This window comes from Salvia splendens, chromosome 14 (assembly GCF_004379255.2).
Source record: "Salvia splendens isolate huo1 chromosome 14, SspV2, whole genome shotgun sequence".
NCBI classification, from domain to species: domain Eukaryota; kingdom Viridiplantae; phylum Streptophyta; class Magnoliopsida; order Lamiales; family Lamiaceae; genus Salvia; species Salvia splendens.
In genome coordinates this window covers 2286985-2357242 of record NC_056045.1, presented here as the reverse complement: position 1 = coordinate 2357242, position 70258 = coordinate 2286985, and the positions used below count along the sequence as shown (strand labels likewise).

General features: G+C 35.9%; 9 protein-coding genes across 10 annotated transcripts in view; 5 read left to right on the top strand and 4 right to left on the bottom strand.

The window, feature by feature from the left end:
* LOC121764931 (homeobox protein knotted-1-like 2) overlaps positions 1–310 on the top strand; it is a 4153-nt gene extending 3843 nt beyond the window's left edge. The window contains exon 6 of the transcript XR_006042661.1: positions 159–310. The gene's annotated coding sequence lies outside the window, so the exon portion shown is untranslated. The remainder of the gene's footprint in view (positions 1–158) is intronic.
* A 12384-nt stretch (positions 311–12694) lies between these two features.
* On the top strand, positions 12695–17392 carry LOC121765850 (branched-chain-amino-acid aminotransferase 2, chloroplastic-like). Its single transcript, XM_042162113.1, has 10 exons — positions 12695–12885; positions 12965–13014; positions 13080–13248; positions 15122–15298; positions 15385–15516; positions 15602–15700; positions 16130–16246; positions 16414–16509; positions 16948–17060; positions 17145–17392. The coding sequence occupies exons 1-10, from the start codon at positions 12817–12819 to the stop codon at positions 17257–17259; spliced, it is 1137 nt and encodes a 378-aa protein (XP_042018047.1). The 5' UTR covers positions 12695–12816; the 3' UTR covers positions 17260–17392.
* Positions 17393–17530: 138 nt separating this feature from the next.
* On the top strand, positions 17531–21488 carry LOC121765848 (branched-chain-amino-acid aminotransferase 2, chloroplastic-like). Of its 2 annotated transcripts, none has more exons than XM_042162112.1 (10): positions 17531–17848; positions 17928–17977; positions 18070–18241; positions 19307–19483; positions 19566–19697; positions 19786–19884; positions 20398–20514; positions 20753–20848; positions 21019–21131; positions 21218–21488. In XM_042162112.1, the coding sequence occupies exons 1-10, from the start codon at positions 17780–17782 to the stop codon at positions 21330–21332; spliced, it is 1140 nt and encodes a 379-aa protein (XP_042018046.1). In that variant the 5' UTR covers positions 17531–17779; the 3' UTR covers positions 21333–21488. The 2 variants fall into 2 exon arrangements, with proteins under 2 accessions (XP_042018046.1, XP_042018045.1); XM_042162111.1 differs by having other exon boundaries at positions 18067–18241.
* A 4567-nt stretch (positions 21489–26055) lies between these two features.
* On the top strand, positions 26056–27794 carry LOC121764600 (transcription factor RAX1-like). Its single transcript, XM_042160610.1, has 3 exons — positions 26056–26311; positions 26413–26542; positions 27013–27794. Exons 1-3 carry the CDS (start codon positions 26176–26178, stop codon positions 27662–27664), a joined length of 918 nt encoding a protein of 305 aa, XP_042016544.1. The 5' UTR covers positions 26056–26175; the 3' UTR covers positions 27665–27794.
* Positions 27795–33460: 5666 nt separating this feature from the next.
* On the bottom strand, positions 33461–38512 carry LOC121764727 (CSC1-like protein RXW8). The gene is made up of 9 exons (XM_042160737.1): positions 38138–38512; positions 37388–37534; positions 37095–37158; positions 36652–36861; positions 36390–36569; positions 35511–35809; positions 35156–35444; positions 34477–34992; positions 33461–33773 (listed from the first exon to the last, which is right to left on the bottom strand). Exons 1-9 carry the CDS (start codon positions 38416–38418, stop codon positions 33585–33587), a joined length of 2175 nt encoding a protein of 724 aa, XP_042016671.1. The 5' UTR covers positions 38419–38512; the 3' UTR covers positions 33461–33584.
* A 1628-nt stretch (positions 38513–40140) lies between these two features.
* LOC121764755 (probable pectin methylesterase CGR3) lies at positions 40141–43335 on the bottom strand. The gene is made up of 6 exons (XM_042160775.1): positions 42977–43335; positions 42834–42873; positions 42438–42476; positions 41043–41417; positions 40763–40809; positions 40141–40523 (listed from the first exon to the last, which is right to left on the bottom strand). Exons 1-6 carry the CDS (start codon positions 43103–43105, stop codon positions 40371–40373), a joined length of 783 nt encoding a protein of 260 aa, XP_042016709.1. The 5' UTR covers positions 43106–43335; the 3' UTR covers positions 40141–40370.
* Positions 43336–45179: 1844 nt separating this feature from the next.
* LOC121765536 (squalene monooxygenase SE1-like) lies at positions 45180–48327 on the bottom strand. Its single transcript, XM_042161724.1, has 8 exons — positions 47979–48327; positions 47719–47830; positions 46952–47126; positions 46524–46692; positions 46217–46435; positions 45870–46145; positions 45512–45790; positions 45180–45407 (listed from the first exon to the last, which is right to left on the bottom strand). Exons 1-8 carry the CDS (start codon positions 48207–48209, stop codon positions 45303–45305), a joined length of 1566 nt encoding a protein of 521 aa, XP_042017658.1. The 5' UTR covers positions 48210–48327; the 3' UTR covers positions 45180–45302.
* A 7808-nt stretch (positions 48328–56135) lies between these two features.
* On the bottom strand, positions 56136–59676 carry LOC121765974 (probable xyloglucan glycosyltransferase 12). The gene is made up of 5 exons (XM_042162281.1): positions 58282–59676; positions 57885–58193; positions 57432–57722; positions 57241–57354; positions 56136–57148 (listed from the first exon to the last, which is right to left on the bottom strand). The coding sequence occupies exons 1-5, from the start codon at positions 59002–59004 to the stop codon at positions 56507–56509; spliced, it is 2079 nt and encodes a 692-aa protein (XP_042018215.1). The 5' UTR covers positions 59005–59676; the 3' UTR covers positions 56136–56506.
* Positions 59677–61588: 1912 nt separating this feature from the next.
* LOC121763920 (UDP-glucosyltransferase 29-like) lies at positions 61589–63320 on the top strand. Its single transcript, XM_042160012.1, has one exon. The coding sequence runs from the start codon at positions 61886–61888 to the stop codon at positions 63251–63253; it is 1368 nt and encodes a 455-aa protein (XP_042015946.1). The 5' UTR covers positions 61589–61885; the 3' UTR covers positions 63254–63320.
* The last annotated feature ends 6938 nt before the right edge of the window (positions 63321–70258 follow it).

Here is a 70258-nt window from a genome sequence, read left to right as displayed (position 1 = left end):
ATTCATTTCTTTTTTTAGTAATAGTCAACACATTTCTTCTCACTTACTTTATTATCTTTTACTATAAACACTATTTTATCTCTCTACCTTTTTCATTTCATACTTTATTTTTCCTTTACTTAACTTACTTAACACAATTTTTCTTAATTTTCGTGCAGAAAGAAATGCTTCCACTCTTATGGAACCGAGGGGTAGTATGAAGCCTTAGATAAAGTTTTTGGCAAATAATTGAATTGAGCTGATATTTGCAATTTGCAAAGCTTGTGACAAAATTTTATATATCTTGAATATGCTTTCACGGATCAGATTATTATTTCAGTGAAATGTGAGTTGAGACGTCATGGTTATATATAAGCACTTTGTATCGATACAAAAAAAATAATAATAATAAAAAAATAAAAACTGTACCGAAGAGCGGTGAGATAGGAAATTTCGAGTTAATTCCATAGGAATCGAATGTATGATAATTAAACATTACTCATATTAATAAATTTTAGGACAAATTTGCAAGGAAAATCATAGATTTTACAAGTACCAGACAAATCGTGAATTTTATCTTTTTTCTTAATACATTTATCAAACTAACCCAACCACGACATTTTTTAAAATTTGGCTGCACCAAATCAATAACATATTACAAACAAAAAAATTTAAATATTTCATCATGAAATTTTTTGAAAATGCTAAAATTCATAGTTTTAGGTCTGAGTTTTAAAGTAGATTAGATTTTGGCCAAAATATATGGAATTTTTGGACAATTTACCCATTTCAATTAGAAATTTATACGTTTTGATTGGAATGGGTATGAATGCACATAATACCTCTATTTATACAAAGATTTGCCTATTGGAAATGAAACATTGCACCTTCCAAATTGAATAAGACATTCCAAACTACACCTTCCAGAAATGCTTTTGTAATTTCTCGATTCAACCATTTTTTATACTCCATAAAATAGTCCAAATTAATTGGTTCTCTTATGCAAGCCCAATCATACTTTGGAGGCCCAATATAATATGCAGACCCAATTTAAATGCGTATGCTAACTCAACAAGTAAAACAACCTATGCAGGCCCAACTATTAGGCTAAAAGGAATTTGGTTTGTAGTCTTGGGCTCATGTTTGGTCTGTAAAATCGGATCCAATACTTAAGTTAAGACATCATCTACAACATGTGGTCTTTTGCGATTTTCGGTCGAAGTATTTTATAGGGTGTACAAATATATTATCTCCGTCCAAAAAAAATAGACAAAATTATAAATGACATAAGTTTTAATGTACAGTTGATAGTGAAAGTGAAATATGAGAAAAATATGGTAGAAGTAATGTTAGTTGATTATGAGATCCATATTTAAAATAATACCATATTAGTTTAAAATTTTTCATTTTTAGAATTACTCTAGTTTAATTTTGATGTACGGTCCAATATAATAAAATTGATTTACTCCCTCCGTCCCATAAAAATATGTGCATTTTCCATTTTCATCCGTCCCACAAAAATATGTGCATTCCATTTTTGGAAAATTATATCAATTTAATAATATAGGTCCCACTATCTATTAACTCTACTTTAACTATCATTCTCCTCCTCTCTCCTACTTTAACTTTTCATTCTTCTCATCTCTCTTACTTTACCAATTTTATCTTAATTCCCGTATCATCTTATCCGCCTATATTTTTATGGGATGGAGAGAGTTTTTTTTTTTTTTTTGAGAAAGGTAGTACTAACTTGACACTGTATAACAGTATCGCAAATTAAACATGTTTCTAATCATATTAAAGTTGCGAAGTCAACAAACCAATTATTTTCTGGATTTAAATATGGCTTATCTATATTGTTATAAATTGTTATTTAATTTAACAAATCGTACACGTTGTAAAGTAAATATACCCAATAAAATGAATAAGTATTTAGTACTAGTATATTTTAATTAAAGTCATACTATATTATACATCATTATTATTTAATCTAAAAAACCAAACACATTGTAGAGTATATACTCAATAAATTTGAATAAGTTTTTTTAGACAATTATATATTTGACCTAGCCATGTGCACAAGTTTGTTATATTTCAAGTAAAATAAATTTGTTTGTCCAAATGTACTAATATTCGACAATTAATGGCGCAGGCAGATACCCATCAACATCAAATTTCTTTGGGGAAAGTTCTTATAATTAATGTGAAAATTGCTTTCTATAATCTTTGCCCATCTTTGATCTTAAATTGCTTATTAAACTACAATGCTACAATAGGAACTTTCCAAAAAAACCACATATCCTAATTTTGGAAAAATCCAATTTCAGTTGGCAAGTCTTGTCTTTTGATAGATTTTAAATGGAGTACTTGTTAGAGTTACGTTATTCTTGTGTTCGTGATAGGTTAGCAGACCACACTGCTCCTCGTTCCTTTTCATATATAGTGGTTTTTATAAAATAGTCCGTATATAATTTTTACTTTAGGTTTATGTCATTACTTTTTTAATGTTGTTTATATTTCGATTTACTTTTGTATTGTTACTATCTTGTATGCTTTCGTTTTGATTTTAGCATTTGTAATAAAAAAAACTACAGTATCATTTAAAGTTATAGATGCACACACTGACATACAAGCAAAACGCAAATCAATATCTTTCATTGTTTGGAACTCTGGCCTACTAATTAGAGGAGAAATATCTTATCATTCTGATTTCAATGCAAGTTCTTGAACATATGTCCATTTTACGATTGTTCCGTTATGTTCATATTATTTGTTTTATATTTTAAATGATAATTTATTAAAATAATTAAGAATATAATTAGGGAGTAAAAATTATAATTAATAGTTTAATTTGGTCAATATCGGGATTAAACCCGTTGACCGTTAAAAACTAACGGAACAATTAGTATATGACCAATTGTAATCCGAGTTGAAATGTTCAGAATGTAAAAATTCAAAAGATAAAGTATAGGATCAAAATCTTAAAATGAACATATGTTCAGGACCAATTTTGACATTTACTCTATTTAATATGTATAAGTGCATGTTATGTCTCTAGTTCTATTGTGTTTGTTTTCTAATTTGATCTTAAGGGCTCGTTTGATTGCCATGATAGAAAATAGCAAGATAGTTATCTTAAGATAACATTTTCGGGCCGAAAATGAGATAGTGTCAGATAGTATTTTTATGATGTTGTTTGATTGACAAGATAGTGTTTTATAGATAAGATGTAAAATAACAAAAATGTCCTTGTTACTAAATATATTTGTATGTAAATGTGTATCTCTATTTTATGATTAAGTTAAGTAAATGGGTGTTAATGATCATGCTATCAACAAAATTATTAACGATAATCAATATTGTAAGTACCAGACACAATGCGAGGTTAATACAAATCATAATTAAAATGTCCCAAGAAAAGATGAACAAATTAAAATTTCCATTGAAAATTTGAAAAAAAAGACTGATTTTGAAGAAATAACATTCTGACTTCAATTAATGAGAAGCCCAACTCCAAAAATATAATGAAAACACCACCAAAATCATTCAATAGAATGAGCTTTGAAGATTAACAAAAATTACTGAATTTGTCCTCCTATTCAGCATCCTGATGCTGAATTTGTCCCCTGATTCCTTCAAATACGTCAGTGCTTAGGAGATCAGCCGCACCTCGCTCGTGATTTCGGTAGGGTACAACATCAGAAACGTGTTGTACTGCAGATCAGCACCGACTGCGCATATCCGAACGCCTCCTTCAATCTGAAAAATGAGTATCTAACTATCTTAGTGATCATCGGTGAGGTGACCTACGACAGAGTGGAGGTAACCGGAGATCTGACGATTCTGGCGAGGCTGTGGAGGATCTCGAGCAGCGCAGCTGACTACGTGAGGATGAGCGGCTTCTCGAAGCAGGCGTACACAAATTCGTGGTCGTGGCAATCGCGAAGATGTGAATGGCCAATTATTTCCACGATAGTAACAAGATTTTGCCAAGTTATTGTGGTGCGACGGCAGCTGCGAAGATGTTAATTCTAGATTTTAACGAAATCGGCCAAAGTGAACCATTGCTACCGCCGGTGGCAGCCGCTACCGTAGAGAGGGAGAGGAGAGAGAGAGACAGTTGAGAAATCTAGTGGGGGTGAGAGAAGAGTTGCAGAAGAGAGAGAAAGTGAGTAAAAGTGGGAGAGAGAGAGAGGGCAATAGTGACTATCATAGAGAAACAGTACACTATCGCTGCTATTGGGTGGTATAGTGTATTCACAAATTTGTGGATAGTCCACCGGGCATAGGCGGCTTTTAGCAAATTTTCGGGCTTAGAGATAGTAGTATCATGGCAACCAAAACATAGATAAAATGGACTATCTAGGGCTAACATAGCAACCAAACGAGGCCTAAGGGTCTTGTTTGCTTATTTGGTTTTTAGCCCTTTTTTTATTCCTTTGATTGTGGATGCCCCATGTTGGTTCTGCGTTCTGATAGTTGTCTATGTCGTTTTGATTTCTTTTCTAAGTTTAGGATTAGATATGATGTTAGCCTTTTTAATGAGTTTGTGAGAATCGTTCTGTCGTTGCCACCTATTTCTGGTATTTTATTGTTAAAAAAATATGTATAATATCCATGTGTTAGTATATTACTATTAATATTTAGAGTTCCCACGAAATAGAAGGAAAAAGCCAAAATAAAAAAGGTCAATTATGAGATTGTAATTCCTGAGTTTGGCTGAGCTGGAGACCTTAGCTATGATTCATGAATGTATACAAGATTGTCACTCTTATCTTTCATGAGAAAAAAAAAGAGAGTTACCTCGTTATCTATCATTAATCCATCCTTTTTGGAAGTAGCCATACTCATCTTTCTCTACTATTCTTCTAGCTTCTAGTCCTATACTTGCGCATTCAATTTTGACTATGTAAATTTTGATTTGTTTGAATTTTGAACTTTCTTTTTCTTTGAGATCGATGATTTAGTTAAGGAATATTGACGTCCAATATTATGAAACTTTTTAAAAATTTATTTTTTCTCATGAACTTTAAACTTGGCGTATAATATCACGAACGATCTTATTACAAAGTCCCTAGATACCAGATATGGCTATCCATCTCATTTTAATCTAGTCAAAATTTGTCATCGGTGGGAAAAATTCAATAACTATTTAAGTTCATGATATTATATGTCAACTTCAAAGTTTTTAGAAAAAAAACAAAATTTCAAAAATTTCTTAATAGGGCAAATATCCTTAATAAATAAAAAAAGCACAATGACAATAAACCAAACACCTCGACAAAACGTCACAACTCAACAATAGCTAACCCAAAAAATAGAAAACGCTAACACAAAAATGATACTCCAACAACACGATTACACGAGAGTAACATACTTGTACTAATTTGATATGAATTAGTTCATATAAATTGACATTGGACCATTCAAATTGTCGTTTTATATATCGATCTATTTAGATTTGAGACTTATCTGTCAAAATTCGAATTAAATTGACATAGATTATGGCATCAGTTGAACTTGTACAAACAATTGCGACATGATGTGGATTACTTAATTATCTACTTTTTATTTTCTAAATCAAACTTTAACTTAAAGGAATATTCTATTAACTATGGAATTATGGAAAGTAGATATTCTATTATTGAATTATGGATAGAAGATGGGTGTTAGGTGTCACCAATGGCTTTGAGTGGCCATCTCCATCATGATCTTTGGGTTTATCTTTTTGACAATATTCGAGAAAAACGTTTGATTTAATCATTGTGCCAATTTAATTATGTACATTTCTTCCCTTTCTAATCTCCTTCCGAATCATTATCTAAATGCCAATGAGTTTTGGTATAGAAATTTTCTCCAACCATACACCAAACTTAATCCCATTTTTTGTGTTTTTTGTGAAACAATACAAAATATGGTGTTACTGTAAAAATTTTGTAAGACAAAATGTAAATTTTGAATTTGGCGTAAATTGTTGAAGTAAAATTACTTTTTGGTGTAATGTATACTCGAAAATGAGTTTGAGTTAGGTGTAAAATGGTTGGAGATGGTCTAAAAACCCATCCAAAATATCATTATTAATCCTATTCAAAGACCCATCCAAAAAATCATTATTAATCCTATTTTAAAACCATCCGAAAATTCATTATTAATCATATTTAGAACCCCTAGCCTCCAACTCCAAGTGCCAAAACTAAAGCCATAAATTCATAATGTGATGTCCAATTCACAGATTCAAACACATAAATCAATAATCACACTTAAAAAATGTGGGTGTCATTTAAAAACTATCGTCTATGGTTCCTTGAATTTGGAAGCAAGTGTTTTCACGAGGGTTGGTTTAGTATAATTATATTCTATTTGCCATTTTACGGAATTGGATTCGATATAATAATATTCTAATTTAACTTCAAACTATTAGTTTAATATATTAAGTAATCAATATATAATTACTATCTCCGGCTCATTTATTCGGCACGCCATTTTTCAAAATTATAATATGAGATTTGTTTAGAAAGAGAATGTAATTCGTTATTTTACTAAGGAGAGAGAAAATTCAATATTAAAAAGAAAAAAATAGACATATTAAATAGAAGAAACAATGTACTATAATCTAATTCAAAATTATTTATTTGAAAAGTAAAAATTAATATAACATGACATATACTTTTATTGATTGTTGTTCACGCTATTTTATTTTCATATGATGTCGATGTGCGTGGGAGCGTTTGTGTCGTGTTTGTGTTGTGTGTGCAATATTGTGTGACTTGTGTTGTGTGTGTTTAGTGTTTTGTGTGTGAGCACAACATGTGTTTGTTAAATATCCAATTATTCAAATATTTGTTTAGCCATAAAATTAAAAATTATTATACTATAATAAGAAGGGATTGAAATATAAATAAATTTATAATTAAAATGTCTCCAAATCCAGATTCATACCTACAAATAAATAGTATCAAGTACAAGAAATGAATTAAAATCGAACACGTTTAGTAGAATAATTAATGTATACACTGCTTGAATCTAGACTTTTTGTAACCTTCATTAATAATATAGGCACATAAATGTGCAGAAATAAATTGATCGGTGCAATAACTTTTTATTTGCTCTAAGAAAATTCAACTTGAATTAATTATGTGTAAATACTTCCCATTTACGCATAACGATTGATTGCGCTTGTAACATCTTATATTGTATATTTGTATTCATAGATAATTGATTTATGATAATGTTAATGCTTTTAGGAATTATCTACTACATACACAGTGTATAATGTCGCACCATTGACAGTCGATAATCTTAAAATACTAAAAATACCCACATATATTAGTAAGAGATTTATTTTTCTGCCAAAATATAGCATTACAATTTGGAGATAGTGGTTGGTTGCCTGCATTAAATTCTTCAACTGATTCCTGTCTAAGAATTTCATTAATTTGGAGATAGTGGTTCTATTGTTCTCATTAAATGAGTGAGTAACCAACTGCAAAATCCAATATGACTGAATTACATTTGTAGGCTCTATACTTTTAGCGACGATTATTTGCGGGTCCTATACTTGTAAAATATCATTTGCGGTCTCCAAACTATACCACTCACGTTTCAGGTGCTTTTTCACTTTTTGGCCAAATTTTTGGACTAAAATGCCCCCAAAAGCCTAAATGGCATTTTTATACACTCACTCTCCAAAAGTAAGTACTTATTTTGATATTTATGTCAGCTTGATTACTTTAACTATGGTTTGTGTTTTATTCGAATAATTTTTGTTTCAATTGATTATAGCGTGTAGTGCACATGGGCAGAACTAGTAAAAACATACCCAATTTAATTTTTTTTCCAATTTCTCTTGTTAAAAAATTTTCCAAATTTAAAAAAAATTATGTTTAACCTTTACAGAAATTGTTCTGCATAAGAGTCAATGGCCATTATTGAATGATTGGGAAGAGCTGAATCTGTGAGATTATAAACTTACAGAGAATAAAAATAGTTTTCAAGAGCTTCAGGAAGAAGCCGTCTAGTTGGCATAAAAATGAAATAATAGTATAATACTCTTATATTTGTAATTGCTACCACTCTATATTTTTGAAATATTAAAATATTAAATAATTTGTACTTAAAAGCAAAAGTCACGATATTTTAAAATTTTCTAAATACTTTTAAAATGTGAACCTCGTTTTTTTGTTATAGATCAACATTTTAATTGATTCACCGAGGAAATAGAATAGGTGCGAGGAAATAGAATAATTTTATTTTTAAGTTAAAACTCAAGATTAAAACCTATGCAAATTTTATACTATAGCCATTTCGAATAAAAATCATTATAAAATAAAATTCACATTTAAATTACCTAAATTAACATAAATATCAATATAAGTACCTACTTTTGGAGAGTGAGTGTACAAAAATTCCTTTTAGGCTTTCGGGGGCATTTTTGTCCAAAAATTTGATCAAAAAGTGAAAAACACCTTAAACGTGCAAAGAGTATAGTTTGAGGACTGCAAATGATATTTTAAAAGTATATGGACCGCAAATGTTCGTTGCTGAAAGTATAGGACCTAAAAATGTAATTCACTCATCCAATATAGCTATTTCACCATATTATAAGTTTTTAAAAAAAGTTTTGGTATTTATCATAAACTATTCTCTATAATTACATCCATAAACAATGATATGTAAATTGAATTAATACAGTAAATCAAACGCATTATTTTAAATCACGAATATGTTTCATTACGCCACCTTATTTTATTCTTATTATATCACTCATAAATCAAGAATACAGTAGTAATTTAATTCATGAAATTTGGTTTGATTAATTAGTTTTTTAAGTTTTGAAAATGAAATATGAAATTAAGAAATTTAATTCTTAATTAATTGTCATATCCAGGTACCAATGACATCTTTTGGCAACCATCAAATGACATTAGCATAGTAAAAGAAGTATTTTCACTTGATTTCTTTTATATTTTTTATTTTAATGAGACAACATTGTTTGAATATCGCAGGAAAACGTCATTTTATACACGAGAGAGACAAGTGAGAAAAAAAAAGTATTCGTGACTTAATAATTTGTTTTCAAACTTGATGAAACTGATCATAATTTGATCAAAGATTTAAATTACTATAACTTCCTACTTCAACCAATACATGTTTTATTTTGCCATTAATTGTGGTCCATCTCCCAAACGAGCCTTACCAAACAGACCTTTATTATAGAAGATAAATTGACTCCACATTTCTTTAGCATATTTCACTGATATTTATATATAAGTCTGACTTATATTCTACTAACTTTTTCATTCAAATTTATTCATATTTCTTAAATTTGAGCCACTAAAACGTCACATATTTATCGTCGGACATATTAAATTAATTTTTTTAATACCTTCGGCCAATATTTTAACGTTAACAAGAGGCCCGCGACGCAACCCATGCAGGTGCAGCTAGGCTAGGTATGAGCAGGGGCAGGAGTCCATGTGCTCAAAAACAGCATACCCATCTCTATCAAATTCATTGTATCAACCAACCCCTTTTATTACAGTTATGGTATTTCCCTCAACCAGCTAGGCATTCATCAACCAAATTAAAGACAATATATATACTTCCTTACTCAAATTATGCTTAATCAACAAAATCAAATACCCTTCTTATCAACTACTACAACAATAGCACCAAGTTTTAAAAAATACTTTGTCTGTTCAACATTAAAAATCTCATTTTGCCATTTTGATATGTGTCATCAATAAAAGTCTATTTATAAATCAAAATATGTCACATTTTATTAATTTATTATACTTACATTTCGTTATAAACTAATAATCCATATAAAAGTGAGATTCATATTATGCCTTATAATATTAAAAAGGAGTTACTGAAGATTATAATGTTGTGTCCTATTGCTTCTTCTTTATTGTGTTCGTCAGCTATTTTATTTGTATAGTATTTTTGGTAAATGCATTTATTTTATATTTATATTACATTCATTGTTTCTTGTTGTAGTTTCTGTCCTAAATGATTCATGGCTCGAGCATTTACACAACCTCAAAAACGACAACATGCTATACCATTTATGACCGTCTAGACAAACATATTTTTAGATGATTTATTAAACAATTTGTGTTGTTTATATTTTGAGTTTAGAAAAAAGGTTATAGAATTTATAGTGTTATATGTATTGCATGTAAATGAATTATAAATAAATTACGACAATAACAGTATTTATTGTGACAAATTATGGTAGAGAAAGAACAAAAAGGCAGGAGTAATATTCATGCTTTTATGGGACAGAAAAAGTATCAAGGTCCGTAATTACAATTACACTAAGTTATATAGGCGTATTAATTTTTAAAATATTACTACTATTTAAATAAATACTACTATATATATATATATTAAAAAAATTAATAATGCAAATAAATTCAGAAAAATAAGTGATACAACCATAAATAACTAATTAAGGTCAGACCTCACTGAGACCCGTGGACAGTGGATTTTTCTAACTTAGCTTGAAAAGCCGATATGTCACGTGAACAGTACAGGTCTTGCCCGACTCAGTGGCCTAGTCCGCGAGTGCCCTAAGAGCATCTCCAATGCCGGAGTCAAAATCGCGACGCCGATTTTTCGCCGACGCCGGTTCTGACGCCGAACCATTGGAACCGGCGTCGGCGAAATCGGCGTCAAAATCGGCGTGGTCATGCCGATTCGCGCGATGACGCCGGTTCCGACGCCGATCCTCACGGCGCCATTGTAGGACCCCTATTCGGCGTCAAACCGGCGTCAGATTAAAAAAAAAAAATTCGAAAACACTATATATACGCGCTTTGAACGTCATTTTCATTCGCACCACTTGTTTTAACGAGTACTCTCTCTACCTTACTTTCTGTTCAAGATCAATAACGAGCAATGGAGAACAACTACGAAGGTACTCCAGTGACTCCCGGGGGATGGTCTCAGACTCCCCCGCCTCCCGGTGTAGGGTCTTAGACGCCCCCGACTCACGGGGTAGGGTCCCATACTTCCCTGGCTCCTGGGGGAGGTGGTTGGCCTCCGATGACCGGGTACTACAACATGTACCCGTGGCAGCAGATGATGCCGGGGTGGGCACCCGGCATGCAGCCCCCTATGCAGATGATGCCGGGGTGGGCACCCGGGATGCAGCCACCGGCGCAGCAGATGATTCCCCCGGCGCAGGGGACGCACGGGGGGGACAACGCCTATCGGCCGACTTTTGATTTTTCCACCGGTTCTTCGCACACATCGACCCCAACGGATGCACAGTATACGGAGACCTTCTCCTTAGCGGACTTGGGTTTTGATATTAACGAGGTTCCGGAAACTCTCATTCAAAGCTAGGGAGTAGGGCGGGGTAAGAAGAAGGGCAAGGCCAAGAAGGTCGGCGAGTCGTCGCAGCCGGAGGCCGAAATCCGGGGCCGGAGGAAGTGGACAGACGCGGAGAACGTTGCGGTTGCCAAGGCGTGGGTGAGTGTCTGCGACGATCCTCTCGTTTCGAACAACCAGAGGATCGTCAACTTGTGGGCCAAGATAGCCGCAGCCTACAGGGCATTTTGCCCTGAAGGGAGACCGTGCACCGGGGAGGAGGTCCGGAAGTGCTGGGACCGAATCAGGTCTGGCGTCTCTCGATTTTTGGGTTTGTACGCCAACGCCCTCTGCATGCAGACCAGTGGCCAAACAGAGGAAGACTGCAGGAGGATTGCGGAGAGAGCCTACCCCGATCCGCAGAAGAAGTACTATGAGTTCACATACTGGAACTGCTACGTTGTGCTCAACGAGTCGGAGAAATTCCGGGCAGGCGTCGACGCTGGCTGGCCGAAGAGGCAGAAACTGAACTATACCGGAGATTATAGCGGCAGCAGCAGTGGTTCGACAGACCTCCCCGAGACGGCCCAGGAGGTCCCGACTCCTCGTTCGTTCGGTCGCCGACCTCGCCCGGTTGGCCAAAGGCGGGCGCAACAGGTTGCGAGGGGGGGCACCCCGAGTTCCCAGGGGGTCCATTCGACATCCCCCCTCGGCAGGTCTACCGAGGAGCTCAAATTCTTCGCGCGCCAACAAACGCGCGCTCAAATGGTGAAGACCTTAGCCGACTTCCAAGCGGCGGTGGACCCCGAGGTGAAGGATTTTCTTCGTGTATTGCTCCAGAGCCAGCGTGAAGAATTGGAGGCGATGAGGAGGGACACCAGCGGGAATAGCCGCGGCGTAGGTGGCGACGGAGGCGGCGGCGACGACGGTGAAGAAGCGCTGGGCGACGACGGAGACGAGGACGGCGGCGAGGAGTGATTTTGTTTTACTTTTTAAAATTAATGTACTTTTTAATTTTTATACTTTTTTTAAAATTATTGTAATTTTTTTTAAAAATTAATGTACTTTTTAAGTTTTAATATTATTATTCGAATTTTCCGTATTTGTCTCGTAAATTAAATTTCGTATGTTGATACGAATGTAAATTAAATTATATAATTGTTATTAGTGATGTGGATAGGTAGTGTGAAGGGTATGTGAGGGCTATTTGATGTCCAGTTGATGTGACAAGCTGATGTTGCAGGAGAATTGTAGTGCTGATGATGTGGCAGTGTGAAGGCTATGTGAGGGCTATTTGACGTCCAGTCTTATTGGAGATGCTCTAAAGGGAGCAAGTATATGAATAGAAAGATTGAATCAATCAGACGTAGATGCAAATTCAAAGATACGTATCACAACATATATAGTGCATAAAAAAAGTTAGGCCAGCAATCAGATTAAATAGCCAATTTGCATGTCTATCCATCTCAAATCTTCCTCTTCAAACACAACTTTCTCTCTTTCTCCAAATATCAAACAAGAATGTTTCTCAAAACCGCAACCACAAGAATCCTAAGCAGGATTACATCAACATCTCCCCACAAATCACAGGTTTGTTTGCCTCCTTTCAAAAACAGACCTCTCTGCATTTACTTCCTAATTTTCACTCAATTTTTCGTGAAATTTTTAGATTGGAGTGAGGTTTTTGGGAGGTCAAGCTGCGTCTCCTCTACAAGAGAGGTAGTTACTGATTTTGATTAGTGTTTTATAAGTATTTTTTTAATTTGTTTATTCAATGTGTGTAGTGTGGTGGAGGAAGAAATGGAGTGGGAGAATTTGGGATTTGGTTTGGTGCAGACTGATTATATGTATGTGATGAAGTGTGGAGAAGAGAACGAGTTCGAGGCGGGTCAACTCAGTCGTTTCGGGAATATTGAGTTGAGTCCTTCTGCTGGAGTCTTGAATTATGGACAGGTATTCCTTTTTCAGTATTTTTTGGATTTATTTTGAATTTGAAGTGATGATCAAAAAATTTCATAATAAATGTTTTTTTTGTCTTCTCTCTCATCTGTTTTTCTGAACATGTGTTTTAATGATTTGAGAGTTTCATGGCATATGTTGCCTAACTTGCCATTTTACTCTTTTTTGTTTTTTGTTCAATTTTTGATCTGAGAGTTCATGGTACAAGTGGCCAAACTTAAAATTTTTATCTTTTTGTTTATTTTTTTCTCAATTTTTTGATGCAAGTGGTGCTATTTTGTTACAGACTTATAGTCCCTATATTAGAAATCAGAGCTATATCAATATAAGTCCTATATTAGAAATCAAAGCTATATCAATATTATTCGCGTGATATATCATCTTTGCCAATCAGACCCCAATTACCCCACATTGCACAAATCATAAATTGCACAAAATAGTTAAAATACTTATATTAAACATGTTGTAAAGTATCATTGATTTATTCTTATAATTAAAGCTTAGTTATATAGTCATGAGCTATCGATTTTCATTATTAACACTCGAATTATAAGCCTAATTGAAAGACAAATTAAGTAGAATTGTGACGTGGAATACAATGTAAAAATGGATTAATATTTTAAATCCTAAGCTAAGTCTTCCGAATTCTTTGATTAAATTTTCGGTCCCGAAACTCCAAAAGACCAATGTTGTTTTCATTGGAAAAGAGTACACGTCTGTCTACACATGTATTTCCTTTTCAAGCCATGTAAAATTTGTGACGGTCCTACTAAACTATCAAGTACTCAAAATTATTATTGAAAGGTTTTTACATTTTCTTGTATGGTAATAATATGGTTAGAGTCGATAGATCAAGATAGAATTGAAAGAAAAAAAACAACTATATCGGTTATTGTTGTCAAATAAAACAACTAAAATATCTCACATTATTGTTGGCAAATAAAACAAACAAAATATCTCTCACTAGTGAAATGAGAATTTGGAAATATTATATAAATCAGTAGCGGATCCAGAGCATATATTGTAATTATGTAATGTAATTATTTATGTTAATTGTGGATAGAACCATTACTTTATACTATGTCGTAATTTAAATAATTATTTTACATACATATTAATAATGAAATGATACTTATTATTATATTGTATGTAAAATTAAATATTAAATTTGAAAAATACTATTCTAGTTCGAGGTTGTCATAAATGGAGTACATCTTTATGCATATATATGATCCTTTAAGAATACAACCTATAAATATTTGACAGCTAAATCAAGTTGGGTATTTAATGATCAATAAGACGTTGGGCTAACTTGGAAAGATATGTTTTACACGTGCAACCCAGGCCCATCACACCCACTCAATCTTAAATAAATAATGGCCCCCACATCTTATATTAACTTCAAATTTTTTATTTTATAATTTATTAATAAATTTTAACCAAATATAATTGAAGTAAATACGACATATATCCATGCTATTAAATATCCGAAATATATAAAATGCTAAGCTTTATAGTAAAATTCCTGAAATTAATAGTGCAATTATACCCAAAACTTAAATGCATAGCCTCCGACAACCTTTATGATTGCATCCGTTTTCTTAAATTTGAAAAGTTATATGGTTATAATATGACCAACTAGATCGAAACTATTGATGATTTTGGTAGAGAAATGCATCAGTAACTAATTCTTTTTATAGAGTTTTATCTTGTTTATTACTTTTTGGATCAAAATTCACGGTTATAGTTGATCATGGTATCAAAAATTTTATGTTATTTTTATTGATTTCAAAGATTAAAGGCGGCTTTAAAATTTAAAAAAATGGAATGAAGTGAAAAAAGCTCAATTTGTGTTCAAATTGATCAGGGAATTTTCGAAGGCACGAAAGCTTACCGGAGCGAAAATGGCGGTCTCTTTCTCTTCCGCCCACAAGAAAACGCGATTCGTATGCAAATCGGCGCCGAAAGAATGTGTATGCAGTCTCCCTCAGTTCATCAATTCATCCATGCCGTCAAGCAAACCGCTCTCGCCAACCGCCGTTGGGTAATCAATCAATCAGCGATCTATTTTTGTTTCCTGAGCTGATTGCCTTGGCGGTTTCTCATTCTCCATCTCCTAAAATTGAGCAGATTCCTCCGCCGGGAATTGGATCTCTGTACATTCGTCCTCTGCTGATAGGTAGCGGGCCGGTTTTGGGGCTGGCGCCTGCTGCTGAGTACACATTTCTGGTGTATGCTTCTCCAGTTGGAAACTATTTCAAGGTTGTGTGTGTTTTCAATTTTGCTCCGATTGAATTAGGGACTATTAAGGAGTTTGTGGATAAGGTTTGATTGTTGTGGTTTGCAGGAAGGAACTGCGCCGATCAATTTGTACGTCGAGGATGTGTTCCATCGCGCTGGTCGCGGCGGAGCTGGAGGTGTGAAGAGCATCACGAATTATGCGCCGGTATGGAAATTTTGCCTCTTTCTTCCAAGTGTTTGACGTAAGTTCTGAAAGAAGGTGGCGACTGGATAGAAATAGAATATACAATATGGAATTTTTGAAGCATGACAAAATTAACAAATTTGCGAAGTTCGTTTGATGTTCAATAATAAAATTAAAGTTGAGGTCATAAATTAGAAAAACAAGTAAAGCATGAGACCATGAACTGCTATAATCATATTTGGTCAAGATATATGGAAATGTGCAATTATTACATACCAAAAATACTTGGTTAGATGTAGAGCACATGATCTACCTTATGGAAAACTCACTGGCCTAAGGAAATATTTTGTGTTAAGATGGTTTTGTTTTTTAGTTTTTTTGCATCTTATTTCACCCGGATACTGTGTGATTCTGCGTATGCTTGATGCATATTGTTTTCATATCGTGTAGGTGTTGAAAGCCATGAGGAGAGCCAAGGATAAAGGATTCTCCGATGTTTTATACCTGGATGCGAACAACAAAAGAGACATTGAGGAGGTCTCATCTTCTAATGTTTTCATGCTCAAGGTATTTATCACCGAATCCTCTCATGTAAATGTTCAGCAGGTATGCCAGTATAACATGAATTTAACTCTTTAAGGGTTACTATGGCAGTCAATTAATATGTGCTGTATTGTTTGTAACTGATGATATATTTACTCCTGATGACTCACATATGCTTTTTCTGTTTACAGGGCAATGTTATCTCCACTCCGCCCACCAATGGTACAATTCTTGAAGGAATTACGCGTAAAAGCATCATGGATATTGCACGAGATCTCGGTTATCAGGTAAATCAATGGGATTTTCTAGGGGGTGTTACTCATGATTTTAAATGTGTGGCTAGGCTAACGTTTAACTCTGGTTCCGGGAACACATGCTTAACTCGTAGCAGAATGTGGCATCACTTAGCCAATTGTGGTATTATTGGATGCAGTAGAGCTTTGCGTATCCTGTCTTTGTATATCAGCCCGAGTAGAGGTTATTACTAGTCCATTTCCTACTAGAAACGGTTATTATCATTATAAATTAGCTAGTTATCCTACTTTGATGGCTATAGTTACCTGGTGCTTCCTATGTTGTCTTCTGCTACACTGTACGATACAGATGCTTAAATGCTTTCGTGATGTTACCAACCAATTACATACTTTCTTGTTCGTTGATCTTCCTGATGCATCAACATCCTTTGGTTCAATAGAAAGCTCTATAGTCTCTCTGAATATGGGCAGGTTGAGGAGCGTTCCATTCCGATTCAAGAACTACTTAGTGCAGACGAAGTTTTCTGCACTGGAACCGCAGTTGGTGTTGCTCCTGTAGGAAGCATTACACACAAGGGTAACAGGTGAGTTCCAACTCCTTAGGCTGCAATGCGTTTCGATCCTTTTGTATTTGACACCGTCCCGTTTCTTTGAATCGTTCCTCTCAGGGTCGAATATAAGATGAGCACTGAGCTTGGGTGCCTGAAACTTCACTCTACACTTGTTGGGATCCAAAGAGGTGAAATCGAAGATAGCAGGGGATGGTTGGTTCAAATTGAGTGATCCTAAAACTTATTTAGACTACTTTAGTAAGTATATATGCTATGAATGTAAATAAGATTGGCAGAATTGGTCTAAATCTCTATCTCATTAACCCCAAATTATTCTCTTTTATGGTATAGTATGTTGGTGTAAATTACTAGTCAAATTTGCATTCTTTCAATATTGATTTGAAATTGAATAAGTTAAATAAATATGTAAGTGATAAGACGATGAATAATTAATTAAAGCTAGACGTAGTCCATGATCCGTGGACTGTGGATATCTCTGGACCGGATCAAATAACTGACATACCATATCACGTGAATAGTATAGGTCTAGTCCGAATTTCCTAAAGGGAGAAATTATAGCAATAGAATCAAACACAGGTAGATGTATATTAATAGATTCGTATCACAGCATTTAGTGTTCAAAAAAGTTAGGCCAACAAGCAGATATAATAGCAAATTTGCATGACAATCCATACCCCTTCTTCCTCCTCTTCACTCTCAACTTCCTCTCTCTCTCCAAAAATCAAACAAACATGATTTTCAAAACTGCGAGCAGCAGAATCCTACGCAGGATTACAGCAACGCCTCCCCACAAATCACAGGTTTGTTTGCCTGCTATAAAAAACAGAGCTCTCTGCATTAACTTCAGAATTTTCACTCAATTTTCGGTGAATTTTTTAGATTGGAGTGAGGTTTTTGGGAGGTCAAGCTGCGTCTCCTCTACAAGAGAGGTAGTTATTGATTTAATTTGATTTATTTAATTTTGATTTATGTTTTATAGTAATTTTTTTATTATTATTTGTTGAATGAATGTGTGTAGTAGTGTGGTGGAGGAAGAAATGGAGTGGGAGAATTTGGGATTCGGATTGGAGCAGACGGATTATATGTATGTGATGAAGTGTGGAGAAGAAGACGACGAGTTCGAGGCGGGTCAACTCAGTCGTTTTGGGAATATTGAATTGAATCCTGCTGCTGGAGTCTTGAATTATGGACAGGTATTCTCTGTTTCATTTAACAGTGTTTTTGGAGCTATTTGTGATGAACAATAAATGAGATTTTTATGGCACAAGTTGCCAAACTAACTTTTTTCATTCTATTCTTTCTTTAATTCATTAAATCACAAATATGTTTTGTTATAGCTCTCCAGTAGTATATATTTTGTTATTTTTCTTTAATTATGAAAAATAATATTATTAAGAGATGGACATAATAATCCTATAATAGATTGATTTGACCTGAAAAGGGATAGGTCCACCAGTTTAACTGAAATATATTTATTACTTATTTTTTAATTTCAATATAAGATTTTGATGCTTGAAAAGTGTGTTTTAATCGTCTCAATGCTTAATGCAAAAAAAAAACTATAACATTGAGAAAATATAATTATTTATGTTAAATGCGGGTAGAATAATTCATTAATTGTTCTATAAATTAAACATTGTAATGATACCTATTTTTTTCAAATATTAAATTAAATATTTTACTTTTAAAAAATTCGATCTAATTTCAGGGTGTCATAAATACATCTTTACATTTACAAATGCAGATATGATGAATTGATGATAATTTATTAATTCAACTTATAAACTTGCCAACTAAATCAAGTTGGTAATTTAATGAAAAATAAGGCACTGGGCTAACATGCGAGGATATGTCTTACACGGGCCACCCAGGCCCACCACACTCACTCAATCTTAAATAAATAAAGGCCCCACTCGTGTGTGTCAGTGAGAATGAGTTGACACGGTAATGCGTGAGGCCAAAGGTCTCGGGTTCGAAACTACCGTGATGCGATCTAGTTACTTGTGTGCGAGTTTGCTTAACGGTGGAAATAGTTAATATTTAAGGCCAAATGTTTCGAATTTGAGTCTCTGGTAGTAGTGTTGTCCTTTAAATTTATATTTATTTAATTATTAATTTGAAAAATACTATTTTTTATAAATTTATATTTATTTAATTATTAATTTGAAGATAAAACTTTTTTACACTGAAATAGAAAAAAAGAAAGAAAAAAAAAAAGGAACGAAGTAACACAGCTCAATTTTTGTGCAATCGATCAGGGAGTTTTCGAAGGCACGAAAGCTTACCGAAGCGGAAATGGCGGACTCTTCCTCTTCCGCCCACGAGAAAACGCGATTCGCATGCAAATCGGCGCCGACAGAATGTGTATGCAGTCTCCTTCAGTTGATCAATTCATCCATGCCGTCAAGCAAACCGCTCTCGCCAACCGCCGATTTGTAATCAATCAGCGATCTATTTTTCTTTCTTTAGCCGATTGCATTTGCGGTTTCTCATTCTCCATCTCCTGCAATTGCGCAGATTCCTCCGCCGGGAAAAGGATCTCTGTACATTCGGCCTCTGCTGATAGGGAGCGGGCCGGTTTTGGGGCTGGCGCCATCTTCCGAGTACACATTTTTGGTGTATGCTTCTCCAGTTGGAAACTATTTCAAGGTTTTGCTTATGTTTTCAATTTTAATTTGATTGAAGTAAGAGAATATTAAGGAGTTGGTGGATGAGGTTTGGTTGTTGTGGTTTGCAGGAAGGGACTGCGCCGATCAGCTTGTACGTTGAGGATGAGTTCCATCGCGCTGGCCGCGGCGGTGTTGGAGGTGTGAAGAGCGTCACGAATTATGCGCCGGTATCTAAGTGTTGCCTCTTTCTTCCAAGTGTTTGATGAAAGTTCTAAATGAAGTTGGCTACTGAAACTTCTTCCTAAGTGTTTTTTATTTTTATGATTTTGATATCAATTAATTTCGTCTCTCCTGTAAAAACATGTTTCTCAGTATGAAATATCGGAATAATGTTTTTGATGCATGACTAAATTTAACAAATTTACAAAGTTCATTTGATATTTAGTGAATAAATTATAGCTGAGGTCATAAACTGCTAGTAATCATATTTAGTTAAGACCTAATTGTGCTGTTAAGTTAGAATCTTCTTTTCTTTTTCGCTCTAAAATCTCAATCATCGTCGAATTTTGGCGAAATGTATGGAAATATGCAATTACTTGTTACATATTGAAAATATTTGTAGAGGAAAACTCACTGAATGATTTTGTGATTAGATGGTTATGTTTTTATGCATCGTATCTCACCCTTATACTGTGTGAGTGCATATGCAATTGGCGAGATTATAACTTTGAACGGTGTAGGTGTTGAAAGCCATGAAGAGAGCCAAGGATAAAGGATTCTCCGATGTCTTATACCTGGACGCAAACAATAAAAGAGACATTGAGGAGGTCTCAGCCTCTAATGTTTTCATGCTGAAGGTATTTATCATCTAATTCTCTCGTGTAGAATGTTCAGCAGGTGTGTCGGTAATCAGTATACCATGCATTTAAACATGCAATCTATTTTATATGTATTTGTTTTGGTAGTATGTTTGAGCTCTTGCATTCTGTTAATATTGCTACGTTACAATGGCAGTCGATTAATATGTCCTGTATTGTTTGTAACTGATGATATTATATACTTCTGGTTACTCACAGATGGTTTTTATGTTTACAGGATAATGTTATCTCCACTCCCCCCACCAATGGAACGATTCTTGAAGGAATTACGCGTAAAAGCATCATGGATATTGCACAAGATCTTGGTTATCAGGTAAAATCAGTGGGATTTTCTAGGGGGTATTTTCGGGAACACAAGCTTTGGCCATCCTGGCCACTTTACTGTCTCTGTATACCAGCCCCGAAGAGATCTTATGACTAATCCATCGACATCCTTTGTTTCACTGTGTCTGAAAGGTCTACATTCTCTCTGAATTTGGACAGGTTGAGGAGCGTTCTATTCCGATTGAAGAACTACTTGAGGCAGACGAAGTTTTCTGCACTGGGACCGCAGTTAGTCTTGCTCCTGTAGGAAGTATTACATACAAGGGTAACAGGTTGAGTTCGAACTCCTAAGGCTGCAGTGCGTTTCAATCTTTTTGTATCTGACAATGTTCCCGTTTCTTTATATTGTTCATTTCAGGGTCGAATATAAGATGAGCACTGAGCTCGGGTGCCTGAAACTTCACTCGAGACTTGTTGGGATCCAAAGAGGTGAGATTGAAGATAGCAGGGGATGGTTAGTTCAAATTGAGTGATCACAGAACTTCCCTGAGTATAATGTAGAAAAAAAATTGGAAGCTCGACCATCTAAAATGAGTGTATTTTCCCCAACCTTGATAGTAGATTTTAATCCATCAAACATCTAAATTCAGATATAAAATTATTCATCAAAGTTTGAATTTTTTTCCGAAGACAAGATGGTACAGTCTTGAAGTTTTTTATTTTAAGTCTTTTAATATTATGTTATTAGTTTTTAGGATTTCTAATGTCAATTATGTATGAGTTTATGAGCATTTTCTATTATTTATTATGAAAAATTGGGGAATTTTTGAATAAAAAATAAAAGCTACTATTTCATCGGTTTTCGAGGGTCCCAAAAGAAAAACCAATTTGAAAAATTATGTCTAGAAAATTATGAAAACAAAACTTCTAATTTAGCCATATTGATATTACACATCATGAGTATGATATAATAATATTCTGTTTTTAAAAATCATTTGACTTTTTCCACTTTATTTCTACTAATTTTTTACTACCTCGTAATAGTTTAAAGTTGGTATTGAATTTAGCAATACAATTTGAAGTTGGTACACTTATTTTAATTTAATAATATTGTTTTAAGGATCATGGAATACGTCGTTTTATATATGTATGTTACAGTAGAGAAAATTTAAATTTCATAATCTAATAGTATTTCTTTTAATATTCAAGGAGATCTAATAGTATTTCTTTTAATATTCAAGGGGACTAACTAAAATTTGACCAAATTATGCAATCTAAATAGTAGAATTATTATATCTACTTTTTTCCAACACTTAAAATCGTCAGTCATCTACCAAAGAACCTTTCGAAACAGCATTTCAACACAGAGATCTTGGCAGCGTAAGAGCTTTGAATTCTGTACATGGTTAGCTATGTCGATATTCGTTGCAGGTGACTGATTTTGTTGGTGAAGATTAACTTGCTTTCCATCAATCTGCTCCATGGAGAAAAGCCAAGAAGGCTTGCTATCTCATAACAAACTCCTATAATAATGTTTAATAATGGTAGATATGTGTAATAATCATTTATGTATAACTAAAAAGGAAAGTGTAAGATCTCTTATGAGACATTCTTATGAGACATTATGAGACGAAAGGAGTTTCTTAAAAATTGGCAGACTTTTAATTAATTGAATTAATTATAAACTGTTAAAAGTTTATAACAAAAATTAATATCAAGACTGACCAAGAAGCCCAACAATACTACACTTCTTAAGCCCAACAATGCTGCTAGTATACTAAATTTATATTACCCAGGTAAAAGTCCCAAAATAAATTGATTATACAATAGGGGGTGTTCGGTTGACAAGATTAAATCTCATGATTAAATATGTATTATGTTTGATTCATAAGATTGAACCCTTCAACTTAATCCTAGATGGATAGTCTCATGATAATTAGTCATAGCCTCCTCCCTCCAACTAAAATAATCACACAACTTAATCCTAGATGGATAGTCTCATGATATTAGTCATGGTAACCGAACGCCACCTAGTAGTACTAGTAAGACATGATAAGATAAGAAGGCAAACACCCTGAAAAAACATACTACATAAAGTTAACAAGCAACCATTGCATAATACATCATCTCTTTTGTTTCTTGGAATGTCTAGCAGAAATTGGCCTCGCAGTCGTCGAGCAAGCAGAACCCGGGGAAGGGGGGCCGGACGGCCCAACGGACTTGGCTATCTTACCTTGGTGGTCAAAGTGGAGGCTATCCTCAATGTTGTATTGCTCCTTTGTTTGATCGCCAAATGAATCTATGATAATATTCATCTTTGGCTCAGCCACCTTTTTGGGGGAGCTCAAGCCCCCCATAGATTCAATGGGACCCACAAGGGGTGGGTTGATGGGTTGTGGAGAGGCCGGGGAGGCGGCTGGCAAGGAGTCGTCGAAGCTGGTGAATTCATTGCCCGGGGAGGGTTGATTTACTGATCGTGAAGAGCCTGTGGACTCGTGGAGTGAAATTTCCGACCTCTTCTTGGACGATAAGGAACCGACAATAATGTCGAGGGTACTCGTGGAGGAGGTGTCGGAGGTAGAGTGACTGCCAGTGGAGGCAGCCGTGTTGATGGACATGTTGAAATTACCGGTGTGCGATTGGCTTGACACACTACATAACAATATGCACGGAAAAATGAATTTTTACTTGAGGAGAAGTTTGGTAAAAAAAAATATAAACAAGTACGTTCAAATTGAGGGGTCAAAATAGGGACTAGTACTATAGCTAGAAAACAAGAATAACAATATGCAAGTACTTACATACCCTTAAAATTTCGTTTACACTTTTATAGCAATTCTTCCTTTAATTCATATGTGGATCATACACCTTAATTGAATGCTCGTTCCATGTCATTTAACAGACTTTTTTTAGCAATACAAGCTCTTTTGGGCTTAGCTGTCGAACTGACAAACCGTGCGAGTTGAGTCGTTATCATGTCAACTTGATAACAATCCAACCCATTAAGGTCAAACCTCAACCCAATCTATTGAGTAAACTCTCAATTCGGAAAGCAACATAACCTGATACCTTCAAATTCGAACACGACCCGCACACTACACTAACCCAATAACGACATGATTCTTTTCGGTTTGACACAACACAATAACTACAACATCACAAACTGGACATGACACAATAACTAATACGATAACAATTAAAACATGATTTTCATGATTCAAATTTAAATAATTCATCTTATGATTAGTGATCTCAGATTTACCAGTGGAAATGAGAGGCTCCTCGATTCTGGTTGGCGTTGGTTAAGAAAATACTCTTGCAGTAGAGTATAGACTATGATTTCCGACTTGGACATTAGGGGACTATATACTTTAATTCGAATTTTGTATATATCCAAAATAACATTTTCTTAACATCACAATATCATATTTCCTCTCTTAAACAATATTGTAATGATGTTATTCATGATTCATAATATTATTATATCTTTTAGCCAATATCATTTTCTTTCCTACGTAATACCATCTTCTCTCTTATGCAATATCATCAAACATATATAGAATATCATTTCTAATATCATCTGTCCATCTGATATTAGTAATATATATCATTATCTCTCTAACACAATATCCATGATACTAGAATTGTTTTCTCTTTTAAACTTTCATTTTCTATCTTAACATCGCATCAAACGATATTGTGATGTTAAGAAAATTTATGATATAGATTTTTAATGAAAATTATATTAATCGAGATTAAATTGGAATCATCTATTTTCATATTTAATGGTTCATATATATTAGTAGTAGTTTGGTGAATGAATCTTGTTACGATCTTTCTAATTAATTCAATAAAAAAGAAGATTGAGAAATATATGAAACATATATATGATTATAAGGATCGATGAATGACTGAATTTGAGGAAAGATAACTTAGATTGGCCAAATCTTCATTTCTATTTCGCTAACTACCTTGAAATCTACAAAAGTGAGACCTAATAAAATTTCTTAAACATATAGTACTATTAATATGTTTGATATAATTTCTTATATCAGATTCTAGATAGCAATTAATAACGAAATCCCGAAATTCCTAATTATTAAAGTTAAAAATGTTTGCTATTTAATTTACAAAGCTTAAAGTCGAGGTCGAATTTACGAAAATGAATAGTGACTCATTTTTTTAACAGACCAATCGTCAATCCCATTTAATGTATAGTTTCAATCAACCAACTAGAAGTCTAGAACCAACTTTGGAAAATTAGTGGGGATGAAAATATGCATCTATAATTCTATATATAATGAGTAACAAGGGAGTGTCAATTCTCATTATTAAAAATTGCTAAAATTACATAGGCTTCTCATGATACGCTAATAAATAATAATGCCACTTAAACAAAAGAAGAATTTAATTCCACAAATAATTTTATTACAGCTAGTTTGATTATGACCACTCTTGAATAAAGTACTTTGACGTGAGAGGGTGTATACTACTTTCTTCAAAAAAAATGAAAAAATTTAATAATATAAAAGGATTTTAACACAAAATTGTTAGGTTTACAACATTTGCGATATACAATCCCATTTTTTCTCATATTACTTGGATTTCATTGCGAACTACTATTTGATGTATGTAATAAAGAACTATCTAGTGGAGTAGAGCATTTATAATGCAAGTTTATTAAAACTACGCTACAACACGTATAATACCAATTCGTACTCAATTAAAGTGTTATTTTGTCATTTTTGTACGTATATGATTATTTGACTTATTTTATTTTACAAGTAGACCTCACATTATTTATTTGTAAAACTAACGGAGTACATTGAAACTGAGATCCACAGTTCACTAATTAATTTTTTCACCCTCATTTATTTATTCCTTCTTATTTATTTAAAATCCTATTTTTTTCACCCACATTAATTCCTTCTTATTTTTCACAATCCAATCAAGCCGTCATAAATTACGACATGCAATTGGATTATATATATGCTAGATAGTTATGTATGGATAAATAGTATCTAAAATAGCAATGAGACAACCCGACCCATTTCCAAATCCGAAACCGGAACGAATGTGTAATTTTCAGAAAGATTGGGAAATTGATGTCATAATGATTCTATCCAGAGGAAGACAAGAAGAAAAACCTCTCAACATTTTATTTTATTTTATATTCCAACACCCCTTTTTTTCCATTGATTTCAATTATATATGTCCTCCCCATGTAACATGTCTATGGCCTTTTTTCCACCCCACCCCCCTCTCTCTCACACACAAAAACACACACTAATCCACTCTTGGAAGACCTAGCCAGAAGAGGATCAATTTTAGATCAATAATTCAACAATAATTGAACCATAAGTTAGCTAGAGAAAAATGGGAAGAGCTCCATGCTGCGACAAAGCCAACGTGAAGAAAGGGCCGTGGTCGCCGGAAGAAGACGCCAAGCTCAAATCCTACATCGACCGCCATGGCACCGGTGGTAACTGGATTGCCCTCCCTCAAAAAATTGGTATATATATATATACTTTTTTTCCCCTTTTAATTTCTACAACTTGAGAAAACCCTCTTTTTCTCTTATCATCAATATATGTTGATTGATCGGAAAAATAGGCCTAAAGAGATGCGGCAAGAGTTGTCGCCTCAGATGGCTCAACTACCTCCGCCCCAACATCAAACACGGTGGCTTCTCCGAAGAAGAAGATAACATCATATGTAGCCTCTATATTAGCATCGGAAGCAGGTCAGTTCTTCGTCACTCACAATACTTCAGTTAAATCTGAATTGATGGATAATGATAGCCCTCTTTGTGTTTGATTGGTTAGAATTGAACTATACATCCTAGTTTTTATGTAGAGAAATATTTTTTACATTTTGGAAATTTAGGTATTACCTAGCTAGGTCAAACTGATTTCCAAACTAGAGTTGATTTTGCGAAGTTAATTTATGTTAGACACTTACCTTATTGTGATTAATATCCAACTAGGTCAAAATAAAAAATAAAAAAACATACATATACAGTAACTTTTTAAAGGCGGTTTGTTCTGGTAAGGGCTATATATATGATTCATTAGGATTTTGTACAATAATTAAAATAAAATATCAAAAATTCGACGATGTTATACGGATTAAAAAATGATATTTTTATCTTGTTAGGGGTTGAAGCCCCTACTTGCTTCTATGTGTCTGCTTAAAGGTGGACTTCATGGACAGGTGGTCAATAATTGCAGCCCAGCTGCCAGGGAGAACTGACAACGACATCAAGAACTACTGGAACACGAGGCTAAAGAAGAAGCTTCTAGGAAAGCAGCGAAAAGAGAAGAGCGGCCGCGGCAAACAAACCGCCACAAAGGGTTCAGGCGGTGGCCCATACTTCCAAACCGGGCCACCGCCCCCGCCTCCTCCTCTGCCGTCTCTTCCACCCATACCCTACTCCTCGGGCGAGGAGGCGCGGTTCAACAACCACTCCTCCATCAGAAGGCTTCTAATGAAGCTCGGGGGTAGGTTTTCGAGCCAAGACCCGAATAACTCAGGGCTCGCACCCGACAATGATCATCCTCGATATCCGAGCATCGATGATCAAGCCCTAATCCAACCAATGTACTGTGATCCAATCGATCAATTGATCACTAGTTCCGACCAAACCCCTTTGCTTGGCACGGCGCTGCCTCCGCCTCATTTCGGGGTGGGCCCGACCGAGGCGAGCGGCGGAGTGTATGAGAATCCGCAAGGGCTGGAGTTCTTATATGATGATTTGGTGAATGGGAGTGTTTTTGGAGGAGAGAGTGTGGATTGGGGAGAAATGAATCAGTGGATTTGTGGACAAAATGAGGTACCATGGAACATAATCAATGGTCATTCTTGATTTGGATATTTGTACATTGTACATTGTGCATTGTATATGGTACTCTTTGTGTGACTCTGTTTTTTGGAGATGTTTGCTTAGTTTATCATTTCCAAAACCCTAGTTATAGTACTTCTCACATTTTGATGCATATTCATGGAGTTTGGAATCACTGTATAATTATCTCACCAATAAAATTTTAAAGGAGAGAGGAATAATGAATATATATCACTAAAGCACAAATTGAAAATCATTGATCAAGAATGTCAGTGAAACTTAATTTTTTGTGATAATTGAGTTTTTAAATCATTTATCGACCCAACTCGAAGTTCAATACGGGCGTTCCAAACAACCCAATCTCTGTTTTTGTGTGTGTGTGTGTGTGACAGAGAGAGAGAGAGAGAGAGAGAAAGAGAGAGTTGATTGTTTTTTGTTTCATTAATGTAAAACTGGGATTTCAGACTTGATATGATTAAAATTGACTCATATTTTATGCATGTGTCACGTTTTCCTCCTTCATTCCAACCGACCTAGTTAACTAATTAGGTTTCATATATTCCTAATCTCATGTTTTGAGCACATCTTAATTAACTAATTAGGTTTCATATTAACAAGGTGAATTGCTTGAGAAATAATGAATTTTGGTCAAATTCTAGTTCGTCACGCAACTTTGAAAATTAGTCGAGAAAACTATGAATTTTAACATTTTTTTCTCAATTTTCCCATGACGGATTATTTTGATTTGCTATTTCAATTTGTTGTTCAATTGGCACACACGTGTTTCATATTGATGACGAGATTAAGTTATTAGCCAAGTTTATTGAGTAAAATGATAAAATTCACCGTTGATCTCGTCCTCGTGTAATTTTTTGGATTCCACATCAGATATAATTTCATCCACATTAGATTCTGTTGGAAATGAAAAAAATTGTTTAAAATTTATGGTTTTACGGGCAATTTTTATTGCATTGATCTTTAAAATTAAGTACTCTCATTCTATAGAGGGGTTGGGACTGAGTGAGCATTCAATGATACATGTATCAATGTATCAATTGTAGCATAAATGTTTAACCAAGTTCGTCAAATCATCTTCGTACTCATCCCAAGCATAAATTTAATAGACAATTTTTTTCGTGGATATTGGTTGTATTTGATTGCAGTCAATTTGATTAAAAGCTGTGTGTGATGATACATGTTGTCATGATTTAAATCATTTGACTTTAACTGTGAAATAGGTAAGCTATGGTCAAGGTTTGTTACAATCAGAAGACATTTTAACCCAAATTGTTGCTCAAGGGTCTTTTAGTAGATGACTTTAACACGACTACATTTATTTTATATTTTTTAGCAAAAATAACATACCACATAAATAGAACTAGGGGCTGCGGAAAAAAGTACCTACGGAATAATTGATTGATCACCTTAAATGAGTTCATTGGAACTTTTGTAGTACATAAAATGGTGGTAATATTTTTCACAAAAGGGGTGATTGCCAAAAAAATCGCAAAATAATCACTTGTTAAGATTATTATTTCCTCAAAAATAATTAAATCAGATTTAGATGACAAGAATTTAGAGCCATCGAGGCAGGGACGACCCAGTGGCGGATCCACGTGGAAACAAAGGGGTACAACTGTACCCCCAAAACAACTTCGTGCAGGTGGTGTAGTGGTATTTATCTCCACCACTCATGCTGGAGGCCAGGGTTCAATTCTCATCACTAGCGCCTTCTTCATTTTCCTACATATTTGTGTCTTCAAATATTGCATTTTTTTATATCTTTACTTGTCTTTTTAAATATTCTAAAATGCTTTTGAAAGGGGAAATCTATCTAATGCATAGTTATATTTACTTTTTCTGTTTTAAAATATTCAATTGGATTCAAAACCGACACAACTCACATCATTCATTTTTCTGTTTTTCTCAAAAAAAATGGACACTTTTTTATAATTTTAGTTTTTAAATATTTTAATAGAGTTTTATTCTCTTCTAATGCATGTTGTTTCGTTCATTCATTTTTTTATTTTTTCAAAAAATTGGACACTTTTTGTAATTTTAGTTTTTAAACATTTTAATAGATTTTGATTCTCTTCTAATGCATGTTGTTTCGTTTGTTAGTTTTTATCTTTCCGATTTTTTTCTAGTGCACATCTATATCATATTTTTATATTAAAATTACAAGTATAAATATTTAGCATGAAAAATTAAATAAAATAAAAACGATTGGTCAGATTTTGAAACTTCGAATCGTTATAATTATTTATCATACCCCCAAATCAAAAATCCTGGATTCGCCACTGGACGGACCTAGGCGTGGGCCAAGCCGCCGCTCCAGCGGGGGCTTGGCCGGTGCCGGTCCTAGTACTCACACCATGGTTGTCAGTGTCTGCACTGCACCTTTTACATTTTATTACAGAAAGAAGGGGAAGGAGACGGAAGAGAGGAGGGAGAGAATTAGAAAGTACTCCCTCTGTCCCACATAATTTGGGACACTTTGACCGGGCACGGGTTTTAAGAAATATAATGAAAAGTGAGTTGAAAAAGTTAGTGGAATGTGGGTCCCACTTTTATATATTAGTTTTATAATTAAATGTGAGTAGGAATGAGTTAGTGGAATGTGGGGTCCACTATCAAAAATGGTAAAAGTGAAATGGGTCAAATTATGTGGGACGACCCAAAATGGAAAACTGGGTCAAATTATGTGGGACGGATGGAGTAATTACGACAATTAAATTTACAGCTGTGTGGGGTCCTCTATTGATTTACATTTTAATTTCTATTGTTTATATAAGACGTTATATACTCCTACTAATATAATTTCTAGTTTGTTTCGAGATTTGGGAATAGCGGATATAAATCTATAATGAATAATCAAATTTGCATTTTTTTTATTTGTGGAATAATACTACTCCATATGTTAATTTTCTTGCATTTATAGGATAATAGTATTGAGTTTATATAATTTTACATATCTCCAAAATATCAAAAATTTATGTGTTTATGTGTTAATGTATAAAATGTTATTCAAAAGTTGAAAATAGAATATAAAATCAAGAAATTTTAACTTTTTTATTAGACTATATATATTTTCTTTTATTTTTGTTTTCTCATTTTAATAAAAGACTATCGTTTTAATCATTTTCAAAAGACAATTTTTTTTGTAATTAATTGTGAAAAGTTGAAAGTTTATAATTTAATATTCCAATTCCAAACATAATCATATTGACCAAAACTTTCCTAAATTTATTAATTTGAATGAATATTATAGTATCTCATATAAAAAATATAAAATTTTGTATTTGTAATTCAATAATGTAATTGTGTTTTCATCATTTTATAAATTTTTAAAATAAATAAAGAAGGTAAGAATAATCAAATATTACTGTTATAGATATATATATTATTTTTTATAATTTTAGCACCGGCTTATTCAAAGTTCTAGTTCTGTCCCTGCGTCAAGGTAACACCATATATATGTAGACAAAGAGCATGTAACTATGGCGCGCTTTGTCTCTAATTAACTAATTGCAAGCTAGTTCTAGTTCATTTTTATTTAATGGGGGGCTAAAGGGTGCGGCTGCCCTGCAAGATCAGTAGGAGGGTGGGTGGCTCTCGTGACCTAATATTGCTTTGAGTCGGCTGAATATGTCGCGAACGCATTCCCGATCCCTGCTGATATTTTTTTAAGAAAAAGAAGACATAAAACGAAGTTGTTTTGGGATTAAAAAAGACTTAACGTGGTAAAATTACAAATTAATTTACCTCTTACTAGAGCCAAAAACACTCTTCACCCTATCTCTTCGGGGATCTCATGCTGCAAATCGTTTTCACCCAATAAAATTTTTAAGAAACGAAACTATATTTTGGATTCGCCACATATTTCCACATCACTTATCAATATATAGTACTTGTTAATTCGTTATATAATTGGAATCCTTGTCTTCTACTTTTATAAACATAAATTTTGTCCTTGGTAATAACTAGGGCTACCAATCATAATCTAAGTACATGGGCCTCATTTAAACCACACAACTTTAATCTGACGCTAGGTTTTATATTTCTATTTCATTATCGATATCATTACTACATATATTGTGTATATGGACTAATAACTAATTAAAGATTATGGAAAATCAAATAAAAAAAAGACTAATAACTAATTAGCAATTTTCTACCACGCAAGGTAATCATATATTATGCAACCTCATAACATAATTAATTTAATTGCTTATGTTAAGCACCAATTCTAAACCCTAACTTATTAATGTTAATACTACTATGCATGTATGTTCTTAACCGCTTTTAAAATTTAAACCCTAACTTACTTATGTCAATATTATGTTACCTTTTTGCTAGTCAATTTTTTTAGATAATTATTTCTTTTGTATAAAAATGAGCAGGGGTGGTCGGGATAAAAAAAATAGTTATATCTTATCTTATGTTGATCTAGTGGAGTATTTTGATTGGTTTGGAATATAGAAGATTATAGTATTATTAACCAGGAAAGAAAGTAATGCAAGTAGTCTTGTTATTATAGTATTACAAAATTTGAATGAAAGTAATGCAAGTAATTAATCTTGTCATGAAATAAAATAGCACCCATTCAACTCTAAAAAGCACGTTATTAGCAGACACGGAATAAAATAAAAGGGACAACAAGATGGTACTACAAAATTATTTTTAACTCAATTATCAATCAATGACATAAAGCAATTTTATAAATAAATTATTGAATTCCCTTAGTTTCTGTAAAGTTGTGAGGAATATCGTCCAACAAGAAGCAGCACATCAGATAAAGCCTCGAGAATAAAACCAATTTCTTTTAAAGATTGGCTTTATTCAGAAGGGGACATTCTGTCAAATTCCATAATACTATATTATTGATGACAAAATGGATTTATCTTCCAAATTACGACAAATTTGAAAGCCCTTGTGATTTTTAATTTTCAATTTATATTTACAGTCAGCAATTTAATTGATGATTTTGACACTCACTAGGATTATGAGAATATTCTCTGAGAATTGTTGTCGTTTAAGGACAAAATTAGAGGCTGCATGGCATATAATTTTGCAGAAAAAACTGTGATTATTTGTGTTACTTAATTATCTGGAATTTCAGTGGAATAGAATTTTGCAGAAAAAACTGTGATTATTTAAGGTTAAAAGAAATGTTACTAGTTATGATTATTCTGTTTCCAAAAAGAAGAAGCTGACCCTAATTTGGGCATTATTCTTTTGTCTTGACCTTAATTCTTGGAATTATAAATAGTTTATCTGATCTGACCCACACAGAAAATCATGGAGAATCTATAAAATGAGAATTTGTGTTACTTAATTCTCTGGAATTTCAGTGGTATCTTTCAGTTTATCATGTGTGGGCCTCGTGCTTAGGGTCTTAGGCACGTATAATAATTATTTTATTGTTAATATTTTTGGGACAATTTGTATGTAAATTTCTAGATTCTAGTTGACAATTAGGTCCTCAACATAAGGAAGCTTTTCTTCGCAACCTCAATTTTGATTATTATAATCGCATATCTAATTTTATGTCCTTACAAGATAAAATTGTTGTAGTGGGAAAGTCTCAAACGACACAAACAATGCATTAGACTTTCATTTTGTTGGTGGTTGTTGGAACTTTGCCCAATCACTGTTTGTGCTGTTTGAGACTTTTTCAATATTGAAAATGAAAACAAAACATGCATCGATCCTTTCATAATGAAATCGATCAAAACTTAGCTTCAATCCAAACAAAAACACCATAAATTTGAAATGGTACATTTCTCTATATCTATCAATCAATCAAATGTGCCCAGTAGTGCAATTATTAATCTACATGTGGATTTCCTTTCAAATGGAAACAAGCACTACAAAAAAAACACGCGATTTACCAACGGAAAATTACCCATCGACAGATTTACCAGCGGAAAATTGTCGATGATCAAGCATGAGAAATATCTCCCATCTCAGCTGTATCATGTGCAGAATTAGACCTACTCATCTCCCCAAACTTTCTACTACCCCATCTCCCACTCTTGGATTTGTACTGAGAGTATGCTGTTAGCAAACTTTGGTGGATATCTTCCATTTGCCCACTTTGCTCATCTACTCGGTCCATTTCAATAACACTCTGCATTTTAAAGAAAAAAGAGTTAGACTAATCTAATATCGACTTGTACTTCATAAACATTCTTACTCATATTTTGGTTATAATTGAAGATTACATCACTTTTTAGTCATGAATCAGGTTTAAACCAATGCATGTAGGCCAAAATATAACCATTTCTTTAATCATTACAATATGCAAAACTAAATTAATTGCATTTTGCTTACAATTCACAACCAAGAAGTTGAAATAAGGGTAATACAATACTTTTAATTGACCATTTTGAAAAATTCTTTTCAATAAGAATAAATAGCATATAAAAACCTCATTCAATGTAAAAAATTATACTTGCACTTAATTTATAAAGAACATTTTCGTGGTCCTGAGTTCGAATTCCCAGCAGGGACGCAATCACAAGACCACGAAAATCCAGTCACCTTAACGTTAAGTGCAGTTTCTCTATACATTAAGGTTGGTAGTTTTAGTGTAAAAATGATGTTTTTACAATGACACCATCAATAGATGCCTAGTTCAAACCGAACCATCGGTTCAGCCCAGAACCGGACTGATGGTTCCGGTTCCGGTTCTGGTTCTGGTTCATAGCCTGAACCGGAACTAGCCAGTTATATAGGTCCGGTTCTGAATTTTGGAACCATAACCGGCTGTTTTTTTTGCCTAAAATCAAGAAAATTCAAAAAAAATCGTAAGACGTGAATTGATTAATTACCTTAGCCGGAGTTCGAAAGAAGACGGGAAGAAACCTCTGCCTGCAGAACTGGTTAAAGAGGAGAGTGAGAACGATGAGAGGGAAAGTGAAAGTGGAAGGCCCCGGTGCGTCTTTGATCCCAAACACACCAAGAGCTATGACCTGCATCAGCACGAGGGAGAATATGGCTGTGTTGTGAACAATCGGCCAGTACTGGCCGCCACTGTCGTACTTCATAACGTACACGTTCAGTATCTGGTTGCGGTAGACGAGGAAGGCGAGGACGAAGTAGACGAGCACAAATGGCAGGATGAGCGGGGCCAAGGTGCAGCATGTGATGCCAAGCAGACCAAACAGAAGAACTCGAGGAACTTCTGTGTGGTAAGGGAACGAAAAGGGGTTCGAGGTGGAGGACTCGCTGTTGTTTTTGAGAATGTATCGACTGACCACGTTGGAGAGAAGAGGGACGACCTGAATCAGCTCGCATGCTAAGCTCGCCCACCCGGATGTTAGACAGTAGGTCATGAAGAAGGTCGCCTGAGAAAATAAACAAATCGAGCTTTAATGTTTTTAAGTAGTTTTGTCGCAAAGATATTGATATAATGCCATGACAAGAAATTTGGACATTTTCATGGCTCGAAGGTTGTAATGATAAATTTGCAACTAAAAAGAAGGCAACGTGAAAGAGAGAGAGGAGTACTGTTGAGGGGACGGCTTTGGCGAGCAAAGCGGGTATGTTTTTGTAGTCTCCGAGCTTGAGAATGGAGATCTGGTAATGGACGATGGCAGCCTCGGTCAAGATATTGGCAAAGAAGACATTCCATATCACGAAGTATACAACTTTGATGCATGCACTTCTCTTCCTCTCGCTGCGCGATATCACTCCCTCCAACGTTGAGAATACGTACATAACCGGCGGCACCATGTATAGAAAGAGTGTTAATATAACACTAGGGAGATATCCAGTCACCAGCTGTTCCAATACAACCCTGCAATATCTCAGATATTAGGCAGGCCAAACAATAGTGCAACGTCGGTTTAGAGGGAGTATTTACCTCCCTACAGCTTTCTCCAAGAACGGTAGAAACTGGGTTAGTGTATCAAGATGGACAAGAGACTGTGTAAAGACGACAGGAACGAGGAAGAAAGTGACGAAGAAGAAGGAGGCGAAAACAACTATAATCTTTCGGATCCAAAGGCTTTGGTAGGAGACACAGAGATTAGCCCAAAACATGTCGCGTGGTTCAGGAGCTGCATCTGTTACCCATGCCATCGGATTCTGCGTTTGAAGAGCCTCCGAAGCAACCAATGCAGCATATCGAGTCCTGAAGAAAACAAGCGCTGCTCCACACTCCTATACGTACACAAAACGTGAGAACTGTGGAAATTCTTGCATCAAACTTATAAGTCACTTGCACTGAATTAATATCACAAATTCGCAATATTTGCAGTGTGGAATTCAATGCAAGTGACTTATAAGTTTAGTCCATGAACCGTAAAATTCAAAAACGTAGATCATTTAAATCTTGCACTAAACTTCTAATTCATTTGCATCAAATCCATAAATCACTTGCATGTATCAAACTATCAATATATATCACGAATTTGCAATATTTGCAGACCGTTGAATTCAATGCAAGTGACTTATAAGTTTAGTGCATGTCACGTCTTTATTTAAACTATATAAATACATATATCAAACAATACTATTATCATTTTGCATTTAGAACGTAACTCACTAAACCTAAAAAGTACTAGCATCTCATTTAGTGCTCGTAGAAACCCCTTATCTATTAATCCTCCGACCTAATGGTTGGATAAGAATTGTCTTACCTACTAAGTTGTGTTTCATCGTCATAGAGATCCTCTAAGGTGCATATATCATGATATTTACGAAAGCGCATATATAAATTAAAAAATGAATTTATTCTCACATCTGAATCATCAAGGAAGGTTTCCTCTTGTGTAATACTTTTAGACTCATCAGAAAGTTCCTTCATTTCTTGTGAAGCATTATTATTGCCTCCACAAAACCCACATCTCAGTAGTCGTTTCACATATCGTCTTTCCATGTGTACGCTTTTCAGTATCTTGTACATCCTCTCAGCATCACTCTAAACATATAGCATGAAACACAAACATAAACCATTAGATAGTATAAATAAATTTCTGCATTTAATATAGGATCGGTAGTACCATCAATTTCTGGATTGCACTCTTCTCATAAACCATTTGATGAGATAGATAGCTTGTTGAATAGGTATCTGTGAAGAATCTGGTTAGAGTATCACTGTAAGATTCTTGGTCTATCCATGGGATTGCTCGGACAACTACGGTAAACTGACTAGCACTGTGAAGTGGTGAATTGATGTGGTTCAGTCTCATCTTCATGATGTGCTTGAATTCCTGAACAAGGATTCATGGATATATATAGGTCACGATGACTAATTTTTTTAATAGCATGAGATTTAGGTGGAATTTGTTGGTTGTACTAAAATAGAGAGAAAAATATTTTTAAGAGGAGAGAAAATAGACAAATTTTAGTCTAGATATGAAAAAAAAAAGTTGGACATCTTCAATGAGACGGAAGATTTAGTTTCCAAGAACCAAAAGTCAAAAAAGAATAAGAAAGTACTTACAGAGTAAAGAAAGAAACATGCACATATAGTTATGATATGCAATACAAAACAATGGAACCCTAACCTGTAAAAGAGAGAAAAACAGTATTAGATTTCACGCAACCACATTCATTGAAGTATATCTGATACGCGAAAAGTGATCAACAAAACCCTAGGTCTCATCCCTAACCAATTACGGATGGGAAGAGTTACTCATTAGGCATTTAAATTGATCGCTTTTACTTCACATCTTTTATGCGGACAATTCATATGTGAATATCACAACAAATATTAATACCAAAAGTTTTCCATACCATTCTGATCCTCTTTGGACATTCCCAATGGTGAAGACGGTCAAAAGCTCTTCTCTGATTTCCTTGTGCTCCATTTCTTTTCCAAAATAATTAAGAGGGAGAACAAATACCAAGCATATGACAGAAGCAACAGTGAACAATTTGATACTGCACAAATCAAAACAAATTGAAATAGGTGTTCATACTCATATACAAAAAAACACAAACAATTTATTATACTCTTTCCCCCTCCGTCCACAAAATAAAGTCTCAATTTACCACAAACAGAAGTCCGTAATTAAAACTACTATTTCACATTTCCTCCGAGCCCAGCATATTCTAGTAAAATATTCCACTATATTATGTAAAAGTGAGACTCGCACTCTACTAACTTTTCTAGCTCATTTTTCTTCCCGTTCTTAAAACTCTTACCGAGTCAAAGTGAGACTTTGTATTGCAGGCATAGGGAGTATAAAACATCATGTGGTATTCAATTCGATTGCTTAAAATTAACTTTCTCTAGGATCGCCCGAGATTAATTTCCTCATAGGTAAAGCCAAGACTTGTAACATAGTCCTAAGATCAAATATTGGGTCCCATCCACCTAATAGAGGAGTATTCATAAAACTCAATTTCATGTAATCCATCGACAATACTATTTTTTCACCTAAAGACAGAGGCCATATCTATCCAACCGAACAATATTCATAAAACTCAATTTCATATAATCCACCAAACCGAACACCGCCACAGGCGACACTATTTCATCACCTGAAGACGACGGCGCGCAGAAAGACGACGGCGTCGACGCCCCCGGCGACGTAGAGCTCGTCCTCGGTGGCGTTATACGCCTTGACGACCCAGCTGGCGGAGGGGACGAGCCGCGCCAGCCAAAAGGGGTCATGGCGCTTGGATCTGGCTCGAGCAAGCTTGTGCCCAAAGTAGACAGACACAAAGTGTGGCTGCTTTCTTAGCACGGAATACAAAGAGAAAACGCCCAAACACACAACACTATTCACACCCACAGAAGCCAAGAGACCACCAACGTTCATCTCTCTCCTTCTTTAAGATCCAAAAATGCATCCAATCTTCATAACAAAATTCAATTCAGTCATACATGAGATAGCTAGGTTTGTGTGGGGAGCAAAAAATGTGGATGAATTGGGAGGAAAGGGAAAAGAATGAGATTTGGAAACTGCACTAGAGAAAGAGAAAGTGAGGGAGAGTTAAGCGGATCGGAATGATGCTGGCAAACCGTTTTAACTGTCATCTCTTTTTTCTCTCTCTTTTTTATTTTCTTGTATTTGAATTATACATCTTGTTTTAAAGATCCCAAAAAAAGCTTTAATTTGATGTATGAAATATTGAAAATATATTCCAAATTAATGCTCTATAGATTTTTTCAAAGTGACATGACTAAATAATGACGTCGTTTTGTGCCATATAATTTACGAGGGGAGAGTTGAAAATAAACAAGATATATTTGGGTTAATGATTGAATCTATTCTAATATCTTACGTATATCCAATTTATGAAAATGTCAATTTTTGTCCCATCCTTTTAACAATTGTATTACTTATATTTCAGTCTTTTTAAATTATTAATTCTCTATCAATGTAAATTTTATCATTTGGATTTCATTTCTAGGATGGAGCGGTGACATTATGGTGTATTCACTTGAATTTTAGGTTTTTGATAGTTGTCAAACGGATTGGAAAAATTGATAAAAAAATTAGATGGGAATAAAATTAATAAATAAGATGATAATATAATCAATGTCCTCTTTTATTACTTATAGCATCATAAATCCAAAATCAAGACCAAATCTCTACTCTTAGATTTTAAAATGAGTGGATGAGATTAAATTTTACGAATTCCAATAAATAGTAGACAAAATAACAACAAAAAGGTAAGATCATAATTCAGTTATCATATCATAATTTTCATGTTTATTTTATATCAAATTAGTGTATTACAAATATCAACCAGTAGCAGAGCTACGTGGTTGAATGGGGGACCACTGGAACCCCCACCAATTTTGAACTTATCTATATAAAATACATATGGAATTAGTTGTTATAGTATTAGCTCAAGTGGTTTGGTAGTTGGGCTAAAAACCTACCGCCCTGAGTTCTATTCCAAAGAGTGGTATTTCTTTTAATTCTTGTTTATTTTCTTTGTATTTCTCATTTTTCTCCGATTATGTGTAAAATTCATGCGTCCACTGATATCAACACACATGAGTATTTCAATACAAGTACACGAAAATATAACACAGTTTTATTGAGATTTTACATACATTATATTGAGATTTTATATGCATTATATTGAGATTTTTATTTTATGTATTTGTTGATAAAAAAAATCTACTTATCAACATATACGAAAACTGAAATAAAAATCATCTAATTTCATAATCCAAACATCGTCGGAACATATGCAATTGAGACCTCGTTGGAATCCTAATAAAAGTTTCTTTAATTTGATATATTTTTTGGGAAAAAATAATTTAAATCGAGAGAGTTACGTAAATTTAAAGTTAGGATAATTTTAATAAAAGAGAATTGACATTAATACTCTTTAATTTTATTTAATAATTATTTAAATTTAAAATATAATCCACTTGGCATTATATCAACCACTAGATCTCATAATCTAATAGTTAAAAATTATTCTTAATTTTGGATTGCTAATTACTTAGCAATCAATCATATCCCATCAATATGATTTCTAAAGGTTTAGATACAATTGACAAATTTCAAAGCCAATGGACGAATGTAATAATATACCATTATGGCATTATATAAACTGTAGTTTGCTGAATGAACATATAATATCTAATTACAATAACTATATATGTGTTCCATTTACCTCAGATTCTCAGATTCCCAATAGAATTAAACAAGAGATATCAAGATACTAAGGGATAGGACAGTGGATGTTAGTCGGCTTTTCGTTATAAATAAAGGAAAGAGATTCCAAAAAACGCGCTTCTATTCCGATATCAGTTGTATGGCTTGAGATGGAAAATTTGGCAATGTGGGATGTGCGACATTTTTTCTGCAGCTTTCTCGAACTTCTTAGCCATGTCTTCATTCTCCTCTAAGCTCAGATGATCAAAATATTCGCCCCACCAGTTCGCGCTCCTCAACTTAACCTGTTGGAGAAGAGAGGTTTCAATGAAAGTTTGATCAAAGCCATCTCTTCTGATTGTCATTTTGTTGTTCCTTATATATTCTTTGACAGCAACACCATATATAAATCTCTGGTTTTTCTATTTGAACTATTTGGTGACAAAATATGAACCAAATTTTTTTTGTTGCACTGCACTTGATCATTTTCCTCTCCTTGAACAAAATCCAATATCCACTGTTATGTGAAATGAAAATGGGTTACCGAATTTCCGTGTCTGTTTGCTTTAGCTTTGACATTACGTGGGTATCCTACAAATGTGCAAAGTTAAAGTTTGAGAAACAAGTTCAGTAACGCTGTCAGAACAACGATAAAGAAGCTTTCCACAATTTATGGAATTCTTGCATACACAATTCGTCGCAATTGTGTGGGAGAAATACATTCAGGTAGCAGCCTAGCGGGATAAGGCTTGTATCTTCTAAACTAGCAAAATTTACTGGATCTGGTGAAAGAGTAAGTCTAAAGCGTAGGATGTTTCTCTTACCAGTGAAAATGACAAGGCCGCTGGATGACACCCTCGCAAGTTCAGGAATAGTCCTATTCAGATACTTTGGAGACAAGTAATCCAGTACGTCCGACACAATCACAAGAGAAAATGACTTTGCCCTGTAGGGAAGTAAAAACTTTATATCAGCCACTCGGACGAGGCCGCTTTGCACCATTCTCTTGCACTTCCGATCAGCATCCTCTATATCATATGGCTCAACGCCCCAAGCATCGGTCTCCTCCTCTCTTAACAATCTGGAAACAGTGGAACAAGCATCTGGACCGACATGCAGCACCTTGTGCAAGCTGTCCCCATATGCTGCTTTCAGAATAGGAATTCCACGTTGAACTTCTTCGCTACATGAAACATCACCTGAACAGAGACTCGAAACTTTTAGTGGGATGCAGCATATCAAACATCAGTTTTTTGCTTTTTTTAATGTACGGATAACTACTAGATAGTTGATATATTGATGGAAATGTCTTCTTCCACTATATTATAATATGATGCTGGAACGCTGAAATCAACACTCCGAGTTTCTGTATAAACCCCAAGGACACACTTCAGGAAATCTTTTATGCTACAAATTGTAACTACTTTACTATCACACCAGCAATCAGTTGGAATGTACAATGCAAATGAGTTTAGAAGTTTTAGCAGGGAGCAACACTAATTTAATGTTTTCGTTAATGAAGTTTGACATCTAAAATGGAATCAATTTGCAATATCCTGGAAAATCAATCCGCTACTCCTTAATATAAAATCTAGACTAGATGAAGCATCAAGCATCTTCATTTTGGCAGTGTTGTATCTATGCAACACAGAGATTCATGTCACAGAGGTAGTACTTGCAAATGTAATTTCCTTTCAGGAAAAAGGAATCTTCCGTAAATGACACTGAAGAGAATGTCTAAAGCTAGTTTGTAGGTCTAATTAGATCAACAAGGGCCTTTGGAAAAAAAATCTCCATCTAGCAAAGGAACAAAAGACCCATATCTCAAAGAGAAGAAAACTGCACTAATTAAATTAAAATAACCAGCAATAAGGTAAGTCGATATGGTCCTTAGTTTGAGATAAAATTTTGAAGAGAAATAATATAAGACCTGTGAGATGTAGAATGATGATCAAACATGTGTTTCTGCATCATGAGAAGCCCCATGTGTAACCTTTTCAATCTTCAAGCAATAAGATTTACGACAACTCAGAAAAACCAAAACATACCCCTCTGACCTTAATTAAATTACAAACAGCTTTGTCTATCCTTAAAATATATGTGAAATCGGCCGTGCAGCAATCACTCCTATGTATAACATGTTGCAGCCTAGCACCGGGTTATAAGGAGACTAATAAAACAAACAAGATAGTTCACAAAAAGCAAGCGAATTTAGGTACCTTGAGCCCAGCTGAGAGCTAGTTTACTTCCCAAAGCATCTACAGCGCAACCACTGATCATCAGTCAAAGCAAAACATTATGCTTTACTGCTAGAACAACGCATAAACTCGTAACCTAAGAGCCTAACAGCACAATTCATAACCACGAGAAAGCTAGACCGAAAGAGCATCAAATAAATAAAAATATTATGAAAAATTGGACCAGAATACTGGAAACAAAATGAGGTACTCTGTTTCTGATGATTGAACATGTGTATATATACAATGACATGAAGAACAAGCAGCTAAAAAAGCTGCAAATTAGTGACTGTCACAGTTTGATTGGAACCAATTCTAGCAAATCTCTAGGTCAGTAGCGAAATGAAGAGATATATTGAGCAAGGGGAAGTGATAGACCTTGACCGACACGCAGATAACCAATTACAAGGATTGCTCCCTGCAAAAACACAAAAGGAACAAAATTCAATCCGTTGCTGAAACCCTAATCACATCACAAAGCACACGAAATCGAATTCGTAAAAAATGAAATAGAAAAATACCAGAATTAAGAGTGCAATAGATAAGTATGGAGGAGGGCGGGATCTGGAATGGAGGTGCGATGCAAATGAAGCTGCCTCGCTTTCGGAGGGGCGCCGGGCGGGATTAACCGGCCGTCTCCAAACCTTCATTGCTATCAAAATTGAGTGATTGATTTGATTCACAGCTTTAGTAATGGTGAAATGTTGGAGTAGTCATTAGGAATGGTGGTGATCATTAGATTTAACCGTTAACGGAATTCCTGGTGAATCAATCGATGCAGAAGAACTGGGATTGAAACTTGTAACCATAAATTAGTTATTTGGCGTGAGTTTAATTTTGCTAATCAAGCTTCATTTTCTTGTAGAAAAAAAATTTGAGTACTAAAATTTCGTAGATATGCTTGATATTAATCGTTACTTGTGTTTAGAGAGAAAATCGGGTTTATAGGCTACTTTGTCTTTAAAATAATCTAAATGTACTCATTTTGTTATCTATTCCATATATGGAAAAAACGCCGCTCGTGTTGGCGTGTCTTTAAGTAAAGACGCCAGCATAGTTGGCGTTTTATACTGTCCTCGTATTTTACCCGTATTTTCTCCAAATACAGTTTAAATAAAACACGCCAACTGAGTTGGCGTGTTTAATTAAAAAACGCCTCAAGGGTTGGCATGTTTAGGAAATTAGAAACGCCGAAAAGAGTTGCGTCTTTAGGTAAAGATGCCCTCACGGTTGGCGTGTTATAATAGAGGGTAAAGACGCCAACACGAGTGGCGTGTTAACACAGAATGATATAGCAGCCTCATCCAGATCGCGAAAAAACGCACACCACACACTTCGCGAAAAACTCATCCAAAGCAGCGCCCCTCTCGTCGCGATTTCGCCCTCCTCTCCGTGATTTCGCCCTCCATTCATCAATCGGTGCTAGTTTTCCCCAAATTCGTCGTCCCACGTAATTTGACCCAGTTTTCCATTTTGGGCCGTCCCACATAATTTGACCCATTTCACTTTTACCATTTTTGGTAGTGGACCTCACATTCCACTAACTCATTCCTACTCACATTTAATTATAAAACTAATATATAAAAGTGGGACCCACATTCCACTAACTTTTTCAACTCACTTTTCATTATATTTCTTAAAACTCGTGCCCGGTCAAAGTGTCCCAAATTATGTGGGACGGAGGGAGTACATTATTAGAGTAATTGTTGGATAGTTAGCCAGGGTTTGTAATGGGTTGTGAATTGAGTTGAAATTGATGTTGCATTGTTTGGGTTTAAGTGAATTTGTGTATTGTTGAGATAGTTGAGATATTGATGTTTAGCTAGAGTATAAATTTGATTATAAACCTAAACCCCAGGGTTGTTATAGCTTAAAAAGTGGGCAAATTGATTTGGTTTATGTGGGTTTTGGTTTATTTGAGTTTTATTTGGCTTATAAACCTAAACCCTAGTGACAATATATAATACCAAAACAATCCATCAAATAATTATATAAATTACACTACAATATATACTATTATAACAATCCAACAAATATTGGTAGACTAATGTTTGGAAGAATGAGTCAAAAATTAGATATACTAACCGATTGGGAGGACTAATATTTGGAAGAATGAGCCAAAATCGAAATCTACACGCTTAGATCCACCACCGGGTCGACCCGAGCAAGGGAAAGTGTTTTCGCATTTTTGGGAAGGGTTTTCACGTTTTGGGGAGGGATAGTGGTTAGGGTTCGCGATTTTGGGGGAGATCTGGGGAAATATGGTTCAACAAAAACACGCTGATGAGGCTGGCGTGTTTATGTTAAACACGCCAATTCCATAGGCGTCTATAACTAATAAACACGTCAACTTTGTTGGCGTTTTATCACGTAATACGCTAACCTAGTTGGCGTGTTTTAACTTAACTGTATTTGGAGAAAATACGAGTAAAATACGACGGCATTATAAAACGCCAACTCTGCTGGCGTCTTTACGTATAGACACGCCAGTACCATTGGCGTGTTTACTTATAGACACGCCATTGTCACTGGCGTTTTTCCCATATGTGGAATACATAACAAAATGAATACATTTTCATTATTTTAGTGGCAAATTCACCTAGAAACCCAATTTTCTCGTGTTTAGAAGCATTGCTAATTGTAGTGTTTTCATCATCAAAACGGCGTCGTAAGATCCAACCCAAAAATAAAAGAGTTGTGTCGTTTGTGAAATAAACCAAATACTTGTGAGAAGGAAAGGATTGCATTTACACAAGGCAATTAACTTCAAATTTCTCAACCACAAGTCAGCTTAAACAACAAACAATTTTCTGGCATCAAATTGCAGTGTTGGCTACAAAATGACCATTACTTAACAGGGGGAGCTCTGTAGTATGCCGGAACGGTGGCCGGAAAGAACATCTGCCGGACGCCCTCAGCCTTGATGATCGGAAAGATTATCGCCGACGCACTCTGAAACCAAGAAAAACAACAAGTTAACAGATGAAACAAGTATGAACGGAGTTATGGAACTAGTATTGGAGATGGATTTAACATGTGTGTACTACTCTACTCACTGATATCAATCTGGCCCCGATCCACATCCGTTTCAGGGAGGGGAATGGTAGCAGCAACCGGCCAACGCCATATATCGCCACCGCGAAGAAATGGCAGACGAGGCTGAGCGGCCGTGGGTTCAAGCCAGAGAGGAGAGACACTGGCCCGCTCGAGAACACCCCTCCGAGGCTCAGATAGTCGAAGCACGCCTGGCGCATCTCGTTCCTTGCTTGATCCGGCGAGGCACTAAAGACCTTGTATAGGGCGCCTGCCAACGTGTTGATGGTCGATGCCACGGGCTGCAGATGAGAACAGACAATTCAAAATCAAGAAACCGTAATGTGAATTTAGAGAGCTGATGATGATCGAATCGACAACCTTGCGCAAGGTGTAGAAAGATTCGAGGTACTTGCAGAGGGTGGGCGCGTCGTTTAGATCTCTCAACGGCCTAAGGAGGTTGCGCAAGACGACTATATCTGATAATGCAACGGTCATCCCTCCTCCAGTCAAGGGGTGGCGCATGTTGAACGCGTCCCCCATGAGCAGAGCTCCCGGGGTCGGATGAGGAGCAGCAGGCATGCTTCTGTTTGGCATTGTCCTCATGTTTCCTCTCTCAATGGCCGAGAGGAACGCACCGTGCAGCTCGGGCGGGACCTGAAACAGTCGAACATCAGCAACGAAGCCAAAGCAAGGATTATACAAAGATCAACCGGAGAAGTAATTACTTGGGGAGCAATGACAGTCTTCAAATACTTGGCCAGATCACCATTCGATATGGACGGCACCTTCTCACCGGGAACGTCGACCAGGCATCGGATTTCAGTGCTACTGATGGGGTAAAACAAGATGGGTGAAGGGTCTGCCAAGATGACATGCCCGTGGTTCGCAAAGGGGAGGTCACACTTCTCGAGGACCAGTCCCACAAAACAGGAGGGTACGTCCACCTGCAAAGCAAAACGGAGTCTCAGCCCAACGAAGAAGCTGCAGCAACTGACGAATTTAACAGCAAACATGTTTCTTTATGAACCTTACTTTAGGAGTGCAAAGAGAGCGTCGCAGGTTGGAAAAGCACCCATCACAGACGACTGTCAGAGGCGCATAAGCTTTCATCTCCTCGCCCGATTTTGTTCTGTACTGTACCCCCGTTATAGCCCCCTTCTCTTCAAGGAGAGATGTCACGGTTCCTTGCTCTAGTGTAACACTGCCACACAAAGAAACTAGTGTTTAGTCCACCACAAACTTGATGGATTCGATAATTAACTTAACGCTCGGTGTTTGATCATGTAATCCTTCAAATACTCGATCCTATGTAACGCCAAATCTAATCTGTTTCGCCCCCTTATTGAACCGGCCGTCTCAGGAAAGAAGAGAGGCACAGATTCAAACAGAAGATCATTATAAACATAACAAGAGACTGATTCATTATCGATATATCCAAATTAGCAGGGAGACGCAAATACGTGGGAAGCGAAGCAGCTTTCTTGCGCATCCTCTGTATGAAGCGTCCGTTATGGAAGCTCCGTCCAGATACATCCGAGTGAAACTTCTCCAGAGGGTAGGACAGCCGAGTGGCTTTCCCATCCTTGAACAGAGCATACCCGAATACCCTCTGAGCATCGATTTCATCCACACAATCTGGAGTCGAAAACACATCCAAATCAAACTAACATTTATAAAACTAAACATCACCAGCCAACAGACAGCATAACAGTGCAAAATGTATCCCCCAAAATGTATCCACACACACACACACACCAATGTCAACTACAAACTTCTAATCCAAATCACAGTAACACTTGCAAAATCAAAGAAGAATAATACCCACTTATACAAGAAAACACACACACATTATACCTTAGACTCCAAACTCCAAACTCAAACATCAAATCTAATGTCAACTCCAAACACCTAATCCAAATCTCAGTAACACTTGCAAAATAAAAGAAGAATACACCCACTAAGACAAAGAACACACACTATGCCTTGGAGTTCTAACTCAAAACATCAATTCTAAGGTCAACTCCAAACACCTAATCCAAATCACATTAGCACTTGCAAAATCAAAGAAGAATGCACCCACTAAAACAAGAACACACACTATACCTTGGAGTTCTAACTCAAACTTTAAATCTAATGTCAACTACAAACACCTAATCCAACTCACAGTAACACTTGCAGTATCTGTATCATAGAAGAATACACCAACTAAAACAAGAACACACTATACCTTGGAGTTCTAACTCAATGAGCTTGAGATATCCACCTGGTTGCAAGAGTTCTCCCACAATCCTGTCAGGCTCAGTCAAGTCTCTCTCAATCACCCTAACCCTTCTACCATCCTTGATCCAAATCAACAACACACAAGCCAACAACATGGCAAAAATCAGGTTCAAATTGATTCATTTCTAAATCTGGTATCCAACCATTTACAAAATTGCAAAACACAACAAATCCAATCAACATCAAAAAATCCAAAAAAGGCGCTACCTTTCCGAGAGTGTAAGCAAGGGCGGCGCCGGCAACTCCGGCACCCACAATGATGATGTCATCGCCTCCTTCCCCCGATCTGCATTCCCTCTCGTCGACGACGGTGGCGGCGGCGGCGGCGGCGGTGTCTCCCTTACTCTCCTCGGTCTTTTTCAAGAACCCATTACGGAAAAAGAGGAAAGCCCCCAAAATGGCAAGCAGAAGGGAGCCCAGAAGGGTTAGATCGACCATCTCCTCCGGCAATGCGAGCCCAATTGTCCCCGGCCCCCGGAAATGCGGTGGCGCAGCAAGCAGCTAGACGATGGATGTGTATTCCCCTCTTCCTTGGTTAAATAAAGATGCAAAATTGAAACCAAATCAATGCCTCGCTGGTAGTGTTGCCCACGGTTCGAAAACCGGCGGTTCCGGTTCGGAACCGCCGGTTCCGGTTTTGGCGGAGGCGGAACCGGAACCGGACCGTGAGGTTATTTCACGGTTCCGGTTCCGGTTCCGGTTCGAAAACCGGCGGTTCCGGTTCCGGTTCAGAACCGCCGGTTTTCCGGCGGTTTTGGCGGTTCCGGTTTTCGAACCGGCGGTTTCGCGGTTCAATTATTTATTTTTTTTAATTTGAAATTTGGCTTTATACAACAAATCGGAACAAGACAATGCATAATTCAAGCACAAATAAGACGAATAAGGAGAAAATGAAATAAATTTTATTGATTTTGAGTTGTAACGAACAACGATACATTACAATTTACAATACATAAGTATACAATACAACAACATACAACAATGTAATATAATTTACAAGTCTCGTCGCCTCGTCGGACTCGGAAGGTAAATAAAAAAAACATGAAATGGGGGGGGAAAAAGGAAAAATTGAAAAGGGCTTGGGATCAACTTAAACTTTCAAAGTTAAACTTTTCAAATTTAAGTTGAGTTGCCTACGTATCCACAATTTTATTGAGGAATCAAAGCCCACGTAGTTCTCTTACTTTGGGATAAACCCTTTTTTCTTGCAAAATGTTGCTCATTTTCTAAGCAAACACATATCAGCACGCCATATACACATTGCTGCATTTCTAATAGGGTCAATTTGATCTTCCAAAGCAATTAATGCATCTCGAACACACATAGTCAGAATATTATTCAAGCATCTAGCATGGAAAAAATTAGCACTAATAGATAGTTTGTTCTGATTTTTTTTTTTTAGCAATTGAGAACGAAAGACAACTTATAGAACTACGGGAACAAATATAAAGCGTATAACAATGCTTAATAAGAGTAGCACTTGAGTAATTAAATGGAAGCACAATAGCACAAATGAGAAATTGGAGACAAAGAGAGAGAATTGAGAGATTGAAGAGAGAAACTCTTATTAACACAAGAGTGGGGTAAATGTAAATGAGGATATAGGGGGTATTTATAGATAAAAATGAGGGGGAAAATGGAAGAATTCGAATTTGAAATTTGAAAAAAAAAAAATTGAAATTTCACAAAACCGGCGGTTTTGGCGGAAAACCGCCGGAACCGCCGGTTTCCGGGATAAAACCGCCGGTTCGGTCAACGAACCGTCTGCAAAAGCTGCGCTATTGTCGCCTCGTGTTCCGCGCCGCCTCGAAAGCCACTGAACCGGCGGTTTTCACGGTTAACACCGGTTAACCGCCGAAAAACCGACGGTTCCGGCCGGTTTTGCTGCTGAAAAGCTGCCGCCGCCGGCCCCATCATCCATGCCTCGATATACGCACCCGAACCGGCGGTTCCGCGGTTAACCGCCGGTTCTGAACCGTCCCGAACCGCCGGTTCGGTGATGGTTCCGGTTCGAAATATCTTGAACCTGAACCGGACCGCGACCCGAATTGCGACGGTTCCGGTTCGGGAATATTGCCACGGTTCCGGTTCGACGGTTAACCGCCGGAACCGGAACCGGTGGGCATCTCTACTCGCTGGCGTGATTTGGCGTATCCAATTCAAGGCCTCTCTATATTTTTTGAACTTGTGAGAGACTCAAAAATTAGGGGAAAACAATTTTATTTTAATAATCTCCCACCACAAACATAAAACAGGCAGAAAAAATGAAACTTTCTGCTAAAGTGAATATTTTAATGTTAAAGATTGGTTTTTTATTTTGCAAAGAAGATTGGAGAAACAGAGTTATTGAAGTGTTCATGGAAATGGGAGATGAATATTCTAGCAGCTTCTAATTGTGTTTGTGACTTGTGAGTATAATTCTTTTTGCATTGGACAAACAATTCTTATGCAACAAGATTTGGTAATGTTTGTGAAATGGTGTATCACAATAAATGCGTTGAAATCTTGTCGTCGTTTTCGTAGGTCATAGTTTATGTCATGTTGCATTAATTTAGGCAAACCATCTTGATTCTATAAGATTAAATATTATTTATGTTTAATGATATATAAGTAATCTTTTTGTAATCAAGATATGTAGAATCGGACGTAGGGAATCTTAACTTCGAATAATTAGGATGGAATTGTGGGTAGCTATAATTAAATTTAATGGAATTTTTTTATTTTCATGTGCCAGCCATAGAGTCGGTCGACCCTCGACGTGTTCTGTCATTGTATGAATTGGTACAATTGTGAATCGCCTATGGATATATTCGAATTTTTATGGCATATTATAATTGACCACATATTCAAATACCAAGATGCCACAATAAATTTTTTCTCAAATTTCCTATTTGATTTGAAGTCTTTTGGATTCCTTTTAACCGTGAATCTCATGTTAAATAGTACTCCCTCCGTCCGCCATTAGGAGTCTCATTTTTAGGCGGCACGGGTTTTAAGAAATGTTAAGAAAGTGGGTGGAAAAAAGTTAGTGAAATAGTTGTCCCATTTGTATATATTAGTTTTAAATAAAATGTGAGTGGAATGAGTTAGTGGAAGTTGAGACCATATTACCATTTATGGTAAAAGTGAACCGGGACTCCTATTCGCGGACAGAGGGAGTAATTCACTCGTTCATAAACGTACAAACCCCTCCCCCTGTCCTCCCCCTTTCATATCAATTCGAATTAATGAAGTTCGAGTACTTCTTATATTGACTTATTTAACTAATCATGGAATACTTTCTAGTTTCATTAGTAATTCATACCAAATTTAATTAGTACTATGGGAATACCTTTAATCCATTTCTGGGACCAGTTTTTGGCTCAATGTAATGTTGAGAGAGACATTGTGGTCCAAATTCAAATCATGTAGGGTAAGCACATCATATTCAGATTCAATTCAAACAAAAGTTACCCTAAATTCTTCGGTTTCAATTTCTCATTCTTGTTCTTATGTATTTGGATTTGCACATTCAATACAAAGCCACTCTCTCTCCAAGCTTTAATTTAAAATTTCACTACAATTTTATTGTTAATTACTAAATTATAAATTCATAATTATTATATTATTATATAATTATAATTATATTTAATTATTTAATAAATTATTATTATTATTATTATTATTATAATAAAATAAAAATAAATATTAATAATATAGCTATAATTATGATAATTTGAATTATAGTTATTTATTATCATGAAATTAAGTATGGTTTATACTTTTAAATTATTTTTAAAACATTGTAATAAATAATAATAATAATAATAATAATAATGATGATGATGATGATGATGATGATGATGATGATGATAATAATAATAATAATAATAATAATAATAATAATAATAATAATAATAATAATAATAATAATAATAATAATAATAATAAACTGTACTATATTGTATTAAATATGTAAGAATCCTAAAACTGGGAAAAAGAATAACTAAGAAAAGTTAAGATTCAGAATCATAGAAAGTTGTACTAACTTTCCTTGTTTCAGGATTTTGATTACTTTCCCAGTTTGATTAAAAATGGAAACAAACACAAGAATTTAAAATTTAAGGAATCAGATTATTTTCCCAGACGGAATCCTGGCTACCAAACATGGCCTTAATCCATTTCTGGGACCAATTTTTGGCTCAATGTAATGTTGAGAGAGACATTGTGGTCCAAATACAAATCATGTAGGGTAAGCACATCATATTCAGATTCAATTCAAACAAAAGTTACCCTAAATTCTTCGATTTCAATATCTCATTCTTGTTCTTATGTATTTGGATTTGAACCACATTCAATACTAAGCCTCTCTCTCTCCAGGCTTTTATATCTTTATTTAAAATGGTTCAAATTTAAAAAATGTATTTACTTAAAATATGATATTTATAAAACTAAAGTAAATGGTTCAAATTTCAAAAATTACATACTCCTATTAAAACTAATTCACTATAATTGCGATATTTTATTTTATTTTAATTTGATCAACCCTATCAAGTCATCAGTTTTGAATTTTTATATGCCAGGGTCATTGTAAATAAATACATATTAATATATAACTCATACAAAATGTATCACATTTGTTTCATATTAGTACAAAAAGTTTAAAGTTGACATAAATCACACAAAAAGTTTCATTCATGTTTCAGTTAGTACATTTCATTATATGTGTTTGAACTGCGTTAACTCTTAATCTATGCGAAGTACAAAATGTTTCATCATTGTTTCATGCTACAAAAAGTTTTATGATTGTTTCATATTGGTACAAAGTATTTTATCATTGTTTTATGGTATGTACGTCATATAAGTAAAAAGTTAGCACCGTTTAAATACATATAACGAAATGTACTAAATTGAAACACGAATGAAACTTTTTGTATGATTTATGTCAAACCTTTTGTATTAATATGAAACAAATGTGATACATTTTGTATGAGTTATATTTATACCTACATATCGAGTTACTCAGTTGTGCATAATTTTATATTCTAAATTCTAATTAAAAGTAAAATTAAAAAGACTTGAATACTTTTGCATATTTTGATCATTATAGTAGCATGACTAGTCTGTTCTTTTTTTTCATTTCAGTCCATCAACTAAAGCCTGCAATGTATTATGTATAAGCTCAAATATTTGTTGGGCTTACAAATAAAGTGATCCAAGTCCATCCTAATTAATTTCCTGAACTAATAAAAAGTTGAGTAAAATTTTCCCTAATATTAGCTGGTGATAATAGTGCTAATAAAAATTGAAATTATTTGTGGCACTACTCACTAGTAGGTCACGCCACCACCCTTATTTATTGGTACAGATATATCACGAAACATATGAGGTCACAATTATATCTTCATTTCAAAGCTTGTCTAGGCTTTAATTATATGAGCTGTACCAAATTGGACTTGCACAAATTCTAATAACCCACACACATTATTAATTATTTTGTGGTCGTATTCAATTTTTTCACTTATGATTTAATATATTAAAATGTGTGATTGCAATAAATCAAACGGTTATCGTATAATTACGACATTTCTTATATCAGGTTTAATTTATTGAAATATTGAGAGGTTGGGAATTTATTTATAAGTCATTTTCTTGATTTTTTTTTTGGGCGTGACTAAATTTGAACCAACATGTGTTTGATTTTCTTGAAAAGGTTTGACGTTTTGGTTAAAATGTTGGGCGTGACTGAAATTGAACCAACATATTTGGAATATATATTGTTTTAGAAAAAAAAATATAATTAAATTTTTATAATTAGATAAATGAAGAAAATAACTTATGATGGAACCTAACGCAAACATTTTAAATGTTTTGGTCCCAAATTCGAGCATAAACAAAATGAGACAGCTTAGGCCCCTACCAAAAGTTCTTTTCTTTTTTTTTTTGAAATTTTGAAATTTTCGAAAACTATTTTCAGCCCTCACCAAGCCACAATAATCTTTGAGATTCACTTCCAAATATTCCAAAAAACTCATAATGCATTTAGAATCTTGAGATTTTTATAAACTGAACTTTCAAAATGAAAAGAAATAAGGGAGGGAAAATACATTATGGGAAAAACCAATAAACAATTAAAACTTCTACAAATTGAGTTTGGATTTTGGACCACCTTTGAGACGCTCGAACCATAGCTAATACTCCATCTGTCCCATTAGAAATGAAACGTTTTCCTTTTTGGTCTGTCCTATTAAAAATGAAACGTTTCTAAAAATGGAAACAATATTCTCTCTACTTTTTCTTCTCTCTTACTTTACTCTCTCTTCATTAACTCATAAAACAACATTACATAAAATCTCGTGCCGAAAAGCAAATGTTGCATATTTAATGGGACGGAGGGAGTATTTTATTTGAATAAAAAAAGAAAAGAACTTTGTTTGAATAGGATAAATTGGAAAAGTTGGTTAGACTGTCTCTATTAAGGGTGAGGTGGATGCATGTTGTTTGTGAATAAAATTTAGTATTTATTTATAGACAAAGGTCGTATTCTTAAACATGTCAAGACAACAAAAAATCTGGTTACCGTTTACTTCTTTAACCACTTGCTTCATGTATGGTCCATAATCACTAGGATTTAAATTATTACTAGTAATTTTTGTTCTGCCCTTAGTGCATATGTTGCATTATTGTTGTCATGTCCTTGTAGAGGACCTAGCTAGTTTATTGGTATCTTTTATTTTAAACATTTAACTAAATATAAAATATGATGTTCTAGGCGGTGAAGTAATAACAAGTATAGTACTTAAAAGACAATATTTTTTAATTCTCTAATTTAAGTTATTTGGGACACATTATTCCAATAGATTCACTTAATCCCAACTTATATCAACATGAATTATCACTTTTTTTTCTTTCCCTTCTAATTATGTAAACTTAAATACTAGTACTACTTTTTCTTTTCTCACTATATCAATTATACATTAAAGCATATTTCTTTCCTTATCAAGGTCATTGTTTGTGAGACTATGCAATACTTAGTTTCACTATTACTATCATAATCTCATAGATTTGAATAATTGAAAATGTGGCAAAGATTAGGTCATTCTCTCTTACTATAATTAAGGGCATCAACAACCACGTACATCAAAACTGCAATTTACTTGCACTATTCACCTAATTTTTTTCCTCGTAGCTCCAACACGTTAGAGCACTTAACACTACGTATGATACCTCGTAGTGCACGCGCCATGCCATTGACCACCGAGATGGCCATATGTTGTGCACGCGCATATAGCGTGCATCTCGTGGAACAATGTTCACATGCTCGACATCTTGTCAGGCACCTCCCCTCCAACGCGTACGGTGCACCCAAGCCGGGCCGTGCGCCTTATGCCACCGTTGCCAATACCCTACAAAAGGGAAGGAGAAAATGCGTTGGCTAATAGTTAATGCTGAGTAAAAACTACAACATATTGTTCAATGAATGTGCATTCATGTTTTCTTAGCTGCAATACAACAAATAGGGCCTTCGTCCATTAATAATCATTAATTTTGGTGCTTGGTTACTTATTGATTCAACTCCTATTTTTATTGTGACAGACAAATTAATAATTAAATGCTGGCTAAAGAAGGTAGAGATAGTAGACTGCATAATAAAGTGGTTGGGAATTATTCTTTGAAAGGTTATACTCGAAACTGTGTAGCATATTAGCATCCTCCTCATTAAATGAAAACATTTACCATTTGATTGTACAATGCTGTTTATTTTGGAGTAGTTTAGTACTTTAGTTAATGAAAATTACAAAAATGAATTATCCGAAAATTATTCAATATTTTATCATAATAGTTTGCACTAAATAAATCAACGCAACACTAAATGTCTAAATGTAAATACAATGCTATTTTGTTGACTGTCATGACTCATGAATATAGGGAAGGTATCCAAACAATTAGGTATATCCAATCGCCAAAATGGCAAAGTATAATAAAATATTTTAGGAATGTTTTAGATATATAGAGAGAATTCTCTTTTTAGTGTGGCACTTTAGAGTACACCATTGAAAATTTTAGGGAGCATTGTTTTGTTATTATAGTGAAAAATAGTGTAATCTTCTTGATCAAATAAATTGAGTTTAGCATTTTAATTTGAGAAAATCGTCGGAAAAATCATAAAATTTGGCAAAAGTTTATGTCGCAAAATTTGGCAATATACTTACTACACATGCAATTTTTTTAAATATTAAACCTCATGATTTTTCTACTAGTAGATTTTAAAACTGCGAAATGAACCAAAATTTAATAAATTTTCATAATCTTACAATTTAGCCTTTTAAATATATCTCATACTTTGATTCAAATTCAATCACCATCAACTCAACAAGAAGTGAATCACACTTCAATAAGAATATGCATATATATATCATCACTATTTTCCTAAATTCTTCAGCTGTGAATGAACGATTAATTCTTCTTACAAAAGAATATTACCCCAAAAAAACAAAAGAATCCAAACAAGAAAACTAACAATGATCATCGCCATTCCTCTGTTCTCCCCTTCCTTCCCCTCCCCTTCAAGGAAGAGATCATCCCATCCCGCGCCTTCCCCGACAAGGCGCGCAAACGCAGGAAGAAGGCGACTCTCATCCCACGTATTTGCATATTTCTCGTGTTCAACTTCTTGTCGTATAATAAATCTTTATCTCAAGTATCCACATACCGATCCAAAGACGATTTCTCTACCGATTTACATGTTTTTCGCCCTACGCGACTTGCTCACCGATCAAATCTAGGCCGACGAGCAAGAAGGATATCCCTTGGAACAGCAAGAAGTAAAAGTGGATACCTTGCGCCGACAGAAGGCTTCTTGCCGAGGCCGTGAGCAAAAGGAACGCGAGAGCCAGCTCTTTCGTGTAGATCCGGTTGTGTTTCTTCTTTTTCTCCTTCTGAGCCGCGAGCAGCTCCTGCTGCATTATCTCCTCACGCATCTCGTCCAGATTAGGCTCCGAGTTGTTCCTGTGGCGCGTTGGGAGCTGGTCCTTCTCGACCAGGGCTATGAGGTCGCCCTCGGACGAGCGCCCGGATTTCTTGGTGACGACCCACTCGTACGCGCTCCCGAGCTGGAAGAGGCCCGAGATCATGGCGTTGAATTTGGTCACTGACATGGTGTTCTCAAAGAGGAGGTAAGGGACGATGAACGGGAACGATTTTGGAGCCGGGAGTATGTTGAGAAACGACATGATGGCCGGTATATAGCAAACGACCCACGACGGGAGCGTGGCTTCCGGAACAAACATGGTCATTGGGAGAATGATGCAGAAAAGTGTGAATGAGTAAAATGGAAGTATAAGTTTTCTTAGCAAGAAAAATAGGAAGATCATATTGGCCTTCTTCAAAATGCTTATCTGCAACATCACATTTACACGCACATAAATACATCACACCATAGCAAAAACATGAGTATAAAAAGGGGGGGAAAGGCTCCCTCTCGACGTACCTCTGATCGGATAATGGCAGGCAAACAGAGACGGAACAGCTGCATTGGGCCGGAATGCCATCTATGCTGCTGCTTCCGGTAAGCCTCATACGACTCGGGCAGTTCACATTGGCACTGGACATTCAAGAAAGCAGCAACATTACTAAATACTAACACACAAAGTAAAGCAAGAAAAAGGCAAAAAAAGCTACCTCAACATCATTGAGGAAAACAAACTTCCATCCGTGAAGATGGGCGCGAACAGCGATGTCCATATCCTCGACAGTGGTCCTCTCCAACCACCCGCCAGACTCCTCCAACGCCTTTATCCTCCATATACCAGCGGTCCCATTGAAGCCAAAGAAATTCAAGAAAATCCCATTAACCTGCTGCTCCACCTCGAAATGAAAAGCCAGATTAATCAGCTGCAACCGCGTAAGCAGATTCTCATCCTTGTTCACAAATGACCACCTTGCTTGGACCAGTCCTACCTCCTCATTATCCTACCAAATCCAAAGTGAAACCAAACTTTTCATTCACAAACAAGCATATCATCATGACATAATCCAAATCACATTACATCACAAGATAATCAACCTTAAAGCATGCCAAGGAATTCAAGAATTCAAGAAACAGACACATTCAATCAAAAAAGCAAAAGACACCTTAAAGTGAGGGATGGTTCTCATCAGAAAGTCCGGACTTGGCTGGAAATCAGCGTCGAAAATGGCAACAAATTCGTAATCTTTGACATAGCTGCAATTCATGGCTGACTTAAGATTGCCTGCTTTATACCCCTCCCTAATCACTCTATGCCTGTATATGATGTTGGCACCATTCTCCTGCCATTTATGAACTTCCTCCTTTATCATCAACTGCGTTATCGGATCATCCGAATCATCCAATACTTGAACCAACATCCTCCCCTTTCGCCACTCCAAATTGCACACAGCAGCTATAGATTGCTGATAAACCTATCCCAGAATCCCCATACTCAATAAAATTAAAAACAACACATAAATCAAGAATTCAAGAATTCAAGAATGTGAAGAAAGCAAATACCTCTTTCTCATTGCACATAGGGATTTGAACAAGCACCATGGGGAAATAGCCATCACCATCACCAGACTCAAGATCCATAATGCAGTGTTCGGCAACAGGCTTAATGTTCCTGAGCTTAATCCAAAGGCAACCCAAGCAGAGAATAAGCCTGTCCAAGCTCTGGATGAGGAAGAGGACTATACAGAGAGTGATCAAAAGCTGCAGCGGCGGAGCGAGATACCCCACTCTGATCAAAACCCAAGTGGAGTAGAGCGAATCAAACGCGCCCTTAACCACCGCGGCGTCGGCCAAGCTGTACAAATCCGGCTGCCGGAAATTCCACCCTTTGAAATAAGCAGCCATTTCGAAACAGAGCAGAAGCAGAGACAGCAACAGGAACGCCTTGATGCAGGCGAAGAATCTCGGCTTGGAGGAGGAATCCAAGCCGTCGGTGCGCCCCGAGGCCACGCGGCGGCGGACGGCGGAGGTGAGGGAGACGAATGCGGCGGCGATGGAGGTGAGGCAGCCGGCGGCGCGGTGGGCCTTGAGGAGGAGCACCCAAGTGAGCTGCTTGGCGTTGCGGTTGCGGCCGCCTTTGGCCACGGCGGCGTCGTTTGGGCAGATGAAGTCCTCGTCGGAGGGGGACTCGAGCTCCACCATCGACCAGTTGTTCGGCTTCTCCATTTTCACCACCACCGGCGTGCCTCTGTGTGGCTCCTTCGCCCACCACAGAGATGGGGCCATTTTTTGGCTTCAAGATTGAATCTTTCGGTGGCCCTTTAGCTCGAATTGTCGAGAATTGGGGGAAATGCAGAAGAAAGGTTTGAACTTTGAGTTGAAAATGGAGGGAGAGAGAGAGAATGCTACAAAAGATTCATTTTTTATGACGCGTGGGAGTTGTGAAGGAAGCTAGACGTCTCCAAAGCATTGGAGACTTGGTGTGGAGAAGAATTATTTGCAGAGGAACCATAAAATATATGGAAATACAGAGAGAAGAGAGAGATGGATAATTGTAAAGACTGTTGAGCAAAAGTATAGTACAAAAGGAGCTTTACATTGCATAAACATTCATTTTACAGCTAATTAGACAGATGGGAAGGAGTAAATGATTTATTTCCAACACAAATTGGAAAATTTGAATGAAAAAAAAGGGGAAAAAGGAAAAGGTAAATCATGAAAATACCCAAACTAAAACCGACAGCACGTTCTTGTAATACTATATCTTCTCCACTAACAACCCTCATTTCATTTTCAGGCAAACAATTTGAAATCTTTCTTTTTTTTCTCTTGAAGAGATCGGAAAAATGCACAATTGCGATGAGATTTTTGGCCTTTTAAAAGGGGACAAAGATTAAGAGGCCAATCAATGAAACAAGATTAGATCAACCAAGAAAAAAAATTGAATATACCGACAAAATGTTGTGGGCATTAGGGTTTTTTTAATAAGAAAGATATCCCCAAAAAATCTGTAGATAAAATGCCCAGAACCAGAAGAAGGAATTGTGTGGAATCTGGAGATGTGTGAATTTGTGAAAAAAAACCCTAAAAGAGAAAATAGGGAAGTCAAAAGAATTTAATGTATTGAAGAATTAAACCTATTAATCAATTAGAGAATATGGGAGATATAGACTAAATTACGTTAATTTTGATGGAATTAATGCCTTTTGTTCATTTCACTTTATTGAATCCTACAGTTGAAAATTGGATTCGTTTGACTGACCAAATATAACGAGAATGGTCCTAACATTTTTGCAACTTTGTCTATTGCATGTGAATGCGATAATGATATTTCATATCTATTTGTTTATTATTTTAATTTCCAGATTATTAGGAATAAAATAATCATTATTTGTATTGTATTCAGGAGATAGTTGTAGTTTTCCAAAGTGTATTCGTGTTGACATATGTTCAAATAAAATTTTGCCACTTCAATACCTATTTTTTATTTAATTTGGATTCAATTACCTAGTTTGTTTGGCGTATTAGGAAGGAGAACTTATACTACTATCACAGTTTGCGAATTTTCAAGTAATTAACCTCTCTCTTCTTGTGGGTTGACTCAAATTAATTTTATTATGAGGGTCTTAATGACACTTATTTATTCCTCCTTTTACTTAAAAATTTATTACTACTACCTAGGAGTAGTAAAGTAATTGTGAATTTGTGATAGAATAAATATACTTTCAACTGCTAGATAAAAAGTAGTGATCCTAAATCTCAATAACTAAATCATTTTAATATATCGAGAAAAATGAAGGACGTTGAACTTAATTACTCCCTCCGTCTTATTCAATATGACCACATTTCCTTTTTTTATTTGTCCTTATCACTTTCCAATTTTAGAAATAATCCCTTCTCTTCTATCTCTTCATTAAAATATTCAACAACATTTTTTCTCTCTACTTTATTCCACCTAACAACACTTCCTAAAATCACGTGTCACTCAAGAATGTGACCATCTTGAGTGGGACGGAGGAAGAACCACTTTCAAGAAAATAGTTTGTAGATATTGGTGAATATATACCATTAAAATGAAGATATAAATAGAGAGCGAGTGTTATAGCCATTGACCCCATCTACATAGATGAATGTCACCTTAAATGATTATGAAATAATGAAAGAACTCTATCTTTTTCTTCTTAAATTTTAAATTATGAAAGTCTGAAATTAATCCTGGTGAGGATTATCAAATAGACGGAAATTTGGGGGAAGAATAAGCTTTCGTGACTTTTTTTTTTTTTGAGTTTTTTCTTCTTCTAATTTTTAGAAGATAAAATGACGCCCTTTATCACTGTAAACTTTTATTGATTCCGGGTAATTACGTCAATGTGACAATGTGCATATACTAGTAAATTATTACTATTTCAAAATGGAATATACTACTGAGAATCCGTTCAAAGCCAAGTTTTTCAGAAATAATTTTAAAAATATGTGGTGGAGTAATTTACAATGGTGCTTCCTAACAAAGTATGAAATTGACACCATATTAAAGTTAAAATAGCCGTTCTATTTGTCGAAAATAGCCCTCAAGTTGCTTGAAGCACCGACAGTATTTTACTAGTAGTAACATGAACCCTAATTGACCATTTTCGTAAATTTGCGCAAAGGTGCGACATCCACAATTAAATGCGGTCCTATGACGGTGATAACAACATATTTAAAACGTTACAACAAATAAAATATTTGTATTGAAATATTATAGTACTCCTATGCATATTTATTTTATTTTATCTTATCCCACCTCACTACCAACCGCTTGGCCCCACATTCAACATCACGTGTAGACTTGTGGTTTTCGTTCTACAGTGTAACCATTTTGACCATTTAATGAAATTATTTGAGTCGATCGAAATATCATCATTGTTTTTTTATGATAATTTGCTCTATTTTGAAAACGGCAAATAGATTGCAGAAAAATAGGAATTTTTGTCTAATTTTCATCCAATTTTAATAATTTCTCAACTTTTTTCATGGTGAAATATCTCAATCTATTACTCGTTACTGATTTGATGCACACTAATTTTTTAAACAGTAAAACGAATTATGACCAAACTTGATAGTTTATATATAAACACTCAAATCCAAGAGCTTTGTAGTCAACCAATCCCCACTCTTTCTCTTTGTGATGGATTCACCAAAAAGCAATAGGAAGAAGAAGAAGATACTAATGTTCCCATGGCTAGCCCATGGCCACATCTTCCCCTACCTCCAACTAGCCAAGAGAATACTCTCCATCAAAAAAGACCTCCACATCCACCTCTGCACCACCGCCGTCAACATCCCCTCCATCACCTCCTTCCTCCACAAACACTCCCTCCAAACCTCCATCTCCACCCTCCCCCTCCACCTCCCCCCCACCCCCTCCCTCCCCTCTCACCTCCACACCACCAAAAACCTCCCCTCCCACCTCCACCTCCCCCTCATCCAAGCCCTCCAAACCTCCCAACCCTACTTCTCCCTCCTCCTCTCCTCCCTCCTCCCCGACCTCCTCATCTTCGACGTCTTCCAGCCCTGGGCCGCCTCCTCCGCCGCCTCCTTAAACATCCCCGCCGTTCACTTCTCCCCCCTCGGCGCCACCACCATCTCCTACACCCGCCAAGCCTACAACTCCCCCTCCCTCCCCCCCTTACCCTCCCCCAACCCCCTCCTCCTCCGCCCCTCCGAGAAACAAACCCTAGACTCCCTCTTCCACCTCCTCCTCTCCGAGGTCTACCCCCCCGGCCCCAACTCCACCCTCATCAACTTCCACCTCTCCTCCGACGTCGCCCTCCTCCGCACAATCCCATCCCTCGAACACAACTACTTAAACTACCTCTCCCACCTCCTCCCCACAAAAAAAATCCTCCCTGTCGGAACCCTAGTCGACGACAACAACGACATTGACAATGGGAGTGACGATGAATCCGACATAATGAGATGGTTGGGAGAGCAAGAGGAGCACTCCACCATCTACATTTCGTTCGGGAGCGAATACTTTTTATCAGACAAGGAAATATCTGAGCTGGCAAAGGGGCTCGAGATCTCGGGAGCCGGCTTCGTGTGGGTGATCAGGGGGAGGGAGGAGGTGGAGTTGCCGGAGGGGGTGATGGGGAGGGGGAGGGTGGTGGTGGGGTGGGCGCCGCAGGAGAGGATACTGAGGCATCCGAGCGTGGGGGGGTTTGTGAGCCACTGCGGGTGGAGCTCGGTGAACGAGAGCGTTTATCACGGGGTGCCGGTGGTGGGGATGCCGGTGAATGTGAATATGTTTGTGGATGTGAAGATGTTGGCGGAGGCGGGGGTGTGTGTGGAGGTGGAGAGGGAGGAGGAGGGAGGGTTTAAGGGGGAGGAGATTGGGAAGGCGATAAATGCGGTGCTGAGAGGGGAGAGAGGAGAAGGGTTGAGGCGGAGAGCGAAGGAGGTGAGTGAGAAAATGAAGATGGAGGATGAGGCAGCCATTCATCAAGTTGCGGATCACCTTTGGCAACTCTGTTGCAAGAGAGACACAGACATATAATTAATTTATGTGCTTTGTACTTTTGTATATTTTGATAATAAAAATAAACAGTTATAATCGAATAAAAGAGCATGTGTCCCTTTTGGCAGCACGAGTTGTGGTGACCTTAACGACACAAATTCAAGCATGATTAATCGATTCCACCAAAGTCGGATTCGATATAACTGTCATTTAAAAAAAAGCTTATCCCTTGACAAAAATATTAAAGGGTACATTCGTAATGAAACCGCAAGATATGTTTTTATAAAGAAAAATCATTTTCCAAAATACTCCCTCCGTCCCCGAATAAGAGTTGCTAATTTCCATTTTGGGCCGTCCTCCATTAAGAGTCACTCTTCATTTTTACCATAAATGGTAATAGAAAATGAGTTGAAAAAGTTAGTGGATTGTGGGGCCTACTTTTATATATTAGTTTTATAATAAAATCATTAAAATGTGAGTATGAATTAATTAGTGGAATATGAAGTCCACTACAAAAAAATGGTAAAAGTAAAATGAGACAAATTTTAGGGGACGGACGAAAATGGAAAACTGGGACTAATTTTCAGGGACGGAGGTAATACTTCATAACATTTTTAAATGGGGATACTTTAGTAAATGCAAACTGACTTAATTAACCGGATTCATGCATAGTGTCGTCCCGTCGCAAAAATTATATATATAAAAAAAGTTACGTGGATCTTTGAGCCTTGGCTGGTTATACACGGTATCTTAATATCTAATGAAAATTTAGATATATTATTCCGTTGATTATGGTTTTGTAACCTATTATAAAGATGACATGCTTTATCTCTCCTGCTTGGCCAAGGATGAAAATTTTGTAACCAAACGGGATTTGAGGAAAGTTTCGCCGGCCATGGCTATTTTTAACCCGTTTCAATTTTAAGGTACAGACAGCCTTGAATAATGATATGTCCTCTGATTCAAGATTATGCTATTTCGCAAAATTAATTATTTAGTATAAAAATTTACAATGAGTAAATTATTTTTTTAGGAAAAAATAATTAATAGTTTCATTTTTATGTTTCAATCCTTTGTAGCAAGGGTAAGTGGTTTAAATGGTTATGAATATTTTAATTATATCTTTTATTATAAATTAATAATATTAATTAAAATAATTTATTGATATTTAAAAATCTAGCTTTTAAATTTAATTTTATAAAATTAAATTTAATATTAAAATAAAGAAACAAAGTGAAGGATGGCAAATGGAAGAAGAAAATAAACCTTGAATGTTAGATTTAGTGCATCATTGAAATAATATCAGATTGAAAAAGTTAAAGATGTGAAAATATCAAATTGTCCAGCCCCCCCCCCCCCAAAAAAGGGTATTTTCGAGAGAAAACAGTGCAAAAGGACCGATTTTAAAATAAACCTTTAGTTCAGGGACTACTGGTGATAATTTAAAAATCCATGGACTATAGATGAAATAAACTTATAGTTCATGGACCATTGTTGTAGTTCACGCATTCAATAAAAAATATAGTAATAAAGTAGCGGAGAAAAAAGTATAGAGAATAAAGAAAGAGATAGGGAAAAGTAAGTGAGAATAAATGTGTTGACTTTTACTAAAAAAGGAAATGACTCTACTACTATGGAACGTACCAAAATGACAAAATGACTTCACTACTATGGAACAGAGGGAGTAATATTATTGCATTTGTGTCCTTTATGTGAATATATTTACTGTTATTATTTATATTATAATCATTTTAATCTAAAAAATATAGAGTGTGGGTTGGTTCGTGAAAGGCTAAGGGGACCGAAGGCGGGCGAGGATCTCGTGAGGGTTTGTTATCACACATCCGAACCCTACATTAGTATGTTATTGTTCGCTTTTGGCAAAACACTCCGGGAGGGAAACATAGAATCAATGAAATAAAAGACAAATAGTAATATCAGTTTCTATTCCGACATATTTATATTATCAGCTATTCAGCTATATGAAAAAAGTATTTCGTCAAAGAGAATTAAAAGGGGTAATTTAAGCCGTACAAACAAATTAAATCGTGTGCGATCTAGTCTTACTACAACAAATTAAATTGTACAGTATTAAGTCTCCTTTAAAATAATTAAGACATAATTTACCAATTATGATACCATGTTTTATTATCACTAACAAATTTCTAGTATTATTGATCCTATTAAATAAAGCCTAATGATTGACATGGGCCACATTGCCCAAGGCCTTTTAACTTCTTATTATATGGTGTAACTATAATAACATACGTGATGATCATAAATGGGTCCGGTCATAAATTGTATTTGTACATGAAAATTATTAAATCTAATGACTATGCATATTTTTCAGGCATTAATTTATCCATGACTTGGATTTTGGACTCATCTTAAAAATATAGGAGTAATAATGACATGTACTCCCTCCGACCGACACAAAAATTTTATCCATATTGTAGACAACACACAAAAAAAATCTAGTTAGTCAGATATGAACTCCGACCGATTACTTGCAAGTGATTACTATTATGGATGTTGTGTGATTTAGTCATTTAGAACAGGAAAGGATATTTCAATTTTTTTAATAATTCGGGTTGGGTACCCGATATTTCGGGGCCTATACCCGACGTGGGTATCTAGGTACTCGAAATCTTATCGGATTCAGGTATCAGACAACAAAATTTCCAATTTCGAGTTCAGATACCTAAATTTTTTTGAATCTAAGTCTGAATTGACAGCCTTAGATAGAACCATTCTTCATCCACCGAATGTGAGACTCATGGGAGACTCAAGTCGTGGCTCATTTAATTAAACTAGTGTCACACCTTGCACGACCCTACTATTTTTATATTTGCACTAATTCAAAACTATGACTTCATATTTAGACATGAGAAACAAAATCATTACATCAAGTTCTAAACTCAAAAATATACACAATAACAATTCATTATACTAATAAAAACTTATAATATAATCAAATAATTTTTAAATTTAAAAATTGCACACAAAACATACGTCAATTAGAAACACTTTTCAATCCATGCCACAAAAAGATCAGCCACAAACTCATTTCAGTTACAATTTATTATTTAATGTAAGAAAAATAGAGAAATTATTGATATATGCATGGGTAAAAAAATGCTACATAATGTGATAGACAAGTAGAGGTGATGGATGAATTTAAAGTAGCCAAAAATACATATTAACATATATCAGAGAAAAAAAATCTCCAATCACAAATAGATAAAAAAATAATCTCCAAAATAAATATTATTAATATATAAACACAAAGAAAATAGGGTCATGTCCAAGATTATAAAGAGACTGTTAGATTTCGACCATCTAGTGTGGTAAGCTGATCAAAAGACTTTTGAGTTAGGGTGATCCGGATCGGTGATCCTTGGAAGGCTGGTGGTTAAGTCAATTACCAACCTATAGTCGTAACTCTCGCGAAACCACCAAACTCCTGGAGCGTTGAGGCCATGAGCTGAGTAGACGGAGAAGGCGCAGCCTGCGTGGGAGCCGATCCAAACGAGACCGCCTTCCATTTGGCCTGGGCTCTGGCAGTCTTGTTGCCAACGGGACGCCTAAAAGTAGTCGTAGGCGTGCCAGAACTCCCTTCCGGCGCAACGTGGAGATCCATAGGCGATGGGCCGCTGCTTGTGTAACCGCCAATGGCGGTGTTCTTCGTCGCAACTGAGGATGCGGCCGGTATCCCTCCTTCAAGATCAGCCAAATGTTGTAGAACTTGAACTGACCATACTTCGACGGGTACTCAGCCATCGACTTCTGGATGATATCCTCCATGCTCTCACCGCTGCCCCTTCCATCCCTGAACTTCGTGTAGATATCCCTGGAGTTGTTGTCGTGGAGCTTGAGCCGATCCCAACACTTGCGGAGCTGCTCCTTGTTCCGCTTGTACTCCCAACTCGGCGAAAACTCGGCTTCACCGAGTTGTATCTTGCCGCAATGCGATCCCACATCCTGGCTGAAGTCTGGTTGTTGGCGTGTATCGAATCCTCCGATATATCAACCCAACACTTAGCCACCTTCATGTACTCCTCCATGGTGTAGTCTGTACGCCCCACGGCGTACTCGTTGTTGGGATCGTTGGATAGGAGTGGGACTTGGACGGCTGGCACCTTTTCCTTCCGCGTCGTCCTCTTCTTCCTCCTCGTCGCTTCAGGAGCGGAAGGTAGCCCACAACTCGACTCCATGTCCTTAACCCGGTAGGCGTCGGTGTTGAAGAACATATCAAACTCAGACTCGGAAACGAACGTGGACCCTACAGATCCAGGAGTGTCAACCCGGTAGTTTTCGTGGCCGGGCCGACGGGCGCCGCCTCCGCTACCGCCATCACCAAACATCGGCATATCGTCGTCAGCACTATTCGGGTTTGGGAATTGGCTGGGATCCGTACTTGAGAAAAGAGAATGAGAGTAGAGGAGTGATAGTGTGTGAAAGAAGTGAATGAGAGAGGGAGTATTTATAAAAGTTGGAATTAAAAATAAAAAGTAAAAAAAAAAAGTTACAAAAACGGGTCTAGATCGTCTGTGTCCCTGCAATGGGCGGACTATGGGTCGGACGACGTGTCGGGCGACCGACCCAGACGACCGAACTTTCGGTCATCACACTCGTCTGGACGATTGTCCGTCCGCCTGCAATGGGCGGACGAGGACGAAAATTGCGGATCGGACGGATAATTTTCAAACCATTGTGGATGCTCTAATGGAGGAAAAAAGATTGTTAATTTTCATTTTCAATAGTCAGGATCTCAGAGTTTCTGGTGGTGGAGAAAGCCATTTTTTTAGTTATGAGAGGGAGATTGTTTAATGATGTGTGATGATACAAGTGAGAAAATTTATAGAGAAAAAAATTGCTAGTCATAAAAGAAATTAATGGTTCGATTGTGTAGGAAGTAGAAAAGCCAGGGAACGTATGAGGTAATTAATTGGCAAAGGTAACGTTGATCAATGCAATTAGCAATAGCATCAATGCACAGCTATTTAATTTTCAAATAATTGACTAATAAAAGTAGTAGGAAAATTAGGGATGTCAGTCGGGCCGGCCCACCGGGTTTCGGGCCAATCCTACTTAGGCTGCGGGTCAATCGGGTGCGGGCTAATCGGGTTATGATTTTTTCGGGTTATAAAAGTTCAACCCTAGCCCTAAAAGCTCGGGTTTCGGGCTAGCCCAGCGGGTTAATCGGGTTGCTAACGATAAAATTAACATGCGATCAATCCAATAAATAATGACGAAATTTAGTTATATTTATAGAAGTAAAATATTTAACTATGATATATACTTAAACTCGAACAAAAACATAATCAAACACTAATATTTGAGATTTGTGTAAAATAAAACATAAATTTAAATATTTTAAAGCATGTTTTAGAAATTTAAATATTTTTAATGAATTTAAAGTTTCTAAGTTATTTATTAATTTGTATATTTAATATAAAATTGAAAGTTAGTTTTTTTAGTTATCGATATTGTAAAAATAATCAATGAAAGTTTCCAATTAGGAGTAAAAAAAATTGAACAATAGAAAATTTATTGGGTTTTCGGGCTAGCCCATCTGGTTTTTTGGTCTGACCCTAACGGGTTGCGGGTTAATCGGGTGCGGGCTAATCAGGTTGTGATTTTTTCGGATTAGAAATTTTCAACCCTAACCCTATAATTTGGCGGGCTATTCGAGTCAGCCCACGAATTGCGGGCTGCATTGACATTCCCTGATAAAAATGGAGTGGTGGACTTGAAAATCATTCTTTTTGAGAAAGTTCCCATTTTCAACTATTGGCTATTAATTACTTTATAATTTATAATTAAGATAATTTTGTACTTATCTAAACTTAAAAAGTAAATTATTTATAACTTTGAATAAAACTTCAACATCGGGAATATAAGTAGGCTGCTATATGAACAAAGATTTAAAGTGATGATAATTATATTTAAAGTTTTGGGATCACTCAATTTGAATCAACCATCCCCTGCTATCTTCGATCTTAGGATCCCAAGCTCAGTGCTCAACTCATCGTATATTCAATGAAACGAGAGGTGTGAAAGACAAAAAGATCGAAACGCACTGCAGCCTAAGGAGTTGGAACTCAGCCCTCAGGAACAACACCAACTGCGTTCCAGTGCAGAAAACTTCGTCTGCCTCCCTCAACTAGTTCTTCAATCGGAATAGAAAGCTCCGAATTCAAAAAGATTGAATCAAAGGATGTCGATCAACTAATAAGAAAGCACGTAAATTGTTGGTGATCATAAAAGACTTCAAATTAATTTCTTCCTATTCTTCAGGTTCCAATTGTAAAATCCCCAAATCCATCCCCGTGGAAGATCAAATCGGCTGTGGGTTTCCGATCAAGGGATGAGCTTGTAAAGGCCAACAGCAAAAGTTCAATGTGCGGGAAAATTGGTCGCTTGATTTTATTGTAGATCTCGCCCAATATGTTGTCTTCGCATTCGCGGTCCTAATTGCCTGCAAGTGTGGTGGCCTCATCGTTTTACCGATGATCTCGCTCAATTACTGTTACGGACTAAATTCCCACATCGCTCAATTACTGTTACGGACTAAATTCCCACATCGGTTGTGAGAACAACTGATTTGGGGTATATAGATTAAATGGGCTCTCTCTCCTAACAGGCTAGTCTTTTGGGATGAGTTCTCCTGTTTGGTCTGTATCAATTACCCATAACGAAGCTTCAACCATCCACCGAGCCACTTGATGTTGATGCGTTGCCCTCCAGTAAGAGACTCGAATCACTTTGATCAACGCGTTGCCCTCCAGTAAGAGACTCGAATCACTTTGATGTTGATCAACGTAGATATCGTAAATTTATGTTCATTTAACCATAAAAAAAATTAAATAAATTTCATTTGGACAACCAAGATGTGGAATTAAATCTCATGAACCAAACACACTACATATTTAAACACACTACATATTTAATCTGGGATACAATCTTGCAAACCAAACACCCCAAAGACGTATACTGTGCAGAATGCAAATGTTGTATATTTGTGGAATACTTAATAACCAA

Bases quoted from the DNA above. Each gene is read 5' to 3' on its own strand.
- LOC121765850 (XM_042162113.1), top strand. From the start codon at position 12,817: ATGTTTCTCAAAACCGCAACCACAAGAATCCTAAGCAGGATTACATCA. The intron at 15,701-16,129 runs GTATGGAAATTT...CATATCGTGTAG, and splicing joins GCATCACGAATTATGCGCCG to GTGTTGAAAGCCATGAGGAG. The intron at 16,510-16,947 runs GTAAATCAATGG...GAATATGGGCAG, and splicing joins CACGAGATCTCGGTTATCAG to GTTGAGGAGCGTTCCATTCC.
- LOC121765848 (XM_042162111.1), top strand. From the start codon at position 17,780: ATGATTTTCAAAACTGCGAGCAGCAGAATCCTACGCAGGATTACAGCA. The intron at 19,698-19,785 runs GTTTTGCTTATG...TGTGGTTTGCAG, and splicing joins CAGTTGGAAACTATTTCAAG to GAAGGGACTGCGCCGATCAG. The intron at 20,849-21,018 runs GTAAAATCAGTG...GAATTTGGACAG, and splicing joins CACAAGATCTTGGTTATCAG to GTTGAGGAGCGTTCTATTCC.
- LOC121764600 (XM_042160610.1), top strand. From the start codon at position 26,176: ATGGGAAGAGCTCCATGCTGCGACAAAGCCAACGTGAAGAAAGGGCCG. The intron at 26,312-26,412 runs GTATATATATAT...TCGGAAAAATAG, and splicing joins TGCCCTCCCTCAAAAAATTG to GCCTAAAGAGATGCGGCAAG. The intron at 26,543-27,012 runs GTCAGTTCTTCG...CTTCATGGACAG, and splicing joins TATATTAGCATCGGAAGCAG to GTGGTCAATAATTGCAGCCC.
- LOC121764727 (XM_042160737.1), bottom strand. From the start codon at position 38,418: ATGAACGTTGGTGGTCTCTTGGCTTCTGTGGGTGTGAATAGTGTTGTG. The intron at 36,570-36,651 runs GTACTACCGATC...CTATATGTTTAG, and splicing joins GTGCAATCCAGAAATTGATG to AGTGATGCTGAGAGGATGTA. The intron at 34,993-35,155 runs GTACTCCTCTCT...TTATTTTCTCAG, and splicing joins CCAAAGCCGTCCCCTCAACA to GCGACCTTCTTCATGACCTA.
- LOC121764755 (XM_042160775.1), bottom strand. From the start codon at position 43,105: ATGAAGGTTTGGAGACGGCCGGTTAATCCCGCCCGGCGCCCCTCCGAA. The intron at 42,477-42,833 runs GTCTATCACTTC...GTTGCGCTGTAG, and splicing joins TTATCTGCGTGTCGGTCAAG to ATGCTTTGGGAAGTAAACTA. The intron at 41,418-42,437 runs GTACCTAAATTC...GTCTCTGTTCAG, and splicing joins AGCTCTCAGCTGGGCTCAAG to GTGATGTTTCATGTAGCGAA.
- LOC121765536 (XM_042161724.1), bottom strand. From the start codon at position 48,209: ATGGTCGATCTAACCCTTCTGGGCTCCCTTCTGCTTGCCATTTTGGGG. The intron at 47,831-47,978 runs GTAGCGCCTTTT...ATTTGGATCAAG, and splicing joins TTGCTTACACTCTCGGAAAG to GATGGTAGAAGGGTTAGGGT. The intron at 46,436-46,523 runs GTAAGGTTCATA...TTTGCTTTGCAG, and splicing joins GCTCTCTTTGCACTCCTAAA to GTGGACGTACCCTCCTGTTT.
- LOC121765974 (XM_042162281.1), bottom strand. From the start codon at position 59,004: ATGGCCCCATCTCTGTGGTGGGCGAAGGAGCCACACAGAGGCACGCCG. The intron at 57,723-57,884 runs GTGTCTTTTGCT...TGGATTTGGTAG, and splicing joins GAACCATCCCTCACTTTAAG to GATAATGAGGAGGTAGGACT. The intron at 57,149-57,240 runs GTACGTCGAGAG...GTGATGTTGCAG, and splicing joins CTGCCATTATCCGATCAGAG to ATAAGCATTTTGAAGAAGGC.
- LOC121763920 (XM_042160012.1), top strand. From the start codon at position 61,886: ATGGATTCACCAAAAAGCAATAGGAAGAAGAAGAAGATACTAATGTTC.